We start from the raw sequence: 62,868 nt of genomic DNA on the forward strand, positions 1-62,868 counted from the left end.
CAGGACACGCTCGTGGTAACTCCGATGCCATATGGGCACGTGCGAGTGGGTAGTTTTGGGTACGAGAAAGGTTACCTTAGAGGCTAAGAGGATAGACCCGGGGCATGTGGGTAAAGGAGTATCTCCTGTAGGGTGTAAAATTAATTTGAATTGCCATGCTCTAGGTTATAAGCATGCTTTTATCCATCCATATCGGTCATAAAGTCACGATTGCGGGTTGGTGTGGTTGAGGTGGTTCTATTCAGTTATGCTACTATGGTTTCAATTACTTACATGTTCATAATATTGGTTATACGGTAGAATGATACTTTTAGTATAGTATAGTTGCTCATATGTTTATGTCAGACTGCTTTCGCATATGAATTTACTTAACCATGTGGTCGTTTTCTTGCTAACATCTAAATGCATAATTTTTAGAGTCGTGTTATCTATAAGTACCTATTATGGATTAAGTTTCGCGAGTAAATTCGTAGTCACGCTGTTTTTTTAGGTGCTATCAGCGTGGAGGAGTTGATTTTTGGCTACTTCATGCACGTCGATGTGGGTGACGAATATGAGTAGATAACTACTCGGAGATCGTGTTTTTTGATGGAACTTAAGGGTATATGGATCTATCCTACTTTTATTGTTTATAGCTGTAGCTTCCGCTGTATAGTTTCTATTTGTCTATGAGTTGATTAATTTTAGTATCCTCCTAGCTGCTTGTTGCAAATTGTGAGAATTTACAAATGCTTAAGAACTTGTAATATAAGGTTAATTACTCGTTCTTTATTAACATGTGTTGTGATGTTAAATATTGGTAAGACATATATTCCGTTTTTGGGCACAAAATACGTGCTAGGGCTACCGGGATAATATTCTGGTTAATTATTGAAGTCATAATTATGTAAAAAAATTAACTTAGTGATTAATTAAAATATTATTTGGGTACTTTTTTAACCAAGCAAGCATTGCAATTTGCGATGTTGTCAACAAAATAGCGAGTTAGATTCACGTATCAGAAATTCAGTAAAGAAGAAAGCCACAATTACAAATGAAGCACGAGGCAGGAGAACATGGTCGCATCAAATTTTTAGAAAAAAAAAGTTGATAATTCATATATATGTATTCATCATTTGCTGCATCACAATGCAAAATTTGTCAAAAATTAGATAAAAGTACTCATTTAACTATGCCATACATAGAAAGACAACCACTTCAAGATGTCCCCTGTTACAAACTACGAATGTCTAGTATCCATGAGGGGAGAAGACACGGTTGCGCCAACAGCGGCTGGTCGCAGAGCACGCAGTGTGGTTGATACTCTAGTAAGGGTGGCGGCGGCGACACGGTGAGGACGTGCGTGACTCCGTGTCGCCGCGTCGGACACCTGCCACAAGCTAGGGTGTACACCAGTGATGTGGCACGACAAAGAGGACTCTCGGGCGTGTACTCCAGCGAGCGGCGCGGTGAGGAGGATTTTCTGAGGTGTACTTTGACTCGCCACATCCGTTGCCGCAAGGGACCGCCGCAACACCTGGTGAGGCCTCGGTGGTTTCGAGAAACATAAGGTCATCTCCAAGGGATTCCCGTCAGGGATCAAAATCCCTTTAGATATTTCTCTTTAGTATTCTAATGATTTCTCTTCACGATTCCCGTCATGAAGAGATTCATAAGGTCATTCCTTTCGGACGGAATTATCTCTCCTTTCGGACGGGATTATCTCTCCTTTCACTTCATGAATATCTTCAAAGGGAAACTATTGGAGATGAAAGAAAATAAAGAGAATAAGAACAGTGAGAGGAATCATGAAGAGAACAAAATGAAGTGAATATGATTGTAGATGGTCTAACAGAAGGAACCGGGCTGGGGCTGGAGATTGAGTCGAGGGTATAATAGTCTTTTCACATGCATTAAAGTAGATAAAAGAAATATCCGAATCTATTTAATTGGCTAGAATGGCAAGAGATCAAGCTGGGCAATGGTTTTTTGGCAAACTGTCGAGGCAAAAGTTTATAGTGGTAAATAATCCAAGCGCACCTTTTATAATAGCAAATAGTCAATTTTATCATCATCGAGCAGATCCGCGCAAGCTTCCGATCGGGCGGCTGTGAACCGCCGCGGCACGCCGTGTGCTGCGGGACGCACACCACTTGGATGTTGGATCGGACAAGCTCGGACAATAAATAAGCTTAGTCAATTGAACAGCTAAGCGAGCAAGCAGGAAACGGAAGGGAAGGGAGGCGGCAGCACGCAGCCTGAATCGAGCCATCGCGCTTCGTGACTCCTGACTGAGCGAGGGGGCGGCGAGGTCGGGAGGCCGGAGAGTGAGCAAGAACTCTTCATGGCGACCGGGAACCTGGGGAGCGTGGTGGTGGCGGTGGACGGCAGCGAGGAGAGCATGAACGCGCTGCGTTGGGCGCTCGACAACCTCCGCCTCCGCCCCGATGGCGCCCTCGTCGTCCTCCACGTCCAGCCGCCGCCCAGCATCGCCGCCGGCCTCAACCCGGCACCCATCCCCTTCGGCGGGCCCAGTAAGCAAATCAATCTCCTCTCCCAGAGCACACTCGCGCGTTGTTGTAGCTCTTGTCCATCTGGTCGAGCAGCTGGGTTGACGGGCTTTCTTCGGTGGGTGGATCGCGTTGATTGACCAGGCGAGGTGGAGGTGCCGGCGTTCACGCAGGCCATCGAGGCGCACCAGCGGCGGATCACGCAGGCAATCCTGGAGCACGCGCTCAAGATTTGCTCCGAGAAGAATGTAAGGGGAAGGCCGGAACAGATTTGTGCTTGTAGTAATTCCGTTTGTTCATACCCGGTGACCGGGTTGGCTTCTTGAAGGTGGATGTGAAGACAGAGGTGGTGGTGGGGGATCCAAAGGAGAAGATCTGCGAGGTGACGGCCAACCGCAACGCCGATCTGGTCGTCATGGGATGCCGTGCTATTGGGCCGCTCAAGAGGTAGAAACAGAGATCCTATCTTGCGCGTTGCCTAGCTAATTTTGCTTCTAATTTCGATGCTGTGCTGCATATAAATAATATCACAGTTTCCTACTTCTGTCTTTTGCTGGGAAGTGGAACTAACTATTTTCAATCCATTGGGGATTTTAACACATATTGATATACTCAAAAAGCAACATTACCTTAGGTATAGATGATTTTCCTCAGCTTTAAGCAACAACATTAAATAAGAATTGGCTACGAGAAGACCTGTTGAGGAAAATGTTTGTGGGCATCTAAACAACAATTAAAAAGAGGGGACAAGTTGTTGCTTCCAGAGTCCAGAAAATTTGCAGCAAGTTTTGAGGAGCCAAGTTACTGGAAAAGTTTTAAATTTGGTGCTATTTTTTCCCAGTTAGTCTGATCAAGCATCATGTACAAGAGCTGGTGCAGTGTTGCTAATGACTTAAAGTCACAAAAATGTGAACTGCAATGAAATTCTGGTTTTTGAAACTGGTATTCTTATCAGTGGATGACTATTGCAGGCTGTTTTTCAAGTTCAACTGCAGAACATTTGTTGGTGTTGAAACATAAGACTTGTGTTGATGTTGAAACATAAGACTTCACTAAATTATGAATTGGAAGATCTGTTGTGATAACCCAATACAAGTTATCATCATTTGTGTTGATGTTGAAACATAAGACTTCACTAAATTATGAATTGGAAGATCTGTTTCTCCTGACCAACGGGCACTGTTACACCCGACACGGGTGCGGATGTCTGAATCGGCAAATTCTAAAAAATAGGACTTGGTGTGTGTGTCTATTTGCACTGCGCACATCCCCCAGCTACAACCCAAAACACTGTTACAACTTGTTAGATAGATCAGTTACAACTTCACGTTCAGAAATGCATAATTGCAACATGTGAAGCTAACATTGTGAGTTATAACTTGTTATTCGCACTGCGTACATCCCCCAGTTACAACTCGAAACACTATGAGTTATAATTTGTTAGGTAGATCAGTTACAACTTCACGTCCATAAATGCATAATTGCAACACGAGAAGATAACACTGTGAGTTACAATTTGTTATTCGCACTACGCACATCCCCCAGTTACAACCCGAAACACTGAAGTTGCTGTCAGCTGGAGTGAAGGTGGTGACTCGGTAGAGAAGAGTTTGATGCGTGTCGCGTTGTGTCGGATGCGAGTCGACGCACGGATACACGTCGACTCGCCAATTTTTTTTTTTTTTATACATGTGTCCAGGTAACAGTGCCAATGGGGGCGACATTTGTGCTAAGCATGCTTCTGTCTATGAATCTCGGGTTTCACACAGGCAAGGAAAACATTTTTCCGGTGGTTACCTAAGCTATGCATCCCTGTTACATGAGAGTATCCATGGCTTATTCAAACTTTCAAATATCTGCATATCTGAAATATTATGTCACGACTTGTTGATGGAAGTGAACAATTAAAGAAAAAAAAGGTGAAACTGTCTCCTGGTTTGTACAATGGCACAGCTATCTACTAGGATGTCAATATGAATACCGGCTAGTGTTCACTCTGTGTTGCAGTTAGCACTGTGAGTGCGACCATTGAGCTGCATTGAATTATTAAATTTTGGAACAAGTTTGACAGTCAGTCGCGTGTAAACCCTTTATAGCTGACATTCAAATCTGTGTTAGCGGTTACACTTGCTTCTTTACATTTTTGTGGGGTACAATCATGTAGCAATAACTCAGTTGAGCTAATATAATTTATCTATGTCATGAAGCCTTTAAAAGTTCTTGCTTTTTGTTTGATTGACACTATTCTTCTCGTGTTGTTCCGATTTCTATATAAAATCAAAGGTGCACTCTGAGTTGATTCCTTTATACAGGATGTTCTTGGGAAGTGTGAGCAACTACTGCATCAACCATGTGAGCTGCCCTGTTGTTGTAATCAAGGGAACCTGAGCTACTTTCAAATCAGCATTCTTTGATGTACTTCATTTCAAGCTCTGAGGTTGCTATTGTGCTATTTGTAATCCTGTACAATATCACTGCACATTTCGCATTGCTATTGCTGCTGAGGGATGAGGGTTGCTCTGTGGTCTCTGCATTGTAAAGGGAAAATTGTATTTGTTGTTTTTTAAACCAAAAAGTGTATTGATTGTGTAATCGTGAAAATAAGGATCTGTTTGTTTTTACTGTGGATTGTGAGGTTCTGTATTGTGGATTGTAGAAGCTATTTTGAGGTGGATTGTGGATTGTGTCACAATCTAGGTCTGGATTGTTACAATTTGCTTTCAGAATTTGTTCATTTGTTTGCATAATCTGATTATGAGCACAATCCAGAATCCCAAAAAAATAGGGTCTAAGTCTGCCATGCAGCAGTTCTGTATACTCTCGCACTTGTTGGAGACACGGTGCTGTCTGAACTCTGAAGTCTGAACATCACAAAATTGCCAGAATTCTGTTTTCCTTTTTGATATATTGTCACATTTTATATGTTCTGAGTTCAAAGCAATCTATTTTCATTTTTTTTCCATGATCTCGTAGTAAGCTTACCTCATTCCTATGATCAACAGTGGTGTGGACAACTAAGCGCAATTGTGCAGTCCAGCTACTAGGAACAAGCAGACAACTCCACTGAAACTAGAATATGTGTTTTGATTATACGACGCCTGATATAAGCTAGTTACCATATATCATTAGAAATCACTATTATCAGAAAATGGTGCACCTCAAGTGATTTTTTTTAATAAAATAGTTATTTGTTCTAATCAGTTGTTTACCTGCCAAAGTGTTTATACTCCCTCCGGTCCCGATCCTAAATATAAGTTTATTTAGGTTTATCATAAGTCAAATATTTTTATCTTTGATCATTAATAACTAAATAATATGTAGATTGGCGATACTAGATTTATCATGAAAAATACATTAAAAAGATATAACTCTTTTTTACAATAATATAATTTTAGATATTATTTGTCACATTATCATATTAGAGACCATGTCTATGTGTGTTAACAACTTATATTTGGAATCAGAGGGAATATATGGGAAGGAAGAGGAAAAAAGAACAACTCGCTGGGATAAAGACAGTGTGTACCTTGTATATGGAGCAATTAACTTTTTTCCATCCTTACCAGTGGCATACTCTTAAATATCACCGTTACAAAAAAACTTTGATAAAATACCACCTGAAAGGCAAAATGACTTGTTTGTTCTTCTTCTTCTTCCATGGGAGGCCAGAGAGCAATTGTCGTGTTGGCCGCGCCTCAGCTCCAGCCAACGATGACACCGTCGATGAGCCCCGCCGTGTTGGCCATGCCTTAGCCCCCGGCCGACCTCTTCACCCCGGCTGAGCCTATCTCCTCTCCCACCGACGCGCTACTGAGCCCGCCCGGCTCGAGCCGTTGACGAGCCCCACCGTGCTCGGCCTTCCCCTTCCCTCTAGCCTTCTCCCTCCTCTACGGCCTCCTTCACCCCAGTCGGTCACCTCTTTCTCTCCCTAGCGGCCTAGATTCAGCTCTCCTCCATCGCCCTTACGGTCCCCCTCTTCGGCCATCTCTCGCCGCCGGTGTGCCCCCCTCTCCCGGCGTGCCTCCTCTCTCCCTCCGGTGGACGGCTACCACAGGGGCAGCCCCGATGCCGCGCTCAGAGAGGAGCACGCGACTTGCTTCGTCGGCATCCTCGGCGCTGTCGGTGACGAAGGCCGTGGCTGCACCAACTCCTGCGCCAGAGTTGAGCTCAGCGAGCGCGAGGAGCTACGGGGAGAGACCGAAAATGAGGAGCTTGCACGATGCCCGCACGATGACGAGGGAGTGGAGCAACACAAGCTCCTTGGTCGTGAGCACGCTCCTGCCAGGGAGGAGGAGGGTAGGGGGGCGGCGTGCATCCTTCCTCACCCGGAGAAGCGCGAGCACATTTAGGTGGTGGTCATAGCTACAGGTGAGGAAGAATGGGAAGAAAGAAGAGAAAGATAATTGAGTCAATTTGTAGAGGAATATCTTTAAAGATGCTGCACGTCAGCGAAAATGACAATAAATAAACAATCCAGTGATCTCAATATCATTTTATCAAAATTTCTGATAACGATGTTATTTAAGAACATGACACTGTTAAGAATGGTAAAAAATTAATCACCCCTCTATACTGAGTTGATAACAGAATGCAGGAATAAGTATCATACCACAGTCCACCACGCCCGGTCACAATTCACAACACAAGCGTCGCCGCCGGTCGAGTCGAGGAGGCAGGAGAGAGGCGGAGAGAAGAGAAAGATGGGCTTCGAGAAGCAGATCTTGAGAGCCGGCACCGGTCCCAAGCCTGTCAAGGGACAGAAGGTCACCGTCCACTGCACCGGCTACGGTCCGCACCTTTCCTACATCCCATAAACCTATGCTTTATTCCGTTTTCTTGGATCCGTATCACTTTAGGGGTTAGTGTTAGGTGCTTCCAGATCCGTCTCTGGTTGGATAAAACAGGAACCCTGATGAATAGGCAGCGCTGATCTTTCCTTCTCTGTGTCTATGATTAGGATGCGAAGTACAATATCTGCTCGTATGTCTTAGCGTCGAGATCTATTTGATTCAGAGTTGCAAGCGAATCTGATTCCCTGTTATAGTTCGTTTTTCTTTCTTTTTGTTATGACCAGTACACTATCTGCCCTGAAGTAATTGTTCGCTAACTGTTGTTGATTGCTATTTTGTTTTTACAGGGAAGGATCGTGATCTATCCAAGAAATTTTGGAGGTGAATGATGAATCTCTTTTATTGTTTTACTTGGTTCGATGTGTAGCACCAGCAGTAAACATGTGTATAAGGAAGGGAATATTTTCTTTTCTTGCCAAGCACTGTCAATAATTTATTTGTAGGAGGAATTGCCACTTTCTTTAAACCAAAACTGGGGATGCAATTTCCCCATAAACAACTAGTAATTTAATCTGCTGATATTCTGTTGCTGTTTCTTTCAGCACCAAGGACCCTGGGCAGCAGCCATTCAGTTTCAACATTGGTCTGGGTTCAGTGATCAAAGGTAACCAAAGAGCTATTCAATTCAAATTAAAACATACTCGCTTCACCTGTTAGTTATCGTTGTGTGCGTTCCTACATTGCTGGAGTTTATTTTCATCACCTCTAGAGGTCCATTAATTACTTGGGTCGATGATTTAGCAAGGGTTTGATTATCTAACCGATTTGATTGCTTCCAGCTTTATGTATCGTGCTCTTCTATCAAACTAGTACTTTCGATGTTTATTGATATATTGGAGCATGAAATTACATCTACTGTTGATGGTTTATTTGTGGTAGAGCTCAATATCCACATTGTTTTGCCTCTGCTGTTTATATTCTCTTTAAGCTATGGTTGTAACTTGTCAGCCATGTTTTCCATGATGAAGTAACTCTTATGTAGACTTGATTTATGTTGGTAATGACATGTACCACCAAGGCATATAATATTTTTCAAAAGTGAAATGCCATTTTTTTTATGGCCAGTCCAGTTTCACACTGCATGCCCAAACTTCACAGTCCTGTAAAGTGATGTTCTATTAGGCAAGCAAACCATTCCAAATAATATAACGCTACATACTCTGTTGCTTACAGGATGGGATGAGGGAGTTATGACTATGCAAGTGGGTGAAGTTGCTCGTATCCAGGTATATGCTCTTTGGACATGTTAAATTAGTCTGAATGTGTTTGTTTTACTTTGGAGTGCTTAAACACATTCATGGCATTTCTACCTCTCACTGGAAGTAATGTGTCTAAAACAGTTGACTATGATATTAAAACCTTCTTAATTGGCTTTCAATAGAGCAGAGTAATCTCTTTTTTTATATAAAAAACAGCTTAGTATGATAATGGGTTATTGGTCTTTTGCAGTGCATTTCCCTTGGCTGATAAACTGTTTGCATTTAAAATTCTTTAGTTTAATATTATTTTATGTTAGCTCTATCTTGGCACCTTATATTTGAGTGTTCTTGCTCCAGTGCACCCCGGATTATGCTTATGGAGCCGGTGGGTTTCCAGCCTGGGGAATTCAACCAAACTCAGTGCTGGTATTCGAGATTGAAGTCCTCAGTGCCCAGTAATTTGCAGTGTAATTCTGGATGGAGCTATGGAATGCTGCGGTATTGCCATGCCTCTTAAGTACTGAAATAATCACATTGTCACTCCTTGCTACATACCAGGACTAAGTGGATTCTGTGAAACTTTGATATTCTGTGATCGTGATATCTATGTTTATGGCCCAACTCCCAGTCAAGTTCTCGTCATGGGATGACAAAGCGATGGTATGCAAAGCTCTTTTCACGTTGCTGGAAAAGCATCTTGTTCTGAAATCACCCTTGGCCACAACACGATAGTTAATTCTGTGATGCAATCTTGCAGCCATATGTTATGATGATCTTAGTAGGAGCCGCCTGACTAAATGATAGATTGCAGGCTTCCTGCTTGCCGCCACATGTAGCGGCAACTTGAGTCGTGCCCGTGCTGTGCAGTGGACAGTGGTGTTTGGCACCCCATGCCCGTGCGCGTGATGGCAAAAGCCCGTAGCTGTGCCCGGAAAATGTGAGCGAGTATTGCCGTGATTGGGCGGAAGTTGGCGGGAGGGACCGGCTATTGCTGCTTGGAGGTGCATTTCATTCATTGATAGAAGTCACCTTAATAATCTAAAACACAAGTACTGCTAAAACCGTGAATAATTTCACTTCAGAATGGAAATTTTGCCAATGCACCTTCACCAGGCAACCTGGCTTCCCTGGATCATCTGATATTCATGCACAGAAATCAACAAGACTAAGGGAAGCCAGGGCGAGGCGTGCCGCGTGCCGGTTAGCAAGTTTCGGCTTGTGCCAATAACTTCCTAAAAACAGGGGATTGGGCATAGAACAGATGCAGAACATTGGCTTTTATTCCCGGCCAAGAAACGTTAGATATTAGCAAGGTCGCTGCTAAAAAGGAAATAAAAAGGCGCCGCCTAGAGCCTTGATGCACCTGTCCTACACCTGCACTGCCTACACCATCTGCTGCATGCACGCAGGCGCGTCAAGCACGCCTTGCCACCATCGCTACCGTGCCGGCTCGGGATCATTTAGGTGGATAGTAGATGCCGCAGCCGCCGGCCCGGGAGCCGTTAAGCCACCGACCAGGTCGCCACGGGTGAGCCCTGTCGCTGCCGGTGCGCGTGGAGCGCTGGCAGGCAGCGCGCACAGTGGAGTCGGCGGTGTTACCGTTGAACTCTTCGATTACTAACCACTTATGACGGTTGTAGCCTCGTCGGCACCTCTACATTATATATATACACACACAAAAATATATATCAATGAATAAATTAATAGAACAACATTATAATCTACATCTCTACTACGTCAATATTGAGTTCTAACACGTAATCAGTATGGCCTGCTCAACAAAGTCTAAGATCATCCCAGTAGTTACTTAATTTTTCATCTTCAAAAACACTATTACAGCATCCTTTATTTTTTCATCTTCAGCAGCTATCTCAAATTTTCATCTTCAAAAATACTATTACAGCATCCCTTATTTTTTTTCATCTGATGGGTTGCTACATTACGTGAACAGTACCGCAAATCACTGTAGCAGCCGAATCTGCAAAAATATCTCCCTACTGGAGATAGCCTAGCAGCTACCTCAAATTTTCATCCTCAAAAATACTATTACAGCATTCCCTATCACTATTACAGTATCCCTTATTTTTTCATCTCCAGAGCTACTCTATTTTCCACCTTCTACTCATCTTTTTCTCTCTCTGGGCCCGCTGTCAGCCTCTGAAAACAGTACAGCTACAGTACTGAAACACTGTAGCGCATTTAGCATCGGGTACAGATTCTGCTGGAGTTGCTACAGTACGTGAACAGTCCCCCCGCAAAATCACTGTACCAGCCAAATCTGAAAAATGCCTCCTCCGCTGGAGATGGCCTAAGAGGGCCAACCATCGGAGCCCCAGCCATGCCACTTAGGGTCCGTTTGGCTGGGATACAAAGTGGGATGGGATAGGATCGTCCCTGTTTTTAGGGATGGGATGATCCTCTTTTTTGTTTGGTTGTTTGGATAGGATGAGTCTCTTTTTTGTTTGGTTGGAGGGATGAGGACGGATGAGGATGAGAATCATCAACTAATTATATTTTTTAATTTTAAATAATAATTATTAATAATACACTAATCAATATGCACTAACATGTATTAATGTTACTCTTGCCATAGTCATTACTAATTAATAATAAAATATGCTAATTAACCATAATCATACTCTAATTAGCTCATTAATTACAATAATTAGTACATTAACCCTTACAAATTCTAATCTCGTAGTAATATGTACTAATAAGTAATACAAGCATACTAATATCATTAATCATTTTACTAATATGCATGATAAGTAAAGATGGATGGCTTCATCCTACCAATTTTGAGGTATATCTTCATCCAGCATATTGAGAGAATATTTTTTAGGAGGGATCATCCCATCCCTGCTGCCCCTGAACCAAACACCACAAAAACAGGGATCGTCCCATCCCATCCCACCTTATCCCTTGAACCAAACGGACCCTTAAGCCGAGCCAGTGGCCCATGCCGAGCCACCGTGGGAATTTATAAAAAGACTCGGGCTTATATGTATTTACACGCTCTTTTATATAACCCCTGTAATATCATATTTTTCTTGCGTATAAGTCCCTCGAGGACTTCATATATTACAAGAATTTGTGTAAAACTATATTGTAACCGTATTACCTCTGTAATATGTTCAATATATTGTTGTTTGTATACAATTTTGCTTATTCCGTGCAATCTCTTATTGCATTCTTTTGGAATATTTTCCTGTGGTTATTTATTTAAGCGTCAGCTTAAATAATTTATAGAAATACATAAAAATGCTATTTAATTGATGATTACCTGTTATAATATTGGCATAACACAACGTATTGGATACTTTGACATCGACTGCTACTGTAGCATTGTTCGCCTTAATTGGACGGAGTCCATATCAATAGCAGCAAGTTATCTCGTCCAATACTACGAGATCTACACCATTTTTAGTGACTAACTTTAACGTGTCTATCCCATATTTTATACATAGTCTACATGTTGGCAGTGACTATTATCACCTATTTTATCAGGAATAGAGTCTAACATTATAGTAACGATTTATCGTCTGTACCATATCAAGGTCTACATCACTTGTCTTTTTAGACATATTGCATTTTTATACAAGCAATTGCAATATTTACTATTAGTTTACTCTCTTAGTAAATTAATATATGTTATTTCATGTAAGATATGGTGGATCCTCCTAAGAAGAATTTCACGGAACTTGTTATGGATGGTAACAATTACTTGACCTAGTCATAAAATATCAAATTCAGTTTGGCTGCCTAACAGATCCTTGCCACCATAACTCCATAGCCGAAGAATGCACCTCCAATGCCTAAGTATTCTAAATATGCCACTTTGGTTTTTCTGTGACATCACCTTCACCCTAACCTAAAAAATAAGTATGTCATGGAGGAAGATCTGTTACCTCTATGGACCTCTCTCAAGGAGCATTATGAGCATCATCAATCTATCAACTAACCTGAAGCTCAACGTGACTGGTCTCTACTTTGTTTTTAGGATTTCAAATCCGTAGTAGCTTATAACTCTCAAGTTCACAAAATCTACGCCAAGCTAAAGTTCTACGGTCAAACAATATCGGATGTTGACATGAATGAAAAGATGTTACACACTTTTCATCCATCATTCTGGATATTGCAACAACAGTATCGCCAACAGAAATACATTAAGTATCTGAGTTAATTTATGCATTTCTTCAGGTGGAGAAACATGATGAACTTCTTATAAAAAATCATCATAACTGCCCAACGAACGCAGCTCCACTTCTTGAAGTGTATGCTAATACTCATAATAATAATAAATTTTGTGGCCGTAAACGGAACAACCGAAAGGATAAAGGAAAGTAGAAGTCTTCCAATATGCAGAAAAGCATGGGATTGCAAGGAAAAGGCCAATTCAAGAATATTGCCAAAGACAACTCTCAAGCTTGTCAGCGTTGTGAATGTAAGAATCACCATACAAGCAGATGTCAGATTCCTAGGCACTTGGTGGATTTATTTCTTAACTCTATTGAGAAAGGCAAGCAAGTTCGCGGAGACAAATTTAAGGCACACTTTAATAAACAATCTGATGATGATATGGTCGCAAGATCTTCTCAATATGTTTCTCTGAACAATGAAGATCTGGTTCACCAGACGAAGGACGACCCCCTCAATGTGGATGATATGATTGTGGAATTTCATTCCCAAGACATATTCGGAGACCTTTCTTACATCTCGACTCATCCTAGTTGTCATTAACCTAATATTATCTTATTAAGTGTTGTATATTATATCATTTGTATCCAAACATGTACCTTTGACAAGTATTAAATAATATCAGCACTCTATTCTATATATGAGTTAAATTTCTACTGAATTTTCTCATTTTATATTTACAGAATATTTTACGAAACACAATCAGATGGAGGAAGAAGAAATTTGTTTAGTAGATAGCTTTACCACTAATACAATCTTACAGGAGAAAAAATATTTCCATACATTATATAAGAAATATGGAAATGTTATGACCATCGCCGGCCACGATGCATTGATTGTGGGTTCGGGTCGAGCCACAATAAGACTCCTTATGGGTACAAAAATTAGTAATCGAGGATGCAATCTTGTATTCCAATTCAACTCGTATCTTGCTCAGTTATAAAGACTTTCATCTTAATGGCTTCCATATTGAAACTCAAACTGAGAATGGGGTAGAATTCCAATTTCTCACCAAATCCAACGGATTTAACAAGGAGATACTTGAGAAACACCAAATCCAACAGATTTAACAAGGAGATACTTGAGAAACACCAAATCCAACGGATTTAACAAGGAGGTACTTGAAATTTTTTCCCTATTATCATCTAGATTGTACTATAAATACATCACACTCGTAACACATGTTTGAAAGGACAATGATGTCGAATAAAGGAGGCAAATAGGTGTTTTTACAAAAAAAAAAAATCAACTCCTTTTACTGTTGGTCTAAACTTGCAGTGAAAAATAAACTAACAGATTTTTCACAAGTGAAAATCATAAGTATGTTATATTCGTGGAATTGACATGAGAAGACTTCGAGAATTGCAAAGTTCAGGAGGAGTCAATCCCTAATTTATAACTTGTTTATGATCATTAGGTCATATATATTGCACTTTTTTTTTCCTTTATGAGTTTTACTCTCTGATTTGCTCATATAAGTTTATAATAAGGCAATATTAATACAAGCATATATGCCATATCATTTTCTCCTGAGTTTTTCCCACTTGGTTTTCAAGGAGTTTTTCCATGGTATATTACAATCACAATTCTTCTCATATTTTTCTCAGAGAATTTTGAAAGGGTTATTCATTGATCAATATATATATGTTGAATCGATCAAATGGGAGTGTTGTAGTTGATTTCTTCGATTACTAATCGCTCATGGCGGTGGTAGCCTTGCCACTATTGGGGAGACACAGTAGAGATGTAGATTGTAATAGAGTTTCGTTGATTCATTCATATATGTGCACTTGTTTACATACATGATGTATAGATGTCTGTTATGAATGAATCAATGGAACTCTATTATAATTTATATCTCTGTTGTGTCGATCTTGAGTTCTAAAAGGTGGGATCAGCACGTACATGCTGACTGCTGAGATAAATCTGGAATTGGAGGTCCCTTCTAGACTACGTCGGACGTCCTTGCTTGGCATCCTGAAAGAAACTAGGTGGATTGGCGTGCCTATGCGTGCCCATGAGAGTTTAGTGTTTGGGCATAGCAAAGGAGATACATGCACCAGTAGCTGCAGTAGCAGGGCCTGCAAGGTGCAGCATCAACCAGCTCCTCCCAAGAGCGTAAATTACTGTGGCAGAAGGCCCGGTGTCCGGTGACCGTGGTTGACCGGCGCCGCGCCGCCGAGTGCCGAACACGGAGATGGCGCAGCTGCCTGCCAGCGCGACCCGGTCTCAACTCTCAACTATGTCTGGGCTTTGTAACTCTCCTCCTCGGACCTCGGCCCGGACCGACTCGCATGGACGTTCACGGGGACGAACGCCGCCGAGATCTGGTGACTGGTGTTATAGGCGGCCGCCGGCCGTGCGACCCTTACAGGGTTCCTGCATGACGCAGGGACGCCCGGCTCCACGCTAATGCGTGTGTACATCCGAGATCCGACCGACCAGACGGGGTGAGTCAGGCAGCAGCTCGACGGCCCCGTGGACATGAAGCTCCTGCGCGGAAGGTGTCAGAGTAGCTCCCTCCAAAAATGGTCAGGTGTTGTAGAACACCAATGGGAGTCACCTCTTGTGATCAAGCACAGGCAGAATAGGTATAGAACATTAGCAGAATTCTCCCTCCATTATCCCTTCAGCTTCAAATCATCTTTCAACCACATCAGAGATTCCTTCTGTTGTTGTAAATTAACATCAGCCACAAGCAAATATGAGGCTACTTTCGAAATGACACACTTGCAACTTTGATACAAGAGCACCTATACTTTCGAAATATTATCACCTCCATCAGGTTCAGTGTCCAACAACAAAAGCTCTGGATACTTTGTAATGATGCGAGGAAGGTACTGCACCGAAACATCGTAGTTTCCATTCTTTTCTTACCCAACCAAATCTCTGAAAAAGAAAACAATCTGAGTTCCAAAACAATCAATTATTAGAAGATCAAAGAAGTAAAAAAATCATGACTTGATACAATCATCAATATGCCTACAAAGTTCCATGTTGCTATGTGGATACAGTTAGACTGAAACCAAGACTCAAGAGGCATCGATTTGGAGGAGGAAGAGGGAAGTTATTGAACGATACAGTTTCAGAATGACAACAATCAAGCATTGTTTTGTCGACAGGAGCAAGAGGCAAGGATGTAGGACATGAAATTCGATCTGTTGGCGAACCCCAACAAAACAGTAGTGCATATATCGTCCATTTTAGAAGCTGAACGAGTCAAAATTAACACAAGATCAAGTTTATAATGCAGAGTCAGGAAAGCAAACGCAGCCCGGCGTGTGTCAGCGGCAGCTCGATGGCCACGAAGACCTCCACCTCCTGCTTCTGCGTGTTTCACTCGCCAAAGCCAGCGTAGGTAACCCTCAGCTTCCGCGATCCGGGAACCGGCCAAGCTGGCGTCCGTGGACAGCAGCCGACAAACGCATGAGAGCGCATGTACGCGATCAGAGGCGCCGAGTACGCGCACATAGCAGCTGCGGGGGGGGGGGGGGGGGGGGGGCTAGGATCCCGAGGTAGAGTCGTCGACGATCCCGGCGAGGTCGGTAGCCAGGAGACGCCCGAGCCTCAGGGGTGAACGGTAAATGAAATACCGACCGCCCCTTGGGTCTGTCTTGACCGTTGGATGGGACTTGAGCGGCCAAGATTGACGAGGATAATTGCTAAGGGCACTGCTTCCCACGTTCCTCGCTCGCCTCGACGGCCATTCGCGGAGCTCTGGTGAGCGGAGGCACTCGCTCGGCCTCTTGGCGCCGTACGGCGCGATACCCCTCGTCGAAGTCCTCGCGCGTCGCCATGCACCGGTTTCTGCGCACCGCTCGCATGCTGGGCTCGCGTCACACGGCGGCGCTCATCCTGCCGTGCCGCGCCGCCAGCTCCTCCGGGCCCACGTCGCCGTCCAGGCCCATGCCGCGCACGCCTCGAACACGAACCGCTTCTGCCGCGCGTCTGGCAGTGGGAACTGTTCCACGTGGTCTAGCCGCCCCGACCCGGCCGCAGCAGCGGCGGATCCAGCGCGTTCGCGCGATTCGTCGTCACGATCGAGCGCGCACGTTCTCCGCCGCCCAGCTGCCACCAGCACCTCGTGGTCAGCGCCGGTACATGCTGGCGTCGAACAGCGCTGCCGTCGATGTCTCAAATACCGACCACCCCTGACCTGGTAGACTTCGTTACTCAAACAAATCGTGACAATATAATCTGATAAAATTCGTAGAGGTGGGGAATACAATTGCGAAACACCACAGAAATTTCAGGCTAGAAGGACGTATGTGGATAGAGAACGAAAAAAGAGAATTTTTGGGTTCAGGGTGGTCGGTGTTTGAAATACCGACCACCCCTGCCCTTGAGTTTCTCTTTCTCGAATGGATTTCCCACCACAAAATCTGAAAAAAAAAATCACGGAGACAGGGAGTACGAGGGGAAAACACCATACCAAACTTCAAACAAGATATGTGGAATGAGAACTAGAAAAATAAATTCAAAAGGATTCGCGATTGAATCTGAGATGGCGGTGCCAAGATGTTTTCACGTTGCTGGAAATGCATCCTGTGTCCAAACCCACGCTCGTGAATCCTGATCAGCCACAACACGCAACGCTAACAAACTACCCAGTGGAATCTAGGATGCGTTCTTGCAGTTTTATCTTGTGACTACGTGATGGCCTGAGCCGTGAATGCACGGTCTGAGTCTCAGTAGTATCGCGTAACTCGAACGGGGTGTGCGCCCATGCGCAGATTAAAAACCCTAAGGGCGTGTTTGGTTTGCTCCCACCTGGAGCCTCACCAAAGATTGGCATTGCTCATGAATCCATACAACATTCCTTTACCACCATTTTGACGTCGTCCGTATTTTGGCATTACAAAGTTTTGTTAAGGTATGCGTGGGTTACAAATGTGGAGTGCATGCGAGCGAACGTCTCACCTTACCGATCCAAGGTTCGACACCTGAGCATGCACCCCATTTAAAGTTTTCAACCCGGCTCTAAAAAAATGCCGAGTCGGCACTCGTCAGCCGTGCGCGTGATGGGAAGGCCATAACGGCTAGTGCTCAGCACGTACAACGGTAAGCAACTACGCTGCGGACTCGTGGCCATGCAGAGGGAGGAGGCAGTACGTTGGCCGGTGGCCCGCGCGCTAAGCTACACAAACCAACGGATGGCGTTGGCGCGTGGGCTGGCGCTTCGCGCGCACGGCGGTAGGTACTAATCGGGTTGCGTCGCGGGGGCCGAAACGGGCGGTGGCGCTCAGGTGGGACGTGCGGCGAACCACCGAGGTGGCCCTGCGGTGTTGGACTTGGGGGCGACATGACGGAGGTCGGCGGGGTCAGGTGCGTGTGGCTGCACAGTAGGAGACTCTCGGCTGCCGCGGGGAGATGAAGCCGGGAATAGGCCGCGGCCCGCGGCGCAGCAAAGAGCGTACCGAGGCAGGCAAAGGTGCACCGTGGCGACGCTGTTGTCTGCAAAGAGTGCCGGTGGCAGAGGTCGCCGACCGAAGAGTCCGAGCCCATACCTCGTCGGTCCTCCCTGCTTGACCCCGGGCCCCCACGCACGTCATGTAGCTCGCTGCGTCCGCCGCCCGTGGCACGCCTTCTCCCTCCTACGGCCGCGACAAGGCGCTACCAAGAACTTGCATTTCAAAACCGTTGCCACACTATATGTGGGTTTTCATAGTTTGAGGTTGTAGACAAGACGGTTTTAAGCGAGGACGAGCCTAGGGCTTGGTTGGCTAGCGGCTTGAGGTCTGAGCTGACTGAGCATTGGTCTCATCAAGATTTATCCTCATATTTAATTCCGTCGACCTCCCTAGTAACACTAGTCTATAGATCTAGATATGTACATAAAGTGTGCATGTGTTAGGCTTAGGTATGTTTTGCACGCATATTTAGATACTACACGATGTACCAGATGAGAGGGCAAAAAAAAAGGAGGTTTTAAGCAAGACTGAAAATACACGACTTAAAAATATGTACCTTTTCCCTTATATCATTGCTATACGATACGGAGGCATCGGTAAACAATCAAAGATATCGTCCTCGTCTATACCTTACAAGAAAAAGAATTCCTATAGGCTAGTTAACATTTCGAAGAACACAGCGATTGCTATTACTGAAGCTAACCTACAGTGATACTTGAACTACAATCTCCAAAGCACAATCCAATTTCCGAGTGTGGACCATCCCACAGGCAATGGGGACATATTCGAGCCCGGTTAACCAGCAAAGCTTTTTGATGGATTAACACGACAGACTATCTTAGATCATGCACTTCACGGAGCCGCCTGTAGCCCCGTTCTTTCATTTTAGCTTTGGCCTTATCTCTCTGCATGACACCTTCCCTGGTTCTTCCAGTGAAAAGCTGCAGATTCAAATGTGCATGACTCGTATGTACACAAAAATTGATCAGTAGTAGAAACTAGAATTCTTCTGACGGGGTGCATCTTTGCAGAGAATAGAGCGGACTTCCATGATGGATCTGGGTGGCTCTAGGTCCTTCTGTGGGAGTGTATTACCGAGCAGCTGTTGCAGCTGGGATGCAAAAGTATCATCCAATACCTGCCAGGTTTACAAGTTCATTCAACCATGGCCGAGATAAGGAGCACCAAGAAGAAAACAGCTACATGGATTAAAACAACACTATAAGGGGGGTGTAGGAACATGAACTTACTGAGACTGCGACTCGTGCGCCTTTATACCAGGCCTTGTTTTCTTTGCGATTCTCCAGGAAACTCAACACATCCTACAACTTGGTCAAATTAGTAACAGAAGTGATAAGAAAAAGGGAACACTATCTATACTTCATATACCTGTCCCATCCGGTCCCAGAAACCTCGGCATATGGCTACAAAAACATGTACTTCAGAGACTTTGTGCACATGATTTATTGCCTCAATTAGCTGATCCTTCAATGCTTGCATCCTGCTGCGCATATCAGATTCAATCACCAACTCTTTTGAATCCTGAATGATCTTTTTGAGCTTTGTGGTATTTTGCATACGGGTCTGCACAAAAATAAAAATAAAAAGATAAGAATAGTGTAGTTTACAACAAACTTAACAGAACAATATTATCATGGTTCTTAGATGAAAGATCTTTCTCTATCGATAACTAGATCGATGGATAAATCGCTGGAGGTGCACCAGAAAGTTGAATAAACCTTGATTCACTACAAACTGTTCTTAGATCAAATCATCATCTCTACATAGCAACCCGCCATTTTCAATGCTATAACAATACCAAGATCAAATAAACAGCAAAACATTCAGAATTCTGGTCTCATACCGGCAGATCCACAGAAAAATATCATAACGATAAATTTATATTCAGCAACTAATTCCTGGTCTCATGCAGGCAGCTCCATGTTGGAACTTGCAGCATGGATAAAGAAAATTCATGAAGCAGAATTTTTTCATGAAGAGCCATGCATGAAAAGCAATTTATTTTTGGGACACGTAAGTTTGTGTCCAGTTTCAGCAAGATATCAGGAATCCGATAGAATTTGTCTATGAAATGTTTGAATCATGCCAAGATCTGAAAAAGGAAAACATAACAAAATGTAACAACACACTCACATTCTCTGAAAGCTTCTCAACAACTGCTTGCATGTAATTTCGGAATTTAGCTCTCAATGTCACAGTAACTTCACTAAGTCTTTCTCCGATGGCCGCAGTATTTCCTCCATTGGGTATACAAGAACTCCATGACTTTAGGTGACTCTCAATCCGTGGACGCAAAACATCAAGTAGTCTTTTCATTGTATTCAAGAGAATGCCCAGCTGACAGCAGATAGGGGGGGTTAGATACTAAGAATAGAAGTACCAAGAAATGTGAATTAATATCAAAATTTACATCTTCAGGTACACTATAGGGCACCGTAGAATTGCGCTTTGTGAATTTCTGGACAACTTTGAAGCCAAATTTCTTTGGGGCAATACAATCCTTCAGTGGAGCCAAAACATCTGCATACTGTTTTTCCAGAGACTCTGCCACCGCTTTCTCCACATCTGCAATAGCCTTTTTGTTTTAAGGAACCAAAACAACACATGACAAAGTCAGATTTCTTTCTGATGCAAAAACAGCAATTAAAGAGTCTGCAAGTGATTCCAAACATACATTCTCAAGAACAAATATGTATTCTGGCCATCGGCAAATGATAACCTCATACTCTGTCAATGTATTCTTCAGCAAATCATACATCTCATCCACAAAAGGTGTTGTCATATGTTGAGTCCTAACTCCTGACCATTTGACCTGTAATTGGCAAATGTGATGTGCAATGAGATCCAGAAGAGTCAAATAATGAAAAGCTGGCTAGACTCTATACAGATATGCTATAATGACTATTTTAATAATCTAACACCTTCTGAAAATAAATTACAAATAACAGCTAATGCCCATTTTATATGCCCAGTAACCAATGGCATTAGAATTACGAAAAATGACACTACTGTTCAGCAAACATGAGAGTAAAAATATACAGAATCAACACTGTGGCATCTATGGAAGCAGATTAGCCATTAGCTATCTTTAAATCATTTGTCATGCTAAGAATCTGTTCTGAGGAAGTATAATACATCAATCGCAAGCCGGAGCAAATAGAAAAATAGCACCTACCTTATCCAGTCTGCAATTTTCCAGTAACATCCTGCGTTTGTCCTCAATCCATAATACAATGTACAAATGGAACAACTCTTTTGCATCAACGCCAGCTTTTATAGGGCTGTACAAAATTCAAACATGAGGCATGCATATACAACAAGATACAAACAAGAGAACTTGATTAACAACTGAAAAATCTTACCAGATATTCCAGCTAGCAAGGTCCTTCTGGAAATCAGCAGTAGCTATCACCAAATCTGAAACAGGAGATGCAGGGCCAGCAGGAGGGCATGCAACAAGAAAAGCACGCAGTCTATTTGACAACTCCACACTATAGATGGCGGCAGCCAAGTTTGGGAGATCAACAAAACTGTCGAAGCAAAGAAACAAAGATAAACTAAAATATTTCAAAAGAAAAGAGAAATAAATCACAAGCAATAGAGATATTGCATAAATCGGCAGGAGACATTGCACATTCGTAGATAACTATCTGTGCTTAGGTGGTGTGCAACAGGATATACCATTACAGCATAGTGATACTGAAGCGTGGATACAGCCATGTACCTGGGAAGTATGTGCTGATTATGAATTTCAATGTCAGTAAAAATTTCATTACGCAGATTGTTGCATAATGATTTCATCTTCTGGTAAGCCGTGGTAACGGTCACCAAATCCACCTTGATACCTTCAGAATTTCCTGCTACATATTCGTCAGTCTCAAGCATGTGCCGCCTTGATCGCTTCCTGGCAGCAGCCTGGACATGAATCAAAACATTAGTTACAAGTAGAGACATAAGATATCATTTATTTATAGAACAGTTGAATAATGACCTGGAAGTAACCGCACAATCTTAGTTGAGCCTCTGGAGATAGTACATCATGGAGAAGACTGTACAGCTTAATAGCTGGTTCCAGAGCAGCAGCAGCCAATCCTGTTGGAGGCGTGAAATCTTCCACTAAGCCTGATGACGTAGACTCATCTAGCGACTTGTAATTCTCAAAAACCAGAGCTAGAGTTTGCTCAATTTGCTCCTCGACTTCTCCCAGTATGCGATTCTAATGAAGCAATTCAAGTCAAGCAGTGCAGTGGAGGTGAGATTTTATGTTACAGCAACATTTCGGACAAATAACAATAGAGAAGTCAGAAGAAAAAAAAAACTAATTTGTTTCAGCTAATCAATTTGGCCAAACAATCTAACATTAACATTAAAACTATGAAATGTATTGCCTAACTTACCCAAATACATGGTGATCAAGAAAACAATAAATCGAATGAAAGAAAGAAGAATACCTCTTGGTGGCTCAATGCAGCAGTGCCATTGTTCGTCATCAGTATTGGTAACAAAAGCTCATGAACCAGATTTAGCCAATCAGCAGTAGGGGTTGCAACATCCATGATATACGAGAGGTACCTGTATGAGGACTGACACTTATCAATCTCACAGAAGAAAACCAAAAAAAGGAAAGAGGACGAGAAGTGAAAGTAGAGTACAACAATTCAATACAAATCTATAACTAGCATGAAAGCCTTTTCAGCCACGCCTTCATGTTGCTGATCCAATATAGGAGGTAAAATAAACTATCTGATATGCGTATTGCAGATCGGCAGTATATGCAAATAAAGCACATCATACTAGACTAGTTAAGTGCCCGCGCGTTGCGACGGGAGCCGAAAATGCTCGGAGGTGCTTGGTGGCCAGGAGGGGCATGGCCCATGCGCAGGCTGGTGACCCAGCTCCAGCAGAAGCACGAACGCAGCAAGCAAGCAGGCTCAGCTCAGCCCATGCGGAAGCAGAGCGCAGGCTCGCGGCCTGTGGTGCGCACTTGGGCCAAGAGGCCGGCTTGCAGCCGAGCGAGCTGGGAGGGCCCAGGTGTCTGGGCGAGGGCGGGACTCAGCGGTCAGCGAGATTCACTGGAGCGAAACGCAACAGCGAGCGGAACAACGACGCTCTACGTCTTTTTTATACAGATACAGAAGGTAGAAAACAGTGGGCCCCACTGTAGTAGAAAAGTACCTCAACTTCGTGTAGGCATCTGAAACTCCATAGTACAACGCAAATTCTGTCAATAACCATTTCCAAGAACCATGCAAGACAATATTTCGTTGCCGAATGTGCTGCGCTTTCATTGCAACTTCCAAAACGATATCATATGCCACAGTTTCTGCAACAGAACCATACTACAAAGCAAAGAATTGCTATTAATATAAAATCAATTATTGTTGTTCAGCAAGTGAAAACCATGCAGCATTTCTTCACTTGATATAGTAACCAGTTTGACATAAGAAAACACCATTTCCAAACAGGTAGACAGTTGATAAAGGTTTATCGCTAAATCACCTCTTTGCATGATTAAGATCCCAAAACAAGCTCCTCTATTTTCTTTTACTCAAACCAATGAAAATTTGCAGATTCTATAGTTCCATTATTATTCTTTGATAAGGATACTTAAGAGTGTTATTTGCTTTACATCAAAGATGCTATTATATGTTAAGCTCAAAACAACTGGCACTACCAAATTCACTAATATCATAACATGTATGGAAAGTAATAATTGTATGATAAACTTGATATAGCTACTCCAATAAAAATTGTCAGACATCAAGCCAGAAGTGAGCTGGACTCATGATCCAGAAAAGTTTATTCCCAGGTTAACAAGAAACGAAAGAACTTGCATGCCTCAAACTATTCTAACATTTGCCTCTATTAAGGCCTGTTTGTTTCAGCTAGAGATTCTGAAAAGCAGCTTATAAAAGCTGGATTGTGAAAAGCTGGATTGTGAAAAACTTTTAGACTGTAGATTCTAAAAAAAATTTAATGGACAGTTTAGTAAAATGGACTTTCACAATCTATCTCAAAAGCTGAGGAAAACCAGCTTCTCAGATTCTCACAATCCAACCAGCAGATTTTAAAAAGCTATAACCAAAAGCTGCCTGTTTGTTTCAGCTTCGGATTATAAAAGCTGAAAGCCAGAATCCGAAGCTGAAACAAACAGGGCCTAAGTTAGCCACCAATGGAATCAATGTAGTAATAACATGTGAGCAACATATTACTGTCTGCCATTAACTAAGGTCAAACAAATTATACTAAATTAATATGAAACATTCACGGGTGGGGGATTTGCAGCATCTGTACCTTCATGTTGTTATCATCAGCAGCAATTGTATAGTGGATATATAGTTGCATGCGACCCACAAGTTCATGCCCAGGTTCCCGGTATATTGACCACCAGCGAAGTTTGTCAGCCTGCATGGAGAAATTCAGATGTTTTTAGAGGATCATGGATTGTAGGAAGGCACAAAAGGTACATGACATATTGAGGGAGAACCACAAAAGTATAAAACCTACGATATCCCTTTTTGTTAAAGAACTTAAAAATAAGTAGCAAAATGGTTGGAAAATCTTACAGGATCCTCTGCCATTGTAGCAACTTGAGCAACAACACGTCCACAGGGTTTTCCCTTTGAGTCAGACACATCGATAATCAAATCATCTCCCACGCTATCAGGAAAGCTGAAACATCCACAGAAATAATAGTTAGCTTGCCTATTTCAAAAGATTCAGATTTTGTTCTTCTAAAGAATAAATCTCAAGAAATACATAACACACAAATTGAGATAATACTATTCAGATTAAAAGAATGAATGTTGACACAAGATTATCAAATAAGATGTTATTTTAGGAGCTTCTCTAGCACATACAAGACATGGGTTTCACCAGATCCTGGCTGCATCGGTACCACATCATCTTCAGGTGAACTTTTAAGCCTCAATTGGCAGGAGTATGTCTCTGAGGTGAGAAAAACATTATGAGATTAAGTCAAGATGCTGAAGTCCACTGGAGAAGTAAGCATATTTACCTTGTGGCGCTTCATAGGATGAACTGCTCCGAAGAGTAGTTACACCAACCTTCAACAGACCAGACACCTGCTTGATATACTGAGCACTTGCTTGCATGTATGCTAAGCTATGCTTTGAGAAGGAACTGTTAGCGGGAAGCTGTGGTAAAACTCGAACTCTCCGTACAGACTCCCACCCAGATGAAAGTGTGGATTGTACATTGGATAAACGGTACCGAACTGAATCCAGTTTCACCATTGGCAATGATGAAAAACTGCAGCCAGAAGGCATATCTACAGACATCCGAACTTTGCGGACTGCAATCAGAATCATATTGAGTTAGCATTGACACCTTGTCACTTTTTGAAGTAGTCTAAACTGAGCCTGTGAGGAAACAGTCTAACAACTGCAGGATGTGCTAACCTATTAGAAGTCTTCATGAAAAGTGAACAGAAAATAGCCACAGAGAGGGTATGCAAATGAAAAGAATATATGATTTTCATACCTTGAACCTTCATTTTGCCAATTGTTTTCTTGGGTTTTGATGCAGCTCCTTCACTAACTAGTTCCGATGTGCGTTTTGCCATAAGCTCTTCTTCTGATTGTAGCAAGACATTTTGCAAGCTAAATGAAACATACAAGAATCAACTTACTCAAGTGTTGCATCAAGAGTGTAACAAAAGAAGAATTGTAGAATAACAAGCACAAGCGAGTATATTGCAATATCACAAGGTGACAAGATGAATACATAATAAGCTTGTAAAACAAAAAACAAAATGTTTATGCATGTTGAAGGTGGTAATCAAAATTAGCGTTTTTAATGTGGATAATATTCCAGGCCTTGATGGAATTTGTAACTCCTGGGAAAATTGCACTATGTTGGACAGAAAACCCATATGTAGATTGATGTAGGCAATGAAGGAAGCTACTTTGAGTCACTCCATGTCTTCTATTCTTTAGAATCTGCAATAGTGAGTGGAGGTTGCATTTTCTGAACTGAACCAACTAAACTAATTCCGAGGATGTTTGCATTTAGAATGGACTAAAACACAATGTTATCGAAAAGAATGGGGAGAAGGAGCCAGAAGAGATTCCTGGGTGTGCACTGAGAAAAAAAGGTCCCTCCAGGGGACTGCCAGGACATCCAGTGTATGTAGGACTATTGAAGCCGGATAGTTTTGGTAACTAAGGTTGTATGTACAAACAAGGGTGGATTTTAACTCATACCAGTTTTGGGTATCGACTCCAAATCTAATAAGTATAAAATTTACCTTTGACTAAATGTCTAGATAGGCGTTGTAATAAAAAAAAATTCAAAATCATTTGGTCAAGGTGAATTAATGAAGAACAAATCTCACATCACAATTGATAGAAACATTTATACTCAAGAAGAATAGACATGTTCTTATATTTCGTATTATGTTGCAAAATTTATTGTAGTTAAGGAGAATTGGGCATGAACTGCAAAACACAAAGCAGTAGTTATCCTCATCTGACAGTAGCTAAAAGCAGTAAGCAATCTGTAGCTACAGTAATTAATGACATGTTTATAGCCTGTTTAGTTTTAATGAGCTATCTTCAGATCATGTGTAAGAATTAACTCACCAAAATGTATCTCGCAACAGTGTGCATTCGTTTTCCAGAAAAATTGGAGCTTCCATACAGCCTCTAGCCCACGCATGAAGGCATAGGCGAACACAAGCATCATAAGCAAGTACAGAATACCAGGGTCCTTGCAAACTATAAACAGTTTTAAGAATGTGTTAGAAGTGATTGTAGACCAGTAACCACTACAACTCTATTTGTTGTTTACTTAAAATACCTGGCATGAAAGGTTGGGACTCGAAGAGGAATTGAACTAGATGGCCTGCTTGTGTGTCCCGCATTTACAGTGGTACATAGCAGAAAAAATAACCCGACAAATGAGTAAACAGAAAGACACAATTCCTTTCTAAATAGTACGTTAATTTGGCAGTCAACGTATAAAGGGTACCTTTCATTCTTGTCAGTTAAGTTAGCTCCCCCGTTAGCTTCATGGTGATGTTCTTTTTTGGCAGCTAAGCCGTCAGATAAATTTTTGTTGGCGCAAGACCTGGTTACATGGTGAGTAGCCGGGCTATGCTCCTGGTCATAATCATGTATGGGAGGTGCACTGGGGACATCAGACAACCCATCCTGCACATAAAACAAATCATCAAAGTTAATCGGCTTTAAAAAAAGTCACATCCTGTAATTAGTGCAATCAACACGTATCATTATGTAAGAACTAAGGGCAATTCAGTACTGTAACTTTCAGCATATTTTAGAGGATGATGAACAATATCACTGGTGAAGGACAAAGCACAAAACATGATATTGCTATTATAATGACTTCAAAAGGCTAATTTAGCCATTTGTTTGGAGAACATCAGATGGCCCCCTGCATGGAAGTGTTGTGAATCAAGATATGCCCCAGAGACAACCCACACTTTACCAACTTTCGGTGCTATATTACACTACGAATAGGACTAGTAACAAAAGACAGTTAATTGGTTGTGGGTTAGTTATTATGCTACATATATATTCCAGATCGATCATGGTCAAAAGACTGTGTCTCTTCCGAGGATTCTGAAGCCTATTTTATTTATGGGTCATCCAGAGCAGAATCCAAGTAAGTACATGCGCAAGTGTGTGATCCTTCGGCAGAGCCAAGAAGCCACTTATATACATGAAAATGGGAACAAAATTACTCCAATACAGAAATGAAACTCCCCAGACAACCAATTGACATAGTGATGTTACAAAATAATTCCAACATATATGATGCAACAAACATAATATCTGGAGAATCTATTGCTCAAATAACTACAAGATTTGTTATGCCATTTCAGTGTTAAACAGTTTAAGTTTCAGATCCATGCAAATAACAATGTACTGAACAATAAGGTCTAAAATATGAAAAAATCTATTGATCAAATTAATTGATGGTTTATCAATTATAATAGTTACAACAGATTTATTATTTGTCATGAACGTTGAGCTTAATGCTATACTTGTAACATGTTTTCACACTTGTCTCAACCAAATGGTGCAACCACATCTTAAAACAAAATCGAACTAACGTATGGTAATATCACAGAGAGCAAAGCAGGAAACAGATTAAATGGAAATGCTTTGTAAATAAATGCAGAAAACAAACCACTTTAGGCGTTGATTTCCTATCCTCTCGAGCAGGAACATGAGCAGAATAGCTTTCTGGCTGGTAGGTTCTCGAATTTTGAGGTGCAGTGCTGCTGTGGTCCTCTGCAGCCGCCACACGAGTCTTAGGAACATCATTCACTTCTCTTCGGGCTGGGCCGGTATAGGAGTACTCTGATGCATACCCACCCTTTGAGGTCACACCATTGCTCCGTCCTTCCACCCGGCTAGAAAACTCGGAGCTGCCTCCAGAGTCTGAGTACTCTTCCTCGACGTACCCAACAACCCGTCCCTGCGGCCGCCGCAATTGTTGTGCCTTCGCCCTTGGCAGTGCCGTGTCTCTCGAAGAACTTAGATCCGAGTGACCATCATCAGTGGAGTAATAGTGCTGCTGTCCAGGCACGGTGGCGTACCGGTACAGGGGCACGGCCGTGCGGTGAGGAATGTCGTCACGGCGGGGCGACGAGTCCACCGAGTACCTGCCGCTGCAGACCTCGACCTCCTCGGTGTCCGACGACTCGTTCGTGTCAGATCCCGAAGCGGCGCTGCCGTCGTCGCTGCGCAGCGAGGAGCGTGACAGCGGCACAGCCGCGCGCGGTATGTGCCCGCTCCGAAACTTCTCCGGCGGCGGCATGCCAAGGCCTCCGCGGCCGGTCGCGCCGCGCACGGCGCGGAGGGCGTTCATGCGTTCGTGGCTGTGCAACGCCGCTCCCTGGCCCTGCCGCCGCATTCGCACCAACCAACACCACGACGTACAGAAAATACACGTCAGAGACAGAAACCCGAGGCCACAACACCTCAATCAGCTAGGAAGCGCGGCGAGCTCACTTACCTCCCGCACCCACTTGAGCGCGTCGCAATCTAACCCCTCGGTGAACATGGCGAGCGCATGCAGGACCCAACTGAAACGGACGAACAAATCAAACAAAAATTAGAAAAATTCGGCGCCAAACACACCAAATGCAGGTGAATCTCACACCAAAAGAAGCCCGAAAAAAATCCTCCGCCGCAAATTTGAACACAGGGGATTCAAGGGATTGGGAGACGAATCGAGCAGGCAAAAAAATGATTACTTTGTAGCCGAATCGGCGCGCGGATTTGGCGCTGGGAGTGATGCGAGGGGCGCGATAGCGACGGAAGGCTGAAGCGGAGCCGAGTGGTCTAGTGAGCCAGGGGAAGAGGAGCCGAGGCGGAGGAGGAAAGGGACACGACGAGTTCATTGACCCGTGGCCGTCCTACCAAAATTACTCAACCCCATTGCTTCTGAATAAACGGGAAGTTGGATGGCCGATTTCGCAGTTAACCCCTTGGTTGGCGCGGTAATAACATGGAAAGAGATAAGGGATTGTTTAGTTCTCCACCTCAAGAAGCCAATTCAAAATTTAGTGATGTTAAAATTAAAGTCATGTTACATCGGGATAAATAGAGTGGTATTTTGTTTAGTTTGAGCTAAAATTTGGCTGGCTAAAATCAGGTGACTATTTTGAACATTAAAATTTTGGCTAACTTTGCTATAGAAAAAATCACTCAAATTTTCTAGGGTGCGGCTAAATTTTAGGTTTAATTCAAACTAAAACCAAATTTACTAGATGAGGCTAAAATTTATCTTGGCATCTTAGAGTCCATAACCAAATAGGAAATAGCCCCAGATCCTCAATGGTAAGAGATCGATCAAAGCCGTAACGCACAAGTTACTGTTATCAGAGTAAAAGGAAACAATTGATTGAGGATCAAGAGCATTACTGTTACTGTTATATTTCTCATTACGGTGCATGACCTCCCAAAATTACTGTAAATGAAACGGCTAAACAACTTTACGTAGAGTAGGGGGGTCTACACGTAAAACGTCGCAACGTTAGGGTGGACTCACTCTCCTCGCTGGGCCATTCCACTTGCGTGGGCGAGGGTTGACGACGTCAGGGAGCGCGGCGACGACGTCGGGCCCCCCGTAACGGTCGAAACGTCAGTGGTGGCCGACGTCGTGGCGGTGGTGCGCGGAGTGGGGGAACGCGCGCTCTCCGCCCGCAGCGCCAGGCTGAACGCCGCGCCCGCCGTGCAATGCAGCTGGATGCCGTCCGTTTCTGTGCGGCGACGCGTGGCGAGCATCGAGGACGGGGCGGGTCTGGTGCGGCGCATGAAAATCCGTGAGCGCCGGGCACATGGGTGCGGGGCCCGCGTGTCGGACTCTTTTTCAAACGGCGTGGTCGGATGACTCATGATGAGTCGCTAGGCACATTCTCTACACGGTGCAAAGACGGTTTTGCCCATGTTGTTCCGAGAAAAATTCAGCGGCCATCGGCCTCCTGCCACTGACAGAGTGACGCTTCGAGCTTTCGGTGTTCCCTTTTCCGGGCTACTGTGCTGGTATTGGCGTACAGGTGGGCCCGGGATGACGGATCGTGGGGAGCAAAACGCCAAAAGTGCTACGCGTCCACCGATGATAGGATTGGCATTTGTGTGCATGCCTTTGGTTACCGAATACTGCAATTTTTTTATCGTTTGTGTGCATGCCTTTGGTTATCGTTTGGGTCAATGAACCACCTACTGTACATCCCCATCGTCATGGCTCACGAGCCTTTTACGGTGGTGATAAAAGAGAGGCAAGCTTCTCCACAGTGCCATGCTAGTGGTGCCTTACAAGTTTCACCCAACGCTTTTCGTTCCTGTAGTGTGAGCCACGAAGCTTTTTCCTTCGGTTGCGCGCGGCTTGGTCGGGTTAGACGAGAAGATGGCCGGGGGTTCGGTGGGTGATATCCCTGCTGGTGCCCGCGTCCTCTCAGGCTCTCGCGCACTCGACGCTCACATGTAAAAAGCGTTGCGCGCGCGAGCTGCACCCACGGAAAGGTCGCGCCTGCGTGTTCGGTGGAGCTCCCCTCGCTCCGGCGCCGGGGCAACCGGGCAAAGCTGGAAACAGTGAAACGTACGCAGAGTAGGTTTCGGTGCTTTGACCTGCTATTTTATTTGCACTGCTCCTCCTCGACTTGCCTCGTTTGCTGCGCGGTGTGAACTGCACGTGCATCTGAAGCATTTTCGTCGCCAGATCTTCCTTCGGCGCTAAGGAATGTCGGGTCGGGACAAGCGGACTCGTATTGGATTCTTCCGCCTTTGTTGGTGCCGCTAATGGCAGCGCGGCCAGTGAACTCCTGTGTTTGTTAATCTAGCAAGTGGGGGTGCAAAGAAGAGCTCGTCCAGGGAACACGGCAGGTGCCAGACTACCGGTGTGAATCAATCGACAGGAATTCCGGCACCATCGTGATTCAGACCCATACCGAGCCAGCGGAGCACCACGTGAACCAGCGGGGCATGGGTTGCCCCGACAGATGCAGTGGATTGACCCAAGTTCTCGGGTCAATTAACGTGAGACTCTGAAAGAGAGAGGGGACGATCACAATGTGGTCCGCTGAGGGAACGGGCTTGTACGGTACGAGGAGCCGGGAGACGTACATCATCTCCGCTGCGGACCTTGGCACCCTTATCAACGCCGGGGGGCGCCGACCGCTACACGTGCTGCCAAGCCTCCGACAGGTATGGCCACCGCACGATGCCGTCGCTGCCGCTGCCGCGGAGGCCCGGGAGGACGTCGACCAGATTCTCCCTGAGCTCCTCCTTGTCGAATACGAAGCCCAGGTCCTTGAACCCCTGCACCTTGATCGACTCCAGGTCGCTCGAGCTCTTCCATTTCTTGTCCTGGAACGCGCTCTTGGACCGGACGACGACAGGCTTCTGGGTGGCGCTGAACTATCGGGCCTCTCAGCGGCTGTCAGCCGACGGACGTCCGCTGCTCAGTATATATGCAAATCAGGATCAGTTAAATCCATCGATCAGCTTCAGAGCTGAGAGCATTCAATCATCCAAGTGCTGGCGGCAGACGTCAGCGTGTCGGAGGGAGCAGTGGCGGATAGAAAATTTTAGAAGATTCGATGTTTAAAATGTTCGTTTCTTCTCACGTAACACGTGTCTCTTACTATCTCTTTGTCAGCTGTTAATTCAGAAAAGAGACAACGTAGATCAGAACATTGCAAAGGTTTTTCACACGAGATCTTATAAAAAAAAATTCAAACTACACGTACGCGTCGGGGGAGGTTTCTGGGCATGAGGTGGGTCGCCCCACGGATCTTTTGGTTCGCGTGGGTAACTGAATCTCAGGTTTGTCTTGGGTCGAACTACTCGTCCATCGGCCTCGTTTCTATGGAGCAGGGCAGCAATCCAATGGAGCGACCCGGCCCACGCCCCACCCATAGGCTTTGAGCCGAACGCGGAAGTTGTAGGATTTCCTGGAACGAATGGAGCGTTGATGATCTAAATATTACTAAAAATACATAAGATATAAATAAAGTATGTAATTATCTAAAGACGGAATTTAAAATGAAGTATTTGGGTAAAATCAAATTTTGCTTGGTATACAACTCGAACATCTTTCTTCAAGTATTCTAGTACACCAGGACGCGTATATTCAGAATATATAGGAGAAAATTAATATAAAAAAATCATATCCATCCAAGACTCGCATGGTTGTTTGATCTCTTTATATGGAGAAAGATTCATTTAGATCACAAGAGGAAGGAGAAGAGATATTAGAACCCAAGATTACTTATCTCAGTGATATTGGAACGCTTATGTATCTTATAAATTGCATTAGACATGATATCACATTTGCAGTGAACTTACTAGTTAGGCCTAACGCTGCTCCAACTAAACGTTATTGGGCGAGAGTCAAAAATATCTTTCGATATCTACAAGGTACCATAGATCTTGATCTTTTCTTTTAAAAAAAACAAGATATGGCTATGATTGGATACACTTATGCTGATTACTTATCAGATCCCTATAATGTCAAATCGCAAACAGGTTTTATGTTCTTACACGGTGTGATAACTATTTTTATGAAAATCTTCAAAACAGACTCTAATAGCTACATCTACAAATCATTCTGAAATAATTACATTATATGAAGCATCTTGTGAATACGCGTGGCTTCGCAGAATGAACAACCACATATAATATTTATGTGGTATTGATTCCATTGAATCACTAATAATTATTTATGAAGATAATTCTACGTGCATAGCTCAAATGCAAATATATTACATAAAAAATAATATAACTAAATATTATCCCTAAAATATTATATCATCATGAATTGCAAAATAATATAGAGATAGAAATCTTGCAAACTAAATCATATGATAATATCGTAGATTTATTCACTAAGTTCTTACCAACTTCTACATTCCAAAAATATATTCACGGAATTGGTATACAACGACTTCGAGATTTGCAAAGTTCAGAGTGAGTTAATCCCTAAATAATAACATATTCATATTATATTGCACTCTTTTCTTTTATAAGATTTTTCTATACATTTTCTCATATAAGGTTTATAATAAGATAATATCTATCTTATTCTAATTTTTTTTCAAGTGGTTTTATATGATCTATATAGATCATAATTATTATTCTCTAAGCTTATCAATGAGTTTTTCCTATATAAATTTCTCATATGAGTTTACAATGAGACAATAATCAATATATATCATATCATTTTCTCCTTAAATTTTTTCTTTGTGTTTTAAAGGAGTTTTAATGACATATAAACATATTAACATATCATTTTCTCCTCATATTTTCCCATAAAGTTTTAGTGATTTTTTTTAAAAAAATTACATTATGGATAATTGATTAAGATAAAGTGTTACGAACAGACGTCGTTTTAAAGATAAACACGTATGATCCATTAGCAAGCTAACAATCATTAGCAGTTACTAATAAAGTGACACCTGTTAGGGTCAACGACCTCCACGACAGGTGCTTCGGTATCCCTTCCTTTTATATATTTTATAAACACTACTCATAAATAAAGATAAATTTTTACTGCTTAATGTCTCTACTTTCTCGTCTACTATTTTTTACATTCCAATCTCAATAGTTTATGGGCCTCAGCCCTAAAAACTACAGGCGAAGCCACGTCGGTCGTGTCAAGTTTTGCTCCAGTCCCTGAAGGGAAAACAAGTTGGGAAAAAAAATCTAGAACCTTCTGTCGTCCAGCCCACAGAATCCAACCCACGCCGCGGCGCACTGCCATCTCCGGGAGGGAAGTGGGAACCCCCGGGAAAAGAATCCGGAGCCGCGGCAATAGAAGGACTCCCGCGGCGAGGAGAGGGAGGAGAGGGTATGTGGTGGGAGTGGGAGGGCGGCGGCGGGGAGGATGCGCGGGAGGAGACCCCCGTCGACTTCGACTTCATCTCCCTCCTCTCCAAGCCCAAGGTGAGGCGCAACGCGACCCTGCCCCTGCTGCTCCTCCGATTCCGACGCCCAATTTTTGGGTCGCGGAGACAGGGAGAGCTGGGCCGTTTGGAACTCGGATAGCAGATCGTGTAGAATTGAGTTCCCTTTCCCCCTTTCGCGTGCTTCGGATTTTTAGGAAGCCTGTAGTTTCGCTCTAAACGGCGCAATTGTGCGTGCAGGATTACTACAAGATATTGGGAGTTGATTACGTTGCGTCGGAGGAGACGATCAGGTCCAGCTATATCCGGCTTGCGCTGGTTGGTGTCCCTCAAAATCCCAATACCAACACGCAACTATACTTTAATTGTGTAGTAAACTCTTCCTGCCAAAATTTGTTACCTGAAGTGGCCTTTTTCCTGCACGAATTATTTCATTGAGAATATTATTTGCTGCTGACCGTAGTCCTTCGACTGCTCTCTGGGAAAGTTTACTTAGTAGCTGTATGTTGATGGTAATGACTGTTGATCCTTTTCCTTTTAATTTTTCTGCAGAAATGGCACCCCGATAAGAAGCAGGGTGAAGAAAATGCAACCTCCAGATTTCAGGAGATTAACGAGGCATACCAAGGTGAGCTTGGTTGCTTAATCGGCATGGAACTTTGTTGAGTAGGATAAAAGTAGTATAGCATAAATTGTACTCGTCATGCATGTTTTGCATAATGCAGCTTAGTGTTCCCAAATGGCGCGTAAGCAGCATCTTTTTTCTAGTACTTCTGTTTTATTGTTGTGTTTGCTTGTATAACCATTAGATGCTGTTAAGAAGTAAGGAAGTACAATACCAGGCTGTATATTAGTGTGCACGAAGGAATCTACATATAATCATGAATATTACGGCCATGGTTCCTCAGCCATTCATGTTACAGTTGATGCTGAACTACTCCCAGTTTTGCTTACTTTTAGGAGTTTACGAGGAGTGGTTACCACAACTCCACAAGACTAAGAAGTAAGAATATACCCTAATACTTAGTAAAGCCTTAGGATTTGTTAAGAAATAGCAAATAAGGTTGGATATCAGTGCTCAAACTTTAGCTGAATATAATCATAAACTATAGTGTCTGGTTCCTCAGCCATGGAGCTACGTCATAAAACCTTAAGATTGTTAAGAAGTACTCCCTCCGTTCAGAAATAGTAGACGTATTTCTTTTTGAAAAAGTCAAACTTTGTGTACTTTGACTAACATTTTATCAAATTATAAGAATATTTAGTGTATAAAAATTATAGAACTAGGTTCACAATTAAAAATGATTTCACAATAAATAGGTTTTGTAGCTATAGATGATATATTTTGTGAGAAAACCTTAGTCAAAATATAACTTTGAAGACCGAGCCCCAAAATACGTCTACTATTTCTGAACGGAGGGAGTAACAAATTAGGTTGGAATATAATCATGAATGTTAGTCTCTGATTCCTCGGCTATGGTGCAATCACTGTCCCTATCGTAGATGCTGCTGAACTGCTCCAAGACTAAGAATATGGCCTAGTACAAGAGATGGAGTGGCTACCACAAGACTAAGAAATGCTCTGTTACTTCTATGTTTATAATGGCTTGTAGGAATATATTCCTGCCTTAAGTGAGCCAAGCTCTCTTGATATCTCTATAATACCTGTCAAACGGTTATAAACAGCCACATATTGTCCTCGCTCACTAGCTTGTCAAGTCTTTGAGATTCTCCTGTGTTCATTTAGGAGAAATTACCTGTTGCCTCATGAAATCAATCTTGGGTAGTCTATAAGATGGCCATAAAAGTGTGTTAGATTTGTAGGCAAATATCAGACATAAATCTATCCTTAGCTGGCTGTCACAATTGAGCGTTTGATGGTTTGAGCCACATCTGTTAGGCTGTATTCTCATCAGTCTAACTCTAGGCAAAGCTAACTGTGTTGATGGGACTATCTCTTTTTTCTAAAGAAATATTATTTTACTGTGCTTTACTTTCCCTTCTAGAAAAAGAGACAAATCCTGGGGTGTAATAATACATCAGATGTTCTTATTTCTGATGCCCCAACATTCCTTTTAACAGTTCTGAGCAATCCTGTAAAAAGGCAAGAGTACGACAAGAATGGCATTCTGTATGTTCAAGATCAGAATGTAGTGGTAAGTGACAGTTTTTTTTCTTTCTATTGTTATCTTGTTGCAAGATGGTTCTCTCACAAATTATGTTTCTTTGCCTACTTCAGGACTACCTGAATCGGTACAAGGGTCTAATACTTACCTGCAATGGCCTTGGCATAAGGTACTCGGTTCGGTGAACCTATTTAGGGGGGATAATTGCTCAGTTGCCATTCTAAAGAAATGATAATTACTGTTGATGATGACATGCGGATCACCCTGAGTCTATGCATGTGGGACATGATGGCAAATGAGTGATTGCCATTTCCTCATAGTGGCAAAAAAGCAAATGCCCCATTTAGGGGTGCCACAGTCTGGATCCATCTGTGGCCTTTAGATGATGTGTAATTGTAAAATCTCATCTAGTCTAGAATATAGGGTATGACCGTACCAGCTTTTTTTTGGAGGGGGGGGGGGGGTCACATTGACAACTTGAGTTCATCTTACAAGGTTACAACCGAGTTGATTTCTATTTGTCTATCAGCTTTTGTTGATTGCTAGATGCTATGTTAACTGTTGTCCCCTCCATGTAACATACTATTCCTAAGCTATGCAATGTAATCGTCTATTTCTTAAAAATGTCTTCTGCTTTTTTCTTTTCTTTTTTGAGAAGATCCTGAAAATGTCTTGGCATCTGTTGGTGCTCAGTTCAGCTAAGGGCTGAAAAACAACTTGATATTGGTTTAGCACCACGCTCCTAACCCGGAAAAACTTGTAATCCTTGAGGGAAACTAGTGTAGCTATGGTCTCACTCTCACCATATGGTATTCCATATCCCCCTTGTATTTTGAAGGGGATACTGTGGTTTGCATTGTAGTAAATGACTAAATGGGCATCTAAAAAATGACTAATTTAGTTGAAAGTCACTGATTTAAAACTGCAGCTACGCGTAAAGCTCTTCGAGCTTATCGTTTGGGTTCAGCCTTTTCCTTTGGCTTGTTGCTAAGAGTGCTTCATACAAGGAATTTGGATAGATGATTACTAAACTGGAGCAAATGGGATTTCAAAACTTGCTGGAGGAGTCAAAACATTCTCAACACATTTAAATATTTGTGTGACGCTTTATTCGACAATATATACATCGGATCAAGTAAATACAGCAGAACGACCTGCACAAGCACACTAGCGAACTTCAAAAGTCTGATAACAGACCCAAGAAAACAAACTTGACATAAGTACACGACCTTCTTTACCTTTGCAGTAATATTTGAAATGAAAAGGAGAAAAGCTAATAATAAGCTGGCTGCAAAGCCTAAGCATATGCCAAAAGATTATTCACCCACAATTCAAATAATCCTCTGTTTGAGGTCTTCAAATTTTGCAAATAGCTCATCTCTGCTTTCCTGCATATAAAAAAAATGAAAAGGGAAAGCCGATCTTTAGGTCATTGAGCGCACAACAGATACAGTTGAGGCTAGTTTTGTAGGGAGATTGAGAATTGGAGATGTACCTTGAAAAGGAGATACCGTGCGGTGAACCAAATTGAGTAGCCAATTCCTACTAGTTCCAGCAAGTTTGGAAGCTGCAACGAATAGGGCCAAGCAGGTTAGTGCGGGTTTGCTCTAAAGATTAGGTACAGATTTCATCCAGAGATGCCATAACTACGTACCAGTGGAACGGAATCAATTGCAGAAACAACGGAAGATAGAATCCATAAAGCAACAAAGGCACTAGATCCAGTGAGGATTAAAGTGGGTGTCACTTCAATGTCCAACTGAAAGGCACATCCAGACTTACAAGTAAGCAACAAGAAAACAATGAAGAACTCACCCAGGATACAAAAGCCTACAAGAACAACAAAAATGCATATATCCACACGAAGTTTCTATCTTAAAAGTAAATTATCTTTACGTATGAAAACTGATAGTGAATCATGAGATTAAGCCAATCCATGTAGTATCTTTTTTATTCTAAGAATAATCAATGCAATACGAACAGACTGATTCATGAAACAGTCTGGTTCATTCAGAGCAACAGAACTAAGGTATTGTCTGGTGCGGTATCTGATACAGATGTTAATTTGTAATGTCATAACATGTTTGGCATTTGGAGCTCCAAAGTTCTGCAAATCTTAAACTGGAGCCTAACCCATAATTTTGACATTTGTATACTGATATCTATTATAAGTCAAACAACCGGCCAAAAAATGACATTTCACTGGTTCAATCAAAATATTTCTGGTCTAATTCTGTAGACTGCTTCACTAAACAATGTTGAATGCTAACAACGAGTCTTACAGCAAGAACAGTTGCTGTTATCTTACGCTGTTGTAGTTATCATTACTATTGGAGTACCATACAGCAAGCAACATGGAAATTGGGCTGTTTTGTTGAGTCACAACCGCCATTTTTTTTTCTAAACTGTTCTCAATTCATTTCACAAAAATAACATTTCGATCTAATTCCACATAAGGGTCAATTGCTCCAAAGGAACCATTTGGTTGTAATTGGGAATGCTGGGATAAGACGTTTAATGCGGGGGAAGCGGTGACCAGTTCTTGTTTCACTCATACAAGAGTAGGAGACTGTGAACCTTCCTCCATTAAACCCATTTCAACCAACACTCCATAAGCCTTAGCACATAGTAGCAAGCTAAAAGGAAAGGCACGCTTAAAATTGGGACCGAAACATCAGGCAGGTAACATGCAAGTGTGCAACACCATTACGGCGATACCTTGCTCAGTATGTCATCTAGGCCGCCGCCCTCCTCGAAAACTCCCGACGATACAGGAGCCGCTACGGCCGCCTCCACGGAGCCGCCGCTAGACGCCGCGCCAACCTCCTCACCCTTCTCGTCGGCAGGCGAATCGGGCTTGTCCGTGACGACGACGGTGGTGGACGCGGGCTCCTCGGACGGCACCGGGTCAGGCACGGCCGTACTGGCGCAACGCCAACCTGAAACTAGAAGCATCAAGCAAACCAAGACAGCATTGTGACGAAGGTATTAGTAGCGAGATGGTAGAGAGTGAGAGAGCGGAGAGATGGGACCTCGAGCTGGGAGGCGACGGCGGAGCGGGACGACGGAGGGCGCAGACCCTCCGCGGCGGAGGGGGGCGAAGCACAAGGGCGCGGCGGCGCGGGCGGAGGCGGTGGTGGACACGAAGAGCTCCATGTGTTTCCCCCCTCTCCTGTGTCTGTGGAGGCCGACCTGGTTGGGTTTTGAGGTTTCTGTGAACCGCGAGGAGGATGAGGGAGGACTAGCTGCCCAGTGTCACTGCCGCAGCCGAGCAGACCCGCAGTGTCTGCTGCTCGGCTGCTTGTGTGACGCGCGATGGCTGGGCGACCGGGCTGTGTACGACTCTGGTTGTTGCTTTGGTTGGGGGGCAAGGTGGCGCTTTCGCTTTTGCTCCTCTCTTTTTCTTTGGCCAGCGCCTTGTGTGGTTTGCACTTTCGGTTTTTCCTAAAGAATACTGGCCATCTGTACAGCTCGCCTAGAAAAAAATAATTCCACATATCATTCCATGCTTCCCTCCGCTAAAATACAAGGGAATGAAATGAATACTGGCCATCTGTTTAGTTCAAAGCCACGAATATATTTCTCTTTTGGTGTTTTAGCATGGCATGAGTTTAAAAATTGTGAACCCAATGTCTGTCTCTAGCTCGTTTATGCATCTACCTCTAGAAGTCTAAGAGTATGCTTTTCTGTTTGGAAGAAGTCTATTCGTCTCTCTCAATTTTTACCCAAGTTCGATTTTTCTCCTTCAATCTAACCAGATATTATTATTCTCTTAACTGTTTGAATGGGATTTTTTTTATCCCACACGGTTTTCAACCCAGTTATCCTATGTAACTCACATGTAGCAGTGAGCCCCACATGTGGGCCCACTTGAGAGGCGGTTTTCGTTTTTGGGTGGCACAGCAATATTGAGAGAGAAAACACAAAATCAACCATTAAAAACAGTCTGGCCCATATATCATTATTTATCCTATCCTTCTTCCTCACATCCACTTTTGTGCACTCTCTCTCCCTCTATCTTGACCTCGATCTCTCTCTTTATTTGTTGTTGCTGCTATTGTGCTCTCATGGTGCTCATCACGCTCATAGTTGTCCTTAGCAGCAACCGTTGAGGGTTGTGTCAGCCTAGGGAAGCTGCGCCCCACCTCCTTTGACTATGTGGCGTTACTCGTCTTTCGTGCTTCCCTCTGACTTCCCTCTAGCATTGGGCTCTCATCCTGGCATGCCTCGCTCTCGCCGTACTGGCTCGGCGTCTCACTCCACTCCGCCACCTAAGAGCGTGTTGGCGAAGAGGTCGAGTGCGCGGAGGCGGTGGAGGAGTGCGAATGTCACGGGGAGCGGGTCAGTGAGGTTGACCTATCCCGCAATGTCACTCCGCCACACTTCCTCTCGTGCTCACTCCACAAGCTTGACCTATCCCGCAATGCGCTCTCCAGCATCCTCCTCCTCCTTGACCTCTTCCACAGCAGATTCTCCAATGAGATCCCTGCCGGTATCACCATGATACACAACTTGTAGGGGCTATTTCTCATGGACAACATGCTATTTCTCGTAGAAGAGGCAACTGAAGCCGGGGATGAGCCACTAGGGGCTGCATCCATGTCAGGACCCAACGCTTTCGCCCCTCCAATGTGTGGACCTGGCTATGTGATGTCGAGTCGTCGTCGATGTCTGTGGTATATTGGAAGCAGATGGAGGGAAAAAAGAAGGGATGTCTGCATGTACAAAACTTTTCACCATGTGTTATTGACAGTAAAACCTATTACTATATATGAGCCACATAAGATAAAACCATAAGGGAGGAAAACGTCCTGTTTGAATAGTTAATGGAGCAATAATGTCTGTTTTTATGGTTGAAGGAGGAAAATCGGACAAGAGCACAAGTTAAGGGAGGCAGAATAGATTTCTCCCTTTTCTTTTTCGTTAATTGCCTCGATAGGTTCATACTCTTGAATTCAAACCGGACCATATTTTCAGCCCAGTCTGTTACTTCCGCGTCACTGAGCTTCCAACTTAATTCTCTTTTGACGAACGGCTTCCAAGTTAATTCAGCCCACAGCCCTCGTAAAAAGGCCTGGTTGGATGGTGATGACAGAGATGAGCGAGTAGACATTCTGACCGTTTTTAACCAGTCACGAACTCACGATGGGCATGCTTGCGCACGACTCCAGTTATTTTCCTAAATGACCATCACGCTAATTTAAGCAGTTTTTTTTCGACGGCACGTCTCAGCCGGCAGCCATGCTACTGGCTGTTTTCTAGCACATGGCTGCTGCGATCGGTCTCGCTCGGCGTGGCCGGTTGGAAACTTTTGTTTACTCGCGTCCCGATGGGAACCTGCTTGACCGATCCGCCACGCACCTCACTATATATATATATATATATATTCCGTAATATACAAGTATAAAACTACCGAGGCTCAAATATATGCATATCACATCCTAGGTATCTGAAAGGGTATATATTCATATTACATCTAAAAAACTGAGAGTATTCGTCCTCAAAATTTCTATCATCGCTATGACAAAACAATTCGTTTTTTTATGGAAATTATTCTTTAGATGAGATAATTGCTTAAATGCAAATAGCGAGCTTCTTATTCTTGGCCTCTTCTAAATTATAGTCAATAAATAGAATTGTATCATCAACATATTATAAAATTGAGAGTCCATCATTTATCAAATGTGGAATGACTCCTCCTTCTCCATCTTCCTTAGCCCTTGATATTAAAATTGTTGACATATCTACAACCATATTAAAAAAGATTGGAGATTAGAAGATCCCCTACCTTAAACCCTTAGTTTGAAAATAGTGGCCTAAGTTATCATTAACTTTTACCCCCACACTTACTCATGTTACCATTTGTTCAATCTATTTACACCATATGGGTGGAAATTCTTTCATTTGCAATGTTTGTTGCAATAAAGGCCACTTCACAGAAGGAATGGATGGTCAAATTTTGGTTCACAGCTTGGAAGGGCCTTACTTGTTGGATGCTGCCAAATGGCCATCTCTGGATTTCCAGGATAAACATGATGTGAATTTGGATGTGGATCACTCTGCTGTTGTATCTAAAGGTGGACCTTATAGATTACAAAAATGTTCTTCACAGAAAATAAGGAAGGTCATAGGTGATCTTGATGATGGTCTGGACCTTGAAACCAAGCCAGATGATGGTGGAAGGGGCAAGTTTAGGGGTGATACGGATGACAAAGATCAAGGGTGGTCTAAGCCTGTGATAAAAAAAGGCTAGGAAAAAGGGTAAACAACACCTTGTTGCCACTAGATTCAGTTCAAGAGCCCCTAGAGACGGTGTGCCTATCCAAGAAAAAAGCTATGGCGAGGATGAAGATCAAGAACTTGGAGAACAAAGGTAATCCCCCTTCCAATAACCCCTTTACTATTCTTAACAATACCCCAGATGAATACATATGTTCTGTTATGAATCAGTTAGATGTAGAAGTAGATGATTCTAAGGGTACCATATCAGCTTTTAAAGCTGAAGAACTTGCTAGAGCTGTCATTGCTGAAGCTAACTACAAAGCTTACCTTCAGTCCTTAGCTGACAAAGTTGTTAGGGATGAGGAATAACATTTGGCTGACTTGACCATGGAGGTCATTGATAACAGCAAGATGGCGGCCTTTGATCATGAACTACCTAGTGACACAGGGGGTGTCCCTCACAATTTAGATTTTATCAAATGAAATTCCTTTTCTGGAATGTTAGGGGGTTGGCCAAAAAAGCCAGAAGAGGCCAGACTAAAGAAATGATTAAGCAAGAGAATTTAGATGGTTTAGGGTTACAAGAAACTATGAAGTCTAATTTTGATATCAAGGAGCTATCTCAAATGATTAGTAGTGGTGATTTTTATTGGTTTTGAATACCTTCTAGAGGTCTTTCTGGAGGGATTCTGATGGTCATCAAGGGTGATGTGTTGGAAATTGAGGATCACTGGATTAGGGAGTTCTGTATTCAAGTAACCTTGAGAGAAAGAAGATTAAATGTCAGATGGAACTTGATAACTGTTTATGGGCCTGCTAGTCATGATTTTTCTGCTGATTTTATTAAGGAGTTACAGGGTATTTGTGATAGAGAGGTGCTGCCCCTAGCTTTTGGAGGTGACTTTAATTTGATTAGATCCAGGGAGGATATCAACACATGCCATATTAATACCAAGCTAGTGGAGTTGTTCAATGAGTTTATAGATCTTAACCACCTCATTGAGTTGAAGAGGTCAGGGGGAAGGTTCACTTGGACCAATAAACAGGATAATCTGGTCATGGTAAATTTGGACAGGGTGTTGGTCTCATGTGGGTGGGAGAATATTTTCCTTTGGGTAATAATGTGTATAGTCTAACCAGGGTGGGTTCAAACCATTCACCTAGACAGAAGTACTTTTTCTTTGAGAAACAGTGGTTGTTGAATGATGGATTTAAAGAGATTATCTCACTAAAGTGGGGTGGGTGGAGAGAGAAAATACCTGATCAAATCTATTCCTTGGATAAGTGGCATGGGTGCCTAACTAAATCAAGACAATTTATTAAAGGATGGCATTTAGCCCAGACTGGTGACAATAAGAAAAGGAGGACTGAGATCAAAGCTCTGTTATCTGATCTTGATCAGAAAGGAGACCATGCTTGCCTCAAGGTGGAGGATTGGAAGCTCCGATATAAATTGGAAGATGAAATGGAACACTTATATCTGATGGAGGAGATCTACTGGTAGCAAAGAGGGGGTCAGGACTGGATTCTTCAGGGTGATAATAATACTGGATTTTTTTCATAGATGTGCCAATGGTAGGAGGAGGAAATGTATGATTAGCTCTTTGGAGTCTGAAAATGGCATGATCTCAAAGCAGACTGATCTGGTGAAGCATATTGTAGATTTTTACAAAAAATTGTTTGGTTTTAATGCAGAAAATCAGATACATATCAAAGGAAATTTCTGGAGTATTGACCAACAGGTCCAATGTCAGGATAAAGAGTTCTTGATCAAGGAAATCACTGAAGAGGAAGTGAAGGGTGTGGTGTTCAGCATGAAAATGGATATCGCACCTGGTCCCAATGGGTTCGGGGTTGTTTTTTTCAAAAAAATTTGGGATGTGATTAAAGATGATCTTATGGGTATGGTAAGAGATTTTCAAGCTGGGGGCCTAGATCTCAAGAGATTGAACTATGGGGTTATTACTCTTCTTCCTAAGGTGAAAGATGCCATTACCATTAAACAATTTAGACCAATATGTTTGCTAAATGTGGATTACGATAGGCTTAACCATCTGGCTGATAGTTTTATTAAACAGCAGCAAACAACTTTTATAAAAGGGAGGAACATCTTAGAGGGAGTAGTGATTCTGCATGAAGTGGTGCATGAACTCAAGCATGGGAAGAGACATGATGTCATTATGAAAATTGATTTTGAGAAGGCTTATGATAAAGTTAGGTGGAACTTTTTGCATCAGGTGCTGGAGAGGAAAGGTTTCCCTCCCTTATGTATTAAGTGGGTTATGCAATATGTTCAAGGGGGGCAGGTTTGTATAAATGTGAATGGGCAAAGGAGTTCCTATTTCAAGACCTATCAAGGGTTAAGACAAGGAGATCCTTTATCACCATTGTTGTTTAACTTGGTGGCTGATATTCTTAGGGAGCTGATTGAGAAGGCTGTGGGTAAAGGTCTGATCACTGGGGTGGTGATTCATCTTCTACCAAAAGGTGTATCGCACATTCAATATGCGGATGACATTGTTATCATGATTGATGGTTGTGATCAGTCTATTCTGAATCTGAAGATCATTCTATACTGTTTTGAGTGGCTATCAGGTCTGAAGATCAACTACCATAAAAGTGAAGTGTTTGTTTTTGGGTTTGATCAGCAAGGTAAAGAGAGGATTGCTAATATGCTAAATTGCAAACTGGGTGTGTTTTCCTTCAGCTATTTGGGTGTTCCAATTTCTGATCATCATTTGGGTGTCAGGGCTTTTGACCATATAAACCTGAAGTTGTATAATAAGCTTGCCCCTTGGAAAGGGAGATATATGTCTTCTGGGGGGAGATTAGTTCTAACTAATACAAGCTTGAGTAGTATCCCTATATACAACATGGGTTTCTATCTTTTGCCTGCATATGTGCATAGCAAAATGGACTCTATTAGGGCCAACTTTTTCTGGCAAGGTGTTGATGAAAAGTTTAGATATCATATGATGAAATGGGAAGCAGTGTGCAGGCCTAAGGAGTATGGTGGGCTGGGTATTGCAAATACTAAGATCTTGAATAACTGTCTGCTAGTTAAATGGATTTGGAAGATTGTTGAGGACAGTAAAGAGACATGGTGTCAGCTTCTCAAAACCAAGTATATGCCTGATGTTCTTTCTTTACTTAAAAGAGAAGAGGGTCTTCTCAATTTTGGCAAGGGTTACATAAAGTGAAACACCTTTTCAAATGGGGGGCTTGTTATAAGGTTAATAGAGGAGACAAGGTTGCCTTTTGGAAAGATATATCATTGGGGGAGACTTCTCTCCATACACAATTTCCTGATCTGTACAGGTTATGTGCTGATCCTGAGGTGTTGGTGGAGGACTGTGGTGGGAAGAATTACTAGGATATCTTGTTTAGAAGGATCCTTAACCCTTGCGAACAAGTGAACTTACAAAAATTGTATGAGAAACTCCAAGAGGTTCATTTGAATGATAGTGATGATGAAGTGTTTTGGGCCTTAGACAAATCCAGAAATTTCACAACTAGATCCTTGTACAGATTCACCACCTTTGGTGGTGCTTTCAGCAAAGGGGTTGAGCTGATTTGGGGTACTTATCTTCCTCTGAAAATCAAGATCTTCTTATGGCAGGTTTATCATAATAAACTGCCGTCTGCAACTACCTTGAAGAACAGAAGATGGAAAGGAAATGTGAATTATTCTCTGTGTGGTCTTTTGGAAACAACTGACCATATCCTTTTTAATTGCCCTTTAGCCTTTTTTGCCTAGTGTGGTCTCAGAGAATATTTTTGTGGCATTCTCAGGCTATTTCTATGGGTGATTTTCTATCCAATTGGCTTGCCTTACATTTTAAGGGTCCAAAAAAATGGGTGTTTTCCTTTTTGCAGGGTTTGCTTGGGCGGTCTGGAGAGTTCGAAATAAGATGGCTATAGAAAAGAAATTTTCTGCGCTCCCAATTGATGTCATCTTTTCTGGGATTTCATATTTGCAGAGATGGAGGATTCTTCTCAGTTTGGATGATAGGAAAACGATGAAAGTTGCCATGTCCAGCATTATACAGTGGGCTTCATCCTTCAAAAGGAATCAGGTGTTGATGTCTGATGTGGTGGAAATTTAACTCCTTGCTATGGCTGTCTCTGCGTCTGACCTTATGTTTTTAGGTGTTACTAGCTCAGGGGTGAGCTGTGGATTCGCAGTGGGCTTGTTTTGCGAACTGTTCCTTTGTTTTGATGGTAGTTCCAGCAAGCTTTTGTTTCGTTTTCGCTTTAATTCTGTACAACTCTATATTGGCTTTCAATAGAAGCCGAGTGTTATGTCATCTAAAAAAAAGAAAGGCCACTTCACCTTGTCCTAAGCGTTCTCAAAATCTAGATTAAGAATAACACCATTCTATTTTTTTCCATGCATTTCATGAATGTTTTCAAGAAGAATGACCACACCTTCCATGCAAGAACGTTGTTTAAATTGGTCTAATGATTTTTTTAGCAATTAAGGTAATTCTATTCATATAGTATTTACTTTAGTAAAAACTTTAAAACTAACATTAAGAATATACATGGGCCTATACAATTGAATTTGCTTAACTTCCTCTGGTTTAGGCAGCAACATATAATCCCAAAATTAAGGCTATAGAGAGGCAGTGAACCCGCATGGAAATCCTCGAACATCATCGCTAAGTCCTCCTTAATAATTTCTCAAAAAGTTTCATAAAACTTAGAAGTAAAACCATCGGGACATGATGCTTTGTTGCATTCTATTTGGAAGTTTGCCTCTTTTTCAGCGAAAGGTTATGTTAACATATCATTTTTCCACTATTGAGACTCAAGGAATATCATACTGTTGAGATTCAAACATAGTAAATTAATTACTCTCGGGTTGTCCAAATAGACATTTGTGATATTTTATGATATATGTTTTACTGTTCTCATTGCCTATAATTATTCCTTCGTCATGTTCTAACTGGAAAATATGTGCTTTCCTATGTCTTCCATTTGCTAACACTATATTTTTTATTATTATTATACCCTTCAAGTAATTCTGTTGTTTCTTAGCGTTGGAACAAATAAATTTCTTCCTCTCTTAACAACCTAGGCAACTTGTTTTTAAGGCAATGTTTGAGTTCTACTTCACTTGGTTGTAACCATGTATGTTCAACTTTCTGATCTAAAATTATCAATTTTTTAACGTTAATAATGTTTGGCGTCGTGGTATTTCACAATTACCGAAACGAATCGCAGTAGCGACGGGCACAAAGAGCTCCAGAGACCGCTCTCTTGAGTCACCACGTGACATCCCATGTCACAGCCTTCCTTTTCTCTCTCTCTCTGCCTCTGCGTAGCTTAGACACACAGGCACGCACGCTCGGACGTACTGACCAGGGCGATGATGTACGTGCGTACGCTCGGATGAGAGGAATGCTAGGATGGTTCGGCCGGAGCGTGGCAGCGTGTGCCCGCGCCGCGCGTATGGAGGGGTTTCGATCGATCGGCCGGCGCGGCGCCGGCACTGAATACAGCGGCGGGCGCCGCTCTGACCGCGTCCGCGCGCATTTAGGGTCTATTTGGTTTCTAGCCAAAGTGAGCAAGTCAAATTTGGTCATATCAAAATCAGGGCATGATTATATTTTAGTCTCAAACATGGTGTTTGGATTGAGTAACATGATAAATTTTGTTATGCCAAAGTTTGTGAGCATACCATGTGAGATTTATATATAATTTTTTTACGAAATATACTTAAGTGAAATCTTATTTTGTAATTTAATCGTAAGGACTCTAACGATGCAAACTATCATAATTTGGATATACTATTTATGAGATATAGCAATTTAAAACTTGTTAATCTGTAAATTTTTGAAATCCGTACCAGCTGAGCTTCTGCCTCGTGTCCTTCGGCCGGCCAAAATTTTCACAGGCGAGCAAAACTCTCGCCGCGTTCACACCCACGACCACCGTTTACTGTGCGTGGGGTGGCCAAATTTTTTTTGGCCTGACCAAAATTTAGTCTCCAACCAAATAGCAGCCAAAATCGATAGGCAAAAGCTAAAAATTGGCTTGCCACATTTTAGCCTGCGTCCAAACACGCTCTCAAAGCCCTGATTACATGCAAAGAGACCATTGTTTAACAATTGATACATGCGATAAGCTAATGTACTCGCGTCGGGCTTAGCAATGGAGGACGCCATGCATGTCCGTTAAGGCATGCACGGGAAGGGCCGAGTGTGGTCCTCTCTATTTATACTGTGCAACATATGATGGGAACGTAACCAAATGTGATTGTGCTCCCGATCAGAGTGCGTGAGAGAATGGAACTCCTTTTTTATTGGTCATCAGTTAGGAGTCGTGAGGGAGAGAAGGCTCGAGATCAATTCCAACATAAACTTATCACACCACGGCGCTTGACCGATAAGTGTGTTCATGCTAGGTTTTGACACCCCCATATTCGCATCCAAAAACCGATCTTGACGTGCGCAACAACGGGGTGAATATCATCACCTCCATCGTCATCCTCACCACTACACCGACGACTGCATCAACGCGCTTCACCAGACCCGGTTACCACTACATCGCCTACCCTGGTCATCTCCATCACGTTGGCACTACACCTCACTGTCAACACCCATCAAGATGGCGTCAGCAAATTCAGGTAACCAATCATGCTTCCACTCTAATGTTTCGTATTTGATCCTAGGGCTAGCATCATGTCAATTAGATGAGAATTAAAGTCTAATATTTGGTACTGGAGCCTAACTATCCTTAATCAAATCAAATTATGGTAATGATGTTGTATTATGATCGGATGACACTAATTAGTGGTTAATTAGTCTTAATTTAAATCAGTTTAAGCATATTGATGATCAATTATGTGTTCTAAGTTCATATTAGGCCCGGGTTAATGCTCATAATCATGAATTAGGGTGCTTAAGTCTTTATTTGACCTATTTTAACCCTAATTAGACTCGAACTAATGAGATTAGGATAAGTTCAAGTGTGCATGTTCATGATTTAGGGGTTTTAGTTTTGGATTAGGTGTTTTTCATACATACATGTATGTGTTCATGCATTTATGTGTTAATTAGCTTGGATTGAGGGCTTGTGGGCATGCTTTTAGCCTCGGGTAGCATGTAGAAGGAGGGGAGAGGTCAACTTAGGAAAACCCATATTTTCCCCTTTCGCCCAAAACCCTAGATCCCCAATCCAAGCCTAATTCACATTAGAAACCCCCCAAGTCCCCGAATCCTAAACCCTAGAACTAATGAAGGTGGGTTTACTCACGATTTTGCAGTGTTTTTGGTCACCGTTGGGCCACCGAAGTTGCTTCATCCCTACCTTCGGCGACGGTCGCGTGCGGATCCTCCTGCTTGGACCTCCTAATGCCATGTCGTCTTCTTGCGCGCGTTGTAGATCCGTCAGAGCACGTCCCTTTTTCTACTGCACGCGTTCGCTGCCCTCATGAAACCACCGAAGATCGGGTCGATGGTGTCACATGCCACGCACGCGTGCTCCGACGAACCGACCCATGAGAGCTAGATCTTGTCCCTGCTCTCCTCTTGCTCCCTCTCATTTTTGGGCTGGCAGCTTGCCATCGTCGGAGTATTCAGGGACCATTTCTCTCTCTCTCTCTCTCTCTCTCTCTCTCTCTCTCTCTCTCTCTCTCTCTCTCTCTCTCTCTTGCGTGCGGAGAAATCGGGGAGCAAGAGAAGAAATGGAGTTAGGGTTCGGGAACCGGCGCTTAACAAGGTTTTGTTTCGATCGAATCCACCGGACATCCGTCAGGTCAAATCGGGTGGCCGAGATCTCTCGTGTGAGTTGATCGGGCTGGCGATGCAGCCTTAGGTCGATGCGGGTGTTGACACGCCTCTAGGCCACGCGTTTGCTGGACTAGGCCGACGCTCACGACGCTGGGCCGCACGCAATCACACACAAGTTATGGGTCAAGTGGCTGAAAAGGCCGACTGGGCCGTTTTTAAAAGAATATTAGGCTTTTCTTTTAATTAGATTTTCCAATGAATTTTAAGGTTTTCTATTTATGCACTAGATTTGTTAATGATTATTGCCCAAATAAATGATGTATAATGTACAAAAATTCACGATGGCTCAAATAAACAATGTTTAATGCATTCAATTTTTCCCACTGAACTTAATGTTTCCCTTTTATGCACTAGTTTAATTGACTAATATGATTCAAATAATGACATTTTATGCACCAAAATTTACGAACATTTCTCTGGGTGAATTGGAACAAACGGGAAAATTTATTTAGAGAAGTTTGATGTTATTTTTGGTCGTGGTTGCATATTGACCAACATTGTTTGTGATCATGTGCTAACTTTTTTACAAAGGTCCATAATTACTTTCTAAACAATATTGATTGTAACTATGTGTCCTTTATGTATTATTAAATTCTTTTCTATTTTCTGTCCAACAGTGATACAAATTGGAATCAAGATTTGCATGTTTTTAATTAGACCAACGTAGAGTTAATTTCATGCAAATATTATTTCATGATGATATCTAATCTTGCCAAACCTTTTCTTCAGCTCTTAACACTTTCTTTGTTGCCGCTACAATTGACGACATAGATCAACTTATGGGGAACAATTTCTCCACTTGGAAAGCTAAAGTTATAGTTGTTCTTGGTGTTTTGGATCTTGACTATGCACTTAGGGTTGATGGTCTCACTGCTCCCACCGTTGGCGTGAAGAATTATGATGAATTAAAGAAAAAATATGATGCGTTTTGAAAAGTAGGAGCGGTCTAACTGCATGTCACTTATGATAATGAGGAACTTGATCTCAGATGCTATAAGGGGAGCAATCCTTAGCTCAGAGAAAACTAAGACATACTTGGTATCTGTGGAGGAGCAATTCAAATGCACCTCCAAGGTTTATGCTAGTACACTTATTCAGAAACTCCTCAACACTAAGTATAATGGGTCCGGCAGCATAAGAGAACATATTATGATGATGACTGACATGGCTATCAAACTCATGGACATAGACATAGAAATTTCTGATGGTTTTCTTGTCTACTTCATTATGACCTCTCTCCCTCCTGAGTTTTCTCCCTTTAAGATCAACTACAATACTCAAAAGGAGAAATGGATCATGAGCGACTTGATCGCGATGTGTGTCCAAGAGGAAGAGAGGTTGAGGGCTAAAAATAAAGATTCTGTTAATCAAGTAAGCAGCCTTAGAAACAAAAAGAAATTTCAAACGGATTATAAATCTAAGAAGAAGTTGCTTTTCGTCACTAAGCATGACAAGGTAGCGTAGAGGGCGCCCCAGGCACCTGCTCCTTCTATCCTTGATACTAAACAAACTGAGGATTATGGTTACCACTTCTGCAATAAGATATGACATTACTAGAAAGATTGTCCTGGTTTCTTGAAGTGGCTTACAAAAAAGACTAATAATATAATAACATTTATTAATGAATCTCCTTATAATAATTTCTTTCTTATCTCATTGTGAATTGAGTCAAGTGCCATTATACACGTTGTCAACTCATTACAGGCATTTCATACCGCGAGAACTATAAAAGAGGGGAAGCAAAGTCTGATAATTGTCAACTGAAGAAAGATGAAGTTGAAGCTGTCAGATCACTTCCATTAATATTAGATAGTGGCTTTATCCTTTAACTTAATAGTATTCTCATGTTCCTTCCATCAGGAGAGATCTTTCTTTAGCTTTTCTATTAGACAATTATGGTTATTAATGTAATTTTAGAGATAATAATTATATCATTAAGTTTAAAATTAGTAATTTTTAGTCTTGTTTCCTCTGAATAAGTTCTTGATATCTCTAAATGTCTATGATGTGAATAATGAGACTTATTCGAAATCATTGTGTTATCTTTCTGGCCACATTTCAAGGGGAAGAATAGAGCATCTGAATAAGACTTGGTAGAAACTCTTGACAGAGCTAAAACAGTAGGCTGTAAATAGGTCTATACAACAAAGTGTGAATCTAAAGGAAAACTTCGAAAGGTTCAAAGCAACACTTAATAAGAAGGAACTAATAACGATAAAGCTCAACTAATGATTCCTTTCATTTTGGTTCAAATAATAAGAAAATTGATAGTTGTATTTAAGTAAAGTTTAGAAGGGGAAAATTCATCATCTTAGTCATAAGAAGGATCTCGGTGAAACTTCTTACGTTCTTTGTAATGATATTCACCGAGATAGGTTCAAAGACATATATTGACAGAGTACTAAAGAAATACAATATGATAAGTGATCTACCTCGCCTGCTCCTATTTTTAAGGGCAATAAATTTGGAACATTTTAATATGCGATGTCCGATGAACCGTTATAAAACTGATCAGATGAAGTCAGTTCCTTTTGTTAAGCTTTATGTACGTGCATTGATTTAGTTTTCATAATCGAGATACGTGGCAGATATCAGTCAAATTCAGGATTGGGTCATTGAAAAGCCGTTGAGAAAGTCTTTCACTATTTGCAATGCACTAAATACTACATACTCATGTTTAAATTTTAGTTTGTGAGGTGTGTGGATACTAAAAAAAATTCATGACATGTTATATCCCCACCCTTGCTAGAGGAGCTATCTCATGGAAAAGCTCCAAACAAACACTTATGGCATCATCAAGGATGAAAACTGAGTTTGTAGCTCTGAGGCTACCAGACAGGCTGTATGATTAAAAAACTTATGTTATCTCGAAATTAAGAATATAAGACAGTAGTATGAAACCACTTATGTTATACTTAGTTTTCTATACGAGTAACAACAAAGTCGAGTGATGCTACCAAATACATCGACATTAAGTATTGTGTTATGAAAGATAAAATCTAGAATCAAATCATCAATATCAAGCATATAAATACTGAATTAATGCTTGCGACGCCACTCATGAAGGCTTATTACCTCATATTTTTCGTAATTATGTTGTCAGCATGGGGTTATTAGAAAGCCTATAATTATAGATTAAAATGACCATAAAGCAAACCAACTCCCATTAAGCACAACGAATTTCAATTTTGAGATGGGGTGGTGCGCTATAGGTTTTTGGGTTTCAGTGGCATTTCACTAGCTATTGTAACGCTTTGCTTTGGTGTGTTATTTTATTGAGAGTGGGTTTATGATGTTAGACTTACGATCAAGGAGGAGAATATTAAAATTGATCTTGCCCCCCCCCCCTCTCTCACGACTCCTAACCGACGACTTACAAAAGAGGGGGGAGTCCATTCTCTCACGCGTTCTGATCGGAGCACAACCTACTCTTGGTTGTGATCTCATCCCGTGCTGAATAGTATAAATAGAGAGCAGGTGACGACGTTTGGTCGATAAGTGTATTCGAGCTAGGTTTTGACACCCCTATATTCACATCCAAAAAATGATCTTGACATGCGCAGTAGCGAGGTGAAAACCGCCGCCTGCATCGTCATCCTCACCACCACACCGACGACTGCATCAAAATGCTTCATCAGGCCTAGCTACTACTACATCGCCTACCCCGGTCATCTCCATCACGTTGGTACTACACCTCACCGTCAACACCCATCAAGACGACATTATCGAATTCGGGTAATCAATCACACTTCCGCTCTAATGTTTTCTGTTTAATCCTAAGGCGAGCATCATATCAAATAGATTAAGGGTTAGCATCATATCAATTAGATGAGAATTAAGGTCCAGCAGTTTCTTTATATACTACTACTACTGGTTTACTACGATGCCATGGTTATTAGCTGGTCGAGCTGGGAGATCTAACTCTTGGAATCTAGAGTACACGTACATGTTGCCGCCCTGTGCCCCTGTCCTCTCGTTGGCCTTAGTTTACTTGAGAATTTTGGGTTTCAACCCTTTTAACAACGAGAGGATTTCGACGTGCGCCTCAATTAATAGGACAACAAACCTGTCGGTGCGAGAGGCACTGTGGCACGTTCGAGCAGGAGGATCAGATTCAGAAGGATCGATCCACTGTGTTTGCCTCTCGGATCGATGCCGGTAAAACAAAGCGTAGGATCGATTCGACGAGCAGCATGTGTGCGCGACGTGGAGAAGAGTTGTGCGTGCAGATCACAGCAACAACACGCATGTTCTGAGAGGTTCGGACGTTTCAGATCTGCGAAATGAATTACCCGTTGAGCTAGATCGATCTGCAGCACGAAACGGTCAAGTTTTTTCTTCTTCTGAAAATAGCATCAGACATGCTGATGTCCTAAGCTTAATTTCAACGTCATAGATCTTCGGATTACTTACCCGTTGAGCCGATTTGCCGCATCATCATGTGATCGAGTGGATCTACTGAAGTATGTCGTCGACGGAGCGAGCTCTTAGAGCGGTCGATCAGGACCAGGCCTTGAACTCCAACGTGCTGTTAACAAATCTCGCATTCATGCCACTCTAGGGATCAGGAATGAGTTGTAACGTATGATTGAAAAAACATAGGAATAGTAAAAACACTAGAATAGGATAAGATGCTGAGTGGAAAACAGATGATAGAAAAACACATAAATTTTATAGGAATGTGCCTTTAGATGAACCATAGTAAAAACAAAGGAATTGTTAGAACCAATAGTACATTAAGTTAATTAGAGCAGTGATGGATCTTAGACCAAAATTCAGAGGGTCTGGTAAAGCTAAATGTGTTCTAACTAGACATAGAGATGTCAAATCAATAAAATATGAGAGATTAAATCTAAAATACACTATAAAATACAGAAAATATATTACAAAATACAGAAAATTTATTAGACTGAGAGGCCACGGCCACCTTGACCACAACAATGCTCTACCCCTAAATTAGGTAACAAAACTAAAGCCGTGTATATCTAAACAACCATCGTCATTTTTCTTCTTGCCCGAATTGACGAGGGTGTCAGTTGATTTGCCTCATCCTACGTGTGAGCCAGTGAAAGAAAGAGGTTCGAGTGGATGTTTTTTCCCATAAAATTCCTGTGAAATCATAGGGTGGCAACCGTATTCCTATGGAATTTCTTCGTTGCTTTCCGGTGAACCAAATGCTTCTACAGTCTCCAATCCTTAGAATTCCCAAACCTACGTTTTTCCTTTGAAAACCCTCCATTCCAAAGGGGCCTAAAGAGTGTTTCGATACATGTACATGATCGTACCAAGCAGGCGAGCATGACGTTTGTGATGGAATCGAATCAGAATTAAGAACGGGATGATGTATAGTTACATACATGTACGTACGTACGTATATATATATATAGAAAGAGAGAGAGAAAGAGAGAGAGAGAGAGAGATAGAGATTTATCTATATGTTTGTGATGTTGCATTGAGAATTTGAGATGGAGTGCCGCATTAAAAATCAGCAAGAATGGACACGATCACAGATCGAGCTTCTCGAGGGACAGAACATGTCTACCTGGGGGAACCCGAGGTCCGTTAGCATTTTTTCTAGATTCATGTCTCAGTAAATCGTTATGTGCTCTGAACATGCCATGGAAACATTAGGTGAAAGAGACTGAGCGAACTCAGTGGTAGGTTCCTTGGTTAAGATCGAACCCGCTGGTCGACTTCAATCTTTGGATGGAACAATGGATTCCATGGCTTGGAACACACGTAACACATGCCGTCTAGAACATATAGGTTCCGTAGTCGGCCCGGATTCAAATCACCCACTCTATACTTCAACGCTTTTCTGTTGATCAATCGACTAAAGTCTGAGAAACTTAAGGTCATCAGCTCCATTCTTTTCTCCGTCGTTTAGGGTTCGGGGAGAGTCCCCACGCATCCCTCGACAGTCCGGCAATGGCGTAGGATGGATGATGAGTGGTGCCAGCAACGGCCCAGCATCGTCGGCCTAGCGAAGCGGCGGGCAGTGAGCGCAGATCCAATGGCACTCCCGCAAAAGAGACAGAGAGAGAAGGAGCACCAAATACGACGAGTGACCAGCATTGCCAGAATGCTGGTGCCTTCATTGATGGCTACCTAGTCTAGTCCGCAGCCATGGTCGATGCTTACACAAAGTGAGCTGCTAAAGCCGTCGAGAGCTCCGTCGCACACTCGCACAAGCATGCATGGCGTCGACTTTGCAGACTGGGGAGATACTGTAGCCGATGGAAGGCCTGCGCGAGGTTGTCATGCATACTGTTGTCTCAGTAGCCAATCCATTATCCATCCAAGTCTTACAATATGGTTTAGTAGATATAGTTTTCTGTATTTGTTTATATAATAAACTTATTTATCAGTATTATAAAATTATTTTTTTAGCAGTTGATCATAATTTTAACTATTACATCTATTCATATGACTTTAGATTCGATCAAATAAATAGAAATTCAGCTCAGACTATTTCTTTTTAACAAATATAACTTCACTCGAATTACATATATGATTCGTATGGTCAAAACCTATATAAATAATCAATCACACCCCAAAGTCTTGTCGGAATTCGGCTGCACGGTCACCGTGCCTGAATTCACCTCCCACAACATCGTCGGGTTGAACACAGCATCCACATTGTTCCACCATCAAACGGATGATAATGCGATCCCGCACTGACCAAACGGCTCAATATGATCGTCGCATCTTAGAGGGGGTCTTTTTCCCAAATGCACAGGCAGAGGTGCAATTGCCTGTATTCACGGCAGCTACCCCCGTGATCGACCAACGAAGCAGCAGCGAGATTTCATTTCCCGCAAGATTTTGTGGGCGCGACGCCAAAAATCCGCCATTTTTTTCTGTAACATGCGCTGTTGGATCGCTGATCCTCCTCCTCTGTGAACGCTGCACGGCGCCAATATTCTACTCACTCACTACTATGCACGCAATGGGCAGCATAGGCTGCCAACGGTATTAGCATCATGCTATGCTGCTGCTTCTATTCGCTTTTATTTAATAGGATTAACACTCTGCAGATGGTCAGTAGGATCAAACAAAAGTAGAAAACGTACAGATCAGAAAACAAATCAATTGTGCAACGGGAGTTGAGATGACAGAGATGAAGTAAAAGAGAGAGGGGGCTTTTACAAACTCACCAGTTTGGACTTTGGAGCAGTTGAACTGCTCCCCTCGCAGGCAAAGCCACCAGGGTCATTTCCTTTCGATCCAGGAGGGCTAGACCCTGCAACAGCTGCACGCACCTTCGCCGATTCGCCGTGAGAGATTTCGGCCTATGCATGTTCTACTGCACATGTTTCCTTCATTTGTTTAGTGACAGGATAACCAATAAAAGAACGGAAGAAAGATGAACGGAAGTCCGTTCTTAAAAAACCAAAGGAAAGAAGAACAAACGGCAGAGGGATAAACAGGGTACCCATTTTGCCCTAAACTTTTCACGCAGTGTTTGTTTGTCACCGTTGCTTTCTACCAGCTCACTCTTGCGAGTATCTGATTCCCCACGTGTCACCTTTTATACTCTACGTACGCCCCTCAATGCTTTCCATTTTTTCATGACGTGCTATTTAGTGAAGCAGAGCATGCTATTTTCCACAGAACTTCAGCTCCAACGACGACTTGTACAAGAAAAGGACAAAAAGAGAGAAATTTCAGGATAAGAAACGACGACAGACGACTTTAAACATTGGAATTATTTCCTTGTGCAAGTCATTGTCTATGTTGAAATTTGGCGAGATGCTTGATAATGGTTACTTTTATGTTTTTTAGAAGAAAATAGCTTCTTTTATGTCACATATTCTTTTTCGAGATCTTTGACCTCTTGCATATTGTTTGAAACACTTCATTCCGGCAACCATCCCAGAAGCATTCTGATTTTGAATTAGTACATATCTATTATTCAAATTTGCCCACCAATTTTTCTAATCCGAACTAGTATCATGATTAACTCCAAATTAAAGAATATTACAAGTATAGGCTTCATTTGTTGCATAAGTGCTCGCTGAGGTATTTTCCTTGCAAGTATATTCCAAATATTACAAGTACAGGCGTCATTACAAGTACAGGCTTCACCGTCCGGAAAATGATTCCTGAGGGTTGACAGCCAAGAATATTAGTTTTCCTTGCGCTCTATTCGTGAGAGTACTTGCTCGGTGGTTGGCCGACAAATACCATTTGCGATTTTTGTTACTTTCTTGGCGGTGTTCAGACCCTCACAAAAATTCTGTTTAAAGAACATTGCAAGCATAGGCTTCATTTGTTGCATAAATGCTCGTTGAGGTATTTCCCGCAAATTCCTGTGTTTCGTCGACTTGATCATGGCAATATCCAATTTTTCCAATCAGTAATTAGCAGCATTTGGGGAAGAATTAACGCAACGGCACAAGGAGAGATTGTTCGGGGGAGGATCAGGTGACAAATGCATAGAATAATACTAGATGTTTGCCTGAGAATTGGAGTTAACCAGATGGCCGGGGTGCTTTTGTCTGGCCGGAATGGACGGGAACGCCGGCGTTGGCCGGCATTCTAGTCGAATGGGATGTATTTTCTTCTATACCATTTTGTCCGATGGAATTAACGGGACATGCAGGCCATTCCGACTGATACTGGAATGGAATTGATAAGATTGGTTTAAAGCTTGGGGCACGAGAGCAACTCCCGATCCGCACAGAGAAGTTTGCCCCGCCCCATACCCCACGGAAATGCTGCGTCTCGTCCGTATGGTGTGTTTGATTCAATGCTGAGTAACCTGTTTGCTAAAAAGTGACGGCTTAGATTATCCTAATTTTTTTAATTACAAGTTGATGCAAACACACCATTACATACATCACACACTCTTACACATATCTATAAATAATACCACTTAAAATACTAGCACATGCATAACTCCACCTAACCAAACAAGTACGGATACAACTATTTGTTTCCGGTGGCCGTCGCCTGAGAAATTATATAACCTTCATCCTTCCCTGAAATAGCATATTTACAAAAGTAATAGTTTATCCTGAGAAAGTTTAACCTGCTATAGGAAAAGAAAAGAATAGAAAAGGGGATTAAGGGACCGGATATATATACGAGATATAAATAGTACTAGTATCTTAACATTTAAATCTAAAAAATAATATCTTATATTTCTGTCCTTTTCATTAGTCATCCACCATCCATCGACATCCGTGTACCCCTTTCCAGCCACAAATAATCCACCGGGAGATTAAAGAAAAAAAAGATAGAGCAACCTTTGAGTTAGATCCAAGCTTCAGAATGGTTGATGAGTACGTGCCTTAACCAGGCGCTCGTTTTTGGCTGCCTGGCCTGCAGAGCTGCCTGGGGGCTCGGACAGGCAGCATTCCAGGCTTGCAACCAAACATATCGAGGCACCTTCCCGGCTCCCTCTGCTTGCCAGGCAAACAACATCATTAGATTTGTCACATGCGTTTGCTAAAGAATAGTTGTTACAGTAGAATGTCAAAAGTGACAAGTATTTAGAAGCCGATGTAGTATACTTAAGCATGCCACGAAATTCAACTTAAACAAAAAATTTCATTAGGAGAAACAAAACAGACAAGTTTCAGCATCTGGCATTATCTTTTACCGCCTGAGTTTTGTCATTGTTATTTCACAACTCAAAAGTTGTTGCTTGAATTGAAATTTTGTTGGGTGATGGAGGATAACATATTGTTAGCACTCAGTGAATAGTAGATAACTCGAGAATGAATCAGTGTATTCCATTCTAGGTATTTGTCACATATACACAGAGAGAATGGGTGAGGCACCCGTTTACATCAACAACCGACATGGTTGATTTACATTTGGCTCATATTTCTCAAAATATCACCATCTGTATGAGACAAGTTGAATGCTCCTCCGAAAAACCATGTGGGAAAAATATGAGGAGATATATAAGTGTAATATGTCATAAAAACTCCTTTAAAGTTCAATGGAAAAATAGGAGAAAAATTATATGACATATATATGCTTGTATTGATATTGCCTCGTTAAAAACTTTATATGAGAAACCATATAGGAAAAACTCATAAAAAAATAGTATAATATTTATAATCTAAAGATCTAACAGGTTATATGTATTAGGGATTCACTCCCTCTAAACTTTGTAAATCTTGAATCCTTCTCATACCAATTTCATGCACACATCTTTGGAGTTTGGACTTTGTTAAAGGCTTTGTAAATAGCAAGATTTTACTTGCAAAATTTCTATCTCTTTATTTTTCTGTAATTTATGAGGATAGAATAATTTTGGAGCAATATGTTTTGTAATATTGCTCTTTTTATATCTTGTTTTCATTTGTGCAATAGAAGTTGAATTATCTTCGTAGATAATTGTTGGTGACTCTAATGCACCAATACTATATGAATGTTGTATGTAGTTAATCATTCTGCGAAATTATACATATTTACATGATGCTTTATATAATACAATTATTTCAGAATGATTAGTGGAAGTTGTCACAAGAGTCTATTTAGATGACTTACACAAAAATATTGTTTCCCCGAATAGGAATACAAATCATGTTGAGATATATTATTATAGGAATATGATAAGTAGGCAGCATCTGTGTATCCAATTAAAGACATACCTTGATTTTTCTTATAGAATAAACCAAGATCTCTAGTGCCATTGAGATATCTAAGAATATTCTTCTTTTCTAAAGGGATTTAGGGTATTCCTATCTCTTAATATACCATTTTCACTCATGAAATATTCAAAATAATAACTAATCGCAATACATGAAATCGAGAGAGGTAAACTTGTCATACATAAAATAATTTAGGATCTTCCTATCTCTTACTATACCATTTTCTTCCTATCTCTTCATATCTTTTATTGAATTGAATGTTGAAAAAATCGAGAGAAGTAAACATGTCGTACATAAAATTTTATTACAATATTATTTTATGTGTCGAATGCTAAAACGATATCTAAAAGAGATATGAGATAATATTCCTTAATACATAGTACTATACAAGGTTTTAAGGCTTGCGAGCACCAGATCATTGAATATCTTCCTTGAGGTCAAGTGTGGATAAATTGAACCGTTCGAACTTACTAGCATGCCATCTAGTTTGAGCTGTCAACCCTTTCTACTCAATGATAAAAAGCTGCATTAGTAAAGCCAAGCTTTTAGAGATAAACCAAAATTGCATGGTTAAACAGGATGGCTCATCCATACACAAGCGATTGAAGAAAAGGAAGGTACCGTGCACAGTTCTCCACAAAGAGCAAAGCATGACATCGTAGCCCGGCTATTGGCCGGTTCCGTCCAGCCAAGCCATCCAACACGCGAAAGCCCGCTATAACGTACCATAAAGAGATACGTGTTATCTTATATAATTCTTTTATCTTAAAATAGATGGTGTTTTAATTTTTTATAATATTTAAAATATAGAATGTCCTATAATTTTGAGTTAATTTTAACTCAAGTTTTCAATTTTAACATCTATATTAAATAACTCTTCCCGATGAAAGTTTCATTTCCTACGCAATAAATGATATTAAAAAAATTGAAGACTTTATCTTTCATATTAATACTTATATCTAAATCTAATAATGATATACTAATCTATCGATTCTATCACTACTTTATAATTTTTATCATCTATATTTTTAATATAAATTTTAACATATTGCTAGCATGCGAAAGGACCGGTGAATTTTACCCCTCCCACCCAACACCCCCGGCGGCAGGGCCCCTCGGAGAAAGGGTCCGTTCCTTTCACAACCATCTTTTCACCCATCTCGGTGCGAAGTTACTCGCCGCTTTGACTGCAAGAAAGTAGCGTGCCGCGGTGCCCTTTGCAGCAGGAGCAGAGGCGCGCAAGAATGACCAAACTACCCTTCATCTCGCGCGCAGAAATGACCAAACTACCCTTTATCTCGCGCGCAGGAATGACCAAAGAATCGGCGGCTTACCTCGGGTTTGGCTTATTAGTTTGCATGATGGTTTAGGTTTATACTTGAACCGGACCGGACCGGCACGTCGGTTTAACCGCCAGCCCGGTCTGCTGAGAAAAACAATCTTTTGCTGGTTGCCACTTGGCGACTGGACGAGTGGTGCCACCGAAGCGCTTTCCTACGTGTACTGGTTTCTGCCATTTTGGCAAGGTGGTCCTAATGATACATTAAA

General features: G+C 42.1%; 5 protein-coding genes across 8 annotated transcripts; 3 read left to right on the forward strand and 2 right to left on the reverse strand.

Annotated features, from left to right (window-relative positions):
- Positions 1-2,149: 2,149 nt before the first annotated feature.
- Positions 2,150-5,411, forward strand: LOC133921174 (universal stress protein PHOS34-like). Its single transcript, XM_062365944.1, has 4 exons — positions 2,150-2,513; positions 2,634-2,737; positions 2,818-2,936; positions 4,802-5,411. Exons 1-4 carry the CDS (start codon positions 2,324-2,326, stop codon positions 4,875-4,877), a joined length of 489 nt encoding a protein of 162 aa, XP_062221928.1. The 5' UTR covers positions 2,150-2,323; the 3' UTR covers positions 4,878-5,411.
- Positions 5,412-7,085: 1,674 nt separating this feature from the next.
- On the forward strand, positions 7,086-9,159 carry LOC133921175 (peptidyl-prolyl cis-trans isomerase FKBP12-like). 2 transcript variants are annotated; one of them, XM_062365945.1, is made up of 5 exons: positions 7,086-7,277; positions 7,627-7,660; positions 7,882-7,943; positions 8,513-8,565; positions 8,896-9,159. In XM_062365945.1, exons 1-5 carry the CDS (start codon positions 7,190-7,192, stop codon positions 8,995-8,997), a joined length of 339 nt encoding a protein of 112 aa, XP_062221929.1. In that variant the 5' UTR covers positions 7,086-7,189; the 3' UTR covers positions 8,998-9,159. The 2 variants fall into 2 exon arrangements, with proteins under 2 accessions (XP_062221929.1, XP_062221930.1); XM_062365946.1 differs by lacking the exon at positions 7,086-7,277 and adding an exon at positions 7,325-7,469.
- A 9,545-nt stretch (positions 9,160-18,704) lies between these two features.
- Positions 18,705-29,565, reverse strand: LOC133921176 (uncharacterized). 2 transcript variants are annotated; one of them, XM_062365947.1, is made up of 23 exons: positions 29,416-29,565; positions 29,175-29,244; positions 28,344-29,060; positions 27,159-27,340; positions 26,988-27,032; positions 26,771-26,905; positions 25,671-25,789; positions 25,186-25,482; positions 25,028-25,115; positions 24,734-24,839; positions 24,462-24,572; positions 23,343-23,506; positions 22,619-22,739; positions 22,159-22,383; positions 21,892-22,082; positions 21,530-21,697; positions 21,343-21,448; positions 20,842-20,979; positions 20,578-20,742; positions 20,301-20,504; positions 19,536-19,730; positions 19,397-19,468; positions 18,705-19,284 (listed from the first exon to the last, which is right to left on the reverse strand). In XM_062365947.1, exons 2-23 carry the CDS (start codon positions 29,220-29,222, stop codon positions 19,132-19,134), a joined length of 3,750 nt encoding a protein of 1,249 aa, XP_062221931.1. In that variant the 5' UTR covers positions 29,223-29,244; positions 29,416-29,565; the 3' UTR covers positions 18,705-19,131. The 2 variants fall into 2 exon arrangements, with proteins under 2 accessions (XP_062221931.1, XP_062221932.1); XM_062365948.1 differs by lacking the exon at positions 29,416-29,565 and having other exon boundaries at positions 29,175-29,379.
- A 4,765-nt stretch (positions 29,566-34,330) lies between these two features.
- Positions 34,331-37,316, forward strand: LOC133921179 (uncharacterized). The gene is made up of 5 exons (XM_062365950.1): positions 34,331-34,606; positions 34,807-34,884; positions 35,119-35,194; positions 36,649-36,722; positions 36,806-37,316. The coding sequence occupies exons 1-5, from the start codon at positions 34,514-34,516 to the stop codon at positions 36,875-36,877; spliced, it is 393 nt and encodes a 130-aa protein (XP_062221934.1). The 5' UTR covers positions 34,331-34,513; the 3' UTR covers positions 36,878-37,316.
- A 439-nt stretch (positions 37,317-37,755) lies between these two features.
- On the reverse strand, positions 37,756-40,010 carry LOC133921177 (protein CURVATURE THYLAKOID 1D, chloroplastic-like). 2 transcript variants are annotated; one of them, XR_009910233.1, is made up of 6 exons: positions 39,725-40,010; positions 39,411-39,631; positions 38,347-38,451; positions 38,188-38,259; positions 37,931-38,080; positions 37,756-37,846 (listed from the first exon to the last, which is right to left on the reverse strand). XR_009910233.1 is itself a non-coding variant. In XM_062365949.1 (5 exons), the coding sequence occupies exons 1-5, from the start codon at positions 39,846-39,848 to the stop codon at positions 38,024-38,026; spliced, it is 579 nt and encodes a 192-aa protein (XP_062221933.1). In that variant the 5' UTR covers positions 39,849-40,010; the 3' UTR covers positions 37,756-38,023. The 2 variants fall into 2 exon arrangements, 1 of the variants encoding a protein (XP_062221933.1); XM_062365949.1 differs by having other exon boundaries at positions 37,756-38,080.
- Positions 40,011-62,868: the final 22,858 nt, after the last annotated feature.

The sequence above is a fragment of the Phragmites australis genome, chromosome 6 (assembly GCF_958298935.1).
Source record: "Phragmites australis chromosome 6, lpPhrAust1.1, whole genome shotgun sequence".
Taxonomy (NCBI): Eukaryota; Viridiplantae; Streptophyta; class Magnoliopsida; order Poales; family Poaceae; genus Phragmites; species Phragmites australis.

Excerpts from the sequence above, each read along its gene's own strand:
- LOC133921179 (XM_062365950.1), top strand. The coding sequence starts at position 34,514 with ATGTGGTGGGAGTGGGAGGGCGGCGGCGGGGAGGATGCGCGGGAGGAG. Across the intron at positions 35,195-36,648 it reads GATTAACGAGGCATACCAAG|TTCTGAGCAATCCTGTAAAA; the intron begins GTGAGCTTGGTT and ends TCCTTTTAACAG. Across the intron at positions 36,723-36,805 it reads TTCAAGATCAGAATGTAGTG|GACTACCTGAATCGGTACAA; the intron begins GTAAGTGACAGT and ends TGCCTACTTCAG.
- LOC133921175 (XM_062365945.1), top strand. The coding sequence starts at position 7,190 with ATGGGCTTCGAGAAGCAGATCTTGAGAGCCGGCACCGGTCCCAAGCCT. Across the intron at positions 7,278-7,626 it reads CGTCCACTGCACCGGCTACG|GGAAGGATCGTGATCTATCC; the intron begins GTCCGCACCTTT and ends TTGTTTTTACAG. Across the intron at positions 7,944-8,512 it reads TCTGGGTTCAGTGATCAAAG|GATGGGATGAGGGAGTTATG; the intron begins GTAACCAAAGAG and ends TGTTGCTTACAG.
- LOC133921174 (XM_062365944.1), top strand. The coding sequence starts at position 2,324 with ATGGCGACCGGGAACCTGGGGAGCGTGGTGGTGGCGGTGGACGGCAGC. Across the intron at positions 2,738-2,817 it reads AGATTTGCTCCGAGAAGAAT|GTGGATGTGAAGACAGAGGT; the intron begins GTAAGGGGAAGG and ends GGCTTCTTGAAG. Across the intron at positions 2,937-4,801 it reads GCTATTGGGCCGCTCAAGAG|GATGTTCTTGGGAAGTGTGA; the intron begins GTAGAAACAGAG and ends TCCTTTATACAG.
- LOC133921177 (XM_062365949.1), bottom strand. The coding sequence starts at position 39,848 with ATGGAGCTCTTCGTGTCCACCACCGCCTCCGCCCGCGCCGCCGCGCCC. Across the intron at positions 39,632-39,724 it reads CCGTCGCCTCCCAGCTCGAG|GTTGGCGTTGCGCCAGTACG; the intron begins GTCCCATCTCTC and ends TTCTAGTTTCAG. Across the intron at positions 38,260-38,346 it reads CAATTGATTCCGTTCCACTG|CTTCCAAACTTGCTGGAACT; the intron begins GTACGTAGTTAT and ends TATTCGTTGCAG.
- LOC133921176 (XM_062365947.1), bottom strand. The coding sequence starts at position 29,222 with ATGTTCACCGAGGGGTTAGATTGCGACGCGCTCAAGTGGGTGCGGGAG. Across the intron at positions 22,384-22,618 it reads CTGCATTGAGCCACCAAGAG|AATCGCATACTGGGAGAAGT; the intron begins GTATTCTTCTTT and ends TTGCTTCATTAG. Across the intron at positions 21,449-21,529 it reads CTTGCTAGCTGGAATATCTG|CCCTATAAAAGCTGGCGTTG; the intron begins GTAAGATTTTTC and ends AATTTTGTACAG.